General features: G+C 39.3%; 1 protein-coding gene across 2 annotated transcripts; it reads right to left on the reverse strand.

Annotated features, from left to right (window-relative positions):
• Nucleotides 1-2728: 2728 nt before the first annotated feature.
• Nucleotides 2729-54121, reverse strand: TRMT61A (tRNA methyltransferase 61A). Of its 2 annotated transcripts, none has more exons than XM_031953189.1 (4): nucleotides 53643-54121; nucleotides 47810-48165; nucleotides 23512-23778; nucleotides 2729-8731 (listed from the first exon to the last, which is right to left on the reverse strand). In XM_031953189.1, the coding sequence occupies exons 1-4, from the start codon at nucleotides 54047-54049 to the stop codon at nucleotides 8460-8462; spliced, it is 1302 nt and encodes a 433-aa protein (XP_031809049.1). In that variant the 5' UTR covers nucleotides 54050-54121; the 3' UTR covers nucleotides 2729-8459. The 2 variants fall into 2 exon arrangements, with proteins under 2 accessions (XP_031809049.1, XP_031809050.1); XM_031953190.1 differs by having other exon boundaries at nucleotides 47810-48170; nucleotides 53643-53699.
• Nucleotides 54122-63539: the final 9418 nt, after the last annotated feature.

Genomic DNA, 63539 nt, shown 5'->3' on the forward strand with positions numbered 1-63539 from the left:
TCAAATTCAGATAGAAAAGGGGACTGTTAATCTATACCTAAGGATCTATGCAGGCTGTATAATGACTTGGTTTTGAAATGTAATGTTACCCATGTTTTATTATATTTTTATTTATTTTTAAAAAGATTTCCCAATTACATTTTTATCTACTTTGAGCTGTACTCCCAGTGTTGCAAACCACAAGAAGACAGCTAGCTCCATGTTGAACACCTCTAAAATCCCTCTCATCTTGAAATCTATAATCCTATGACTTGGGGTTAAAAAATTCTGTTTCAGCTATTTATTATTTGGGTAACTTCGGAGAAGGTATTTTCCTTCCTTGGACCTCAGGTGGTTCATCTGTAAAATGCAAGGATTGGGCTAAAATGAATTCATGGTTTCCCTTCCAGTCCTTGATTGATGAACCTGGGAGAGAAGCTGACTTGTGATATCTTTTCTCATCCTGCTTCCCATCATCTTCCCCCACTCCCCACCCCCAAACCAGGGTGTTTGTTGAGCTAAGATGGTGCTATCCTTCTTGAAAGCAGTCATTGGAATAATAGGAAAAGGAAAAAGGGGGAGTCGGTGTATAGGACATCATTTCACAGTCTTCTGGATTCACCTTGTCTTACAAATCAACTTTATGAACTAAAAATGAGATAAGTACAGCATATGGCCCAATCACAGAACTATTCAACAATAATTAGGAGCCCACCCTGTGCTAGACATCATGGCAGGCATCAGGGATACAAATTGTATTACAAAGAATAAAACAATCGTTTTATTGGAAAGGAGTCCAAAGGATGATCCTGCTGTCTTCTGCCTTGATCAGATTACTTTCCCAAGACCATTTACAATTCTGGGCATCAGATAGGATTAAAATTTTACAATCCAGCTTTTGGTTCTATTTAGGAAGGATACTGGTGAATTGGACAGACCAGAGGAGGTAACTAGGACAGTGGAGCTGGAGACTGTGCCATATGAAGGACAACTGGTTTTTAAAAACCAGAGTAGGTGGTGGTTCATGATATCTTTCTTCAACAATGTCTTAAAGTAGGGGCTGCTAGTTGGTGTAATGGAAAGAACACCAATGCTAAAATCAGGAGGACCCGAGTTCAAATCTGATCTTAGACACTTAATACTTCCTAGATGTGTGACCCTGGGCAAGTCATTTTGCCCCAATTGCCTGGAAAAAAAAAAGTCTTAAAGTACTTAAAATGCAATCATGTTGGGGGAAGGACTAGATTTGTTCAACTTGGAACCAGAGCGCAGAACCAAAAGGTATATTGTAAAATTTTAAACATTATCAATGTAAGAATTGGTTTTATTTGATTATGTTTATGTTACAAAGATTTTCTTTTCTTTTTTTCCAACAGGAAGATGGGATGAGAAGGAAAATGCTTATTATTTTAAAATTAAATCAAAATGAAAATAGGCTATTGAAAGACATTAAAATGCTAATAAAAACACAAATTATTTGTATATGCATGTATTTTCCTCATTATAATCTATAAACTTCTTGAAGACAAGCCTGGCATATAAACATTTAATCAATGTGTGTTGATTGACCTATTGTATCTTAAGAGAACTATAGATGTAGAACGAATCAGACTTTCCTCCCTCCTTTTTTTCCTTCCTTCCATCCTTCCTCTTTTTCTCCTTCCCTCCCTTCTTTCTTTCCTTCTTGCGTTTTTGTTAACTGTACTTCTTTGTTTTAAGGAAGAGTCTTTTGGGAGGCGGGGGTAGAGTTCATTGGAAGTGAGATCAATGTGGAAAGAGAGCATCAACAGAACATTTATTTAAAACAAAACAAAAACAAGCCAGAGCTGTGGTGCCTTAGGAGGTAGCAGATTTCATATTACTGGAGGATTTCAAGGCTTGATGAGCAGCCATCAGGGGTATGGCTGAGAGGATTCCTGTCCACAGACAAGGTGATCTTTGAGGCTCTTTCTGACTCACAGATCCTGTGGGACTTTGCCCCTTCCTGGCTGCAAACATTCACATAGACTATAAAACTAAAGTAGAACAAACTAATCTCTTCTCCAGTTGACCTTTTTATTCTCCCCAGTCTATATATGCCATTTAATAAATGGAAAAACTGAATCCCAGAGGAAGCACTTTGCCCAAAGTCACTCAAAGAGGGGGACAGGTAGGATTTAATCCAGGTCTCCTGACTTCCAGTCTTAGATTCAGCAAAGACTGATAGAAAAGAACACTGAATTTAAAGAAATTTGGCTTAAATTCTGCTTCTGCTGTTTATAACTGTGAGGAACACTTTCTCTATAGGCCTCATTTTCTCATTTTAAGACAGGCATGAAACAACTGCCCGAACTTTCCTCTCAGACTCATTAAGCATTCAAAGCCACATGTACCTTGGATAATGTCGTTGTCCATATGACAGGGGGAGCTAATTTGTGACTGTTCCCACAGACTCAGGGCTCAGGAAGCTGTCCCTCGGGAAACAAAGGTAACAAAAAAAATTTTTTTAAAATACAAATTTATTATTTTTTTTGCATTTATATCAGTCTTTTATAGAAGGGAGTTTCCCCTTCTCTCCAGGTCAAACTCTCTCTTTTGACAAAGAAAAACAATATGCAATTAATTCCATCAAACCACATATATATACACCATTCTGCCCTGGTCATCCCTTACCTCTTTAACATGGAAGCATATTTCATTTCCTTTTCCTGGAAACTAGATTGGCTTTTTTCAATTATTCAATAATTATCTTTTCATTTATCTTGTAGCCATGATATATAACTTTCTTTAGGTTCTATTTTTTTTTTCACTCATCCCTTCTTGCAAATTTTCCCATGTGGTTTTTCTTAACCCTGATCACTGAAAAAGCTGGACAAAGATTCCTTGATTCTTGAGTGTTTGGAAAGAAACATAACACTGCTGAGGGGGCTTGTTGTGTTTGGCATTTCATAGAGTGTGTTCGTGTGCCCAGTGTGGCTTTCTTTGTCCTTCTTTACTAGCTTGCTGTTGCCAAAGTTACTAGCAGTGTCTCTGGGGCAGAGAGAAAGGGTAGTTGGGGACTAAAAGGTGCTAGTTAAATATGAAAGACCTGGGAAAAATACAAGTGCAGGGAAAGAGCCCAGGCTGATTATTAAATCAGAAAATCTGGATAGAAAGGCACCCACCCCACAGGAGAAGAGACCAGATGGCCCTAAAGGGGAAAGTGAAGTGGGTGACCTCATACATCCCTCCCTCACCTAAATCCAATTCACTTGCATGTCACATCATCACCTCCCTGATGTCATGGTCCTCCATGTTCTGACATGTCATTGCTCATGAAAGACAATCTTTTCTTTAGAGTTTATGTGACATCACTCTCTCCTGGTTGTCCTTCCTACTTACCTGACTGCTCCTTCCCAATCTCTTTTACTGGGTCTCTATTGGGGTCCCAACCTGGATGTACGTGTCCCCTAAGATTCTGTCTTGGGAGATTAAATTGATTCTCTATCATTTCTTATTGAACCTATTTATGGCTAGTTGATTTTGTTCTATAACTGCCAGTCATGGTTTTGTCTCTGAACTTAGTTTAGAAATTTAGTTGGCTGGTAACGAGTTAAGTTTAGAAATCTAGTTCTCTGGCTAATCACTGTTCTATTCTTGCCTCAAGAAAATCTGTTGTCTTTGAGGGATGCGGTAGACACCAGGGGGTCTAGTCTAGTATTTTTACATCAAGTCATGCTTCAAGCATGTCTGGTTTACTATCTAAAGAAATGTGGTCCACCATCTCTGACCTTGCAGGTGGACTCAAAGAACATTTCTCAGTTACAAGAGGGGATTATTGCTTAGCTCCTCATTCCCAATAAATCATTATGTCCCCCACACCTCATCTCTTTCACCAATTATGTTGTTCCCCACCCCCATCTTGTAATCTATTATAACTTGTTCATCTCCAAGATCCTGTTTCTTCTCCCCCAAATTGGAATTCTATTTATTGATAAATGTCTTTTACTAATAAATTAATCATGCTTGGAACTTTGTGCCTCAGTTTACCTTATTTTAACTGTTAACATTGGGCCCACTTTCCTCCTTTTTATATTACTTCATCATCTCTAGACTGATGATTCTCAAACCCAATAATTAAGATCCGGCCTCTCCTAACCTCCAATCTCACATTGCCTACTGAACATCTCAAACTGGATGTGCCATGGGCATCTTAAACTCAACATGTCCAGAATAGAACTCATATTTTCACCCAAATCCTCACCTTTATGTCTCTGTCACTGTAGAGGACACTCCTGTGCTCCCAGTCCTCCAATGTCACAACTTAGCAGTTATCCTTGGCTCCTTATTATCTCACCTGTTCACCTAGCCAATCTGTTTCCAGTCTATTGATTTCATCTTTGCAAACATCTCTTGTATACACCCCCTTCTCTCCTCTGAACTTTTGATACAATGGGGCCTTGGAGCTAAGAATAACAGTCTATTGTGTTAGTCCTTGATCCCAGGACTGAGAACAGACCTCACAAATCGAGAATTAACTTGAACTACTTCAGAGAACATCAGGGTTGAGCGGGACTTAGTCCAACACCCCCATTTTACAGAGGGGGCCCATGAAGCACAGTGCTTGCTTGTGATATCACAATGGCAGAGCTGGGATTGGAAATGAGCCAAACCAAAAAGTCCAAGGAAGAAAGCTTGAATAAAAATCTAGTTCATAAGCAAAAAACAAACAAAAACAAGCCGTGAACTTCCTAACCCACACTAGTCTGAAACACACCTGAGCCTGTAGTCAGTCAGTAAGCATTTATTAACTGGTTACTCTGAGCTAAGCACAACAGTGATAGGGTTAAGACCTCAAGGCCTCTTTTTGGACAAGCGAGCTTCCTAAAAAGATGTCCTTGGGTGGCTGGTATAGTCACTATTTCTCCCATTTTAGGTGGCTAGTCATTTGGAAACCAATGACCCCGTCTATGGCCATAGCCAATGCTAGCTGTCTACCTTGGGGACTTCCCCAGGAGACCTCAGTTATGGTACCTGGATCATTGAAAATGAACAGAAAGTGCAATCTCCATTCCCCAAGCCCTCTAGGATGGACCTGGAACCAGGAAGCCCTAGACACTAGGGTGAGTTACTTAAGCCTGTCTCATTCTCCTCATCTGTAAAATGTGGCTGTCACCTACTTGCTATGGGATAGTGTGAGGATCAAATGAGAAAACAACCATAAAACACTTAGTGGTTGGCATATAGTGAGCACCGCGTCAATGTTCCCTATTTATGAGTGTGGTAAGACAAATCTGACTTGGTCCTGGTTTGGAATTCTTGTGTGAATTTGGATCACAGTGATTTCTCTTTACCTTGAAAGCCTCAATTTCTCCACCTATAAAACAAGAGGACCGGACTAGAAGATCTCTAAATTACCTTACAACTTGGGTGTTTTGATTCCAAATATCCAATAGAGGCAAAAGCAACCAGAGGGAAGGTTAGATCAATGTGGGTAAAGTGTGTGTGTGTGAGCATGCAGGAGGGGACATTTGGCTCCTTAGGACCTTCCTTGGGGAATTCTGTGGACCCGGGAGTCCAGGGACCAACACTTAGCTGTGTGATCTCAGGCAAATCCTTAAGCTTTGATTTCCTCCTTTAGCACAATAAATTCTCACTATTAATAACAATGGTTCTACCTGGGAATGTGGAGATGAACTACATGGCTTTTCCAGACCCTGTGACTTTAAGTCACTTTAAGCTTCCACAATAGGGTGTGGAAGGGGAGGGCACTTCTCCAAGGCTGGGCCTGCCCTTCCCATAGCCAGAACCGCCTCAGCCCTAGCCTTGACCACATGGGATATTCCCTTGTCTCCCTCAGGACCATTCCACAACCCCAGCTGGCTCCAGGTCCTGCCCTCACTCTGGGTACTCAGAGCAGCTGAGGCCCCTGGCCTTCAGCAACAGGATGTGGTCTGGCAACCCACAGAGAGCACACCCCGCCCCCTTGACCCCAAAGCAGCCCAGCTGCTCCCAGTCACCCCCTCTCCCCCAAGGAAATGGCCAGAGCTCTGTGCAAACACACCCAGAGAGGCACAAACACATATGCACTGCAGGGAAGGCTCGTGTTGACAAGGTTTACCAAACAAATTCATACCCCACTCTGTGAGGGAGGGTTGTTATTATTAGTCCCTTTTAGCAGAAGAATTGTCGCAGGTTGCGCAGTCACTCAAGTGTCCGAGTCAATAATCGAGTCCAATTTGACTCCAAAGTCATTGTGTTTAGGACACAGCTGCCAATTATGCACCCAGATACGTACGTATGCGCTGACGGGTACCCACCTCTGCACACAAGTACCTGCATGTGGCCGATACCCCCAAGTCTGACAGACAGGCAGGGGAATCAGAGAACCCATTTCCAATATCTTTTCTCTCCTTCCAAAAGGCTAACACTGGAGCCAAGGCTCTTGTATCTCCCATAATGGACACCCATAAGTGTTTTCTGCCTTTCTTTTGCTGGTAGGAACAGATGGAATTTCCTTTTAAACTAAGACAAATTTGGAGTATCTACGTGTTCATTTCCCCAGAATAGCCACAAACCGGGACCCATTGAGGTCCTTTGGCCGGTATTGGAGTAAGGAGTCTCAGCTCTTAGAACTACAAACCATTTCTGCACTCCCACACCTTCAGGTATCACGGACATGAGTCCCATGAGGACTTGCTGGAGACCTTGAAGGTGCTTATCCCAGAGAAGAAAAGCCTCAGGTGGGAATCCAGGGAATCGTTGCCTTCAACTATTGGAAGGGGCTACGGCAGGGGAGTGGATTAAAACATGTTCGCTTTGGTCTCATAATGCAGATTTCATCTTAAGAAAAAAATTTCTTATTCACTTGAAGGGTCAAGTTTCCATTTTTAAAATGGAGATATTTCACAGGATCGTATTAAGTAAAGTGCCACATCAATTCCAAAGCATTAAATTAGTGACAGAAATCAGAGCTACCCCAAAATTGACTGGGCTGCCTCAGGTGGCCTGTCAATGGAGTTTTTCAAAACAGAGACTAGATATAATACAAGACATACTGTTCAGGTACTGGATAGCTGCTTGAGATCCAGGATCCCATGAATCTCTAAGGGCGAAATAGGTCTGTTTTAAATATCAGAGAATCTCAGAGGTAGGGGATACTCAGAGGACAAGTAGTCCAACCCTTGCTTGAGTAGGATTCCCATCTGCAACATCCCCAAATATTCCAAAGGTGACAGACAGCTCGTTACCTCCAGAAACATTCTTTGGGTCCTGATTATTAGAATTTTTCCCCCTAATATCAGGTTTGAGCACTGCTTCCAAGCAAAATTCTGACAAATGATGCTAGAGAGGTGGCCTCCTTCTTTGCTCCTCTAGGAGATGTGGGAGACCCATTTCAGAAGATGGAAATGTGATCCAGCACTCCAAGGGCAACCCAGGAAAAAAAGACAGCTGATGTGCACACCAGGCCAAAGACTATCTGGGTAAAGAAACATGGGAAGGGTGAGCCTTTAAAAGAATGTACTAAGTTCTCTATTATTACAAAGGGGTTATCCACAGGCTTAGGATGGTATATCTTCCATCTTACAGCTGTTAACATTCCAGGGCAAGGGTAAGAGAGGCCCTTCCATCTCTAGGGACTTAGAAAAATAGCAGAAGAGGAGAGCATTTGCTCCTGAGAACAGCTGGAATCCAGTCCCCAAAGCCAAGCTTGGGGTATGGATGGGGGTGGGGAAGAGGTATTGTACTCCTCCTCTTACCCCCACAAATGGCATTAGCTTAGTAGGAGCTGCCCCTAACCTTACCAGTCATTCAGGAGCTTTTAGGATAACAGAATTTAAGGTTAGAAGTGGTCTTAGAGTTCCAGTTCTATCACTTCCTTTTATAGATAAAGGAACTGAGGTCTAGAGAGAGGAAGTCACTTGACAAGGCTGTATAGGTGATGGAATAATGGAATAAGAACTGAACTTAGTTCCTGGCTTTAAATTTTGTTCTTTTCTGGCTAAAGCTCAAAGCTTGCTTGTTCCCTGCTGGACAAAGCACCCACAGAGGGATGTGGAAGACAGGCTGGTGGCAGGGACAATTTTTTATCTTTTAGAAGAAAAAATAAAAACGCAAGGAAATAAGCCTGGAGTGGGATGAGGGGGATGGTGGTGGAAAACATCTCCTAAATCTAAATAAATTCAATCCAGGCCACAGAGTTGTGGAGGGGAAGTGGGGGCGGAGGGGGGAAGGGTGAGGGGGAATGTTGGAGGAGTTCAAGAAAGAGGGTGGGGGTGGGTGAAAAGATGCAAAGTAAACACCCTAGATAGGACTTGGCCAGATTCCTTGCTCCATTTCCAAAACCCGGGGTGCAGACTGCTGAGTGCCTGCCTGAGTGGTGTTTCCACAAAAGCCCAGGCCTGAGAGGCCTGACTATATAAGGCATTCTCTGACCAAGCGAAGAAAACTGGGAGACTTCACATATCATAGCCTCCTTTCATTCCACCTCCCAGCCTCCTCCCCTCTCCGGAACAGCAGCATCAAAACAAACTCTTGCTGGCAAAGGTCAGGTAGCCAGTGTGACCCACAGTCTCCTTCAAGGGCACCCCAATCTTAAACTGAGCCTCGCCTAGGACAGGCAAGGGGTCCAGTGCCCCACCCAGATCTGGCAAAGGCAAGTTAGCTGTCCGAACGTTGTACTCTCGCAGCAGGATTTCTAGGGTGGTGACTTCGATGAACCCATGCTCAGCCAGGGCTTGGCAGGTCCGCTGGACTTGTTCGATGCAAGGTGAGAAAGAGCAGAGGCGACCACCTGAGGGAAAGTGGGTGGGAAGGAGGAGGAAGATAGAAGGAGAGCAGGATTGGGGGTGTGAGGGGAGGGAACAAAAAGGGAAGGAAGGAATGGGAGGGAAAACACATAAAATAGCAATGTTATTATCTTCCCATGACTAAATTCAGTCCAATCTTAGAACCATAGGATTTAAGAACTGTGTTCTTAAAACAAAGGATGGTAGACTTGGAGAGAGACCTTGGGGTCATCTAATCCACTTCCCGATGAACTAGAGGGTTCGCTTATAGATTAAATGAGTTGGCTAAGGTCTTAGTTAGTAAGGGAAATTAGGATTCAAAGCCATTTGTTCTATTCTTGGTCTCTTTCTATACATGTGGAATGTACTTCCTTACTAGGTAATATTTATACTCTACCTCAGTTCTGAAAAAATCTACTTCCAATCCTCTTCCTAGGAAGAGAAGTAAGAAACTATAAGCTACCATGAGTCAGATATCTATTCTTATTTATTCAATTTGTGTCCCTCTTGCCCCTAATTAAAGCTTACAGTTGAATAAATGAAGACAAAACTTTAAACTGCTCAATGATCAAACTAAGAGTTCTGACTCTAGTCAGGAGACCCGAGTTCAAATGTCACTTCTGATGATTGTTACCTGTGTGACCTTGAAAAAGAAGCTATGTTTCTAGGCCTCAGCTTCCCTGGCTGTAAAATGAAGAGGTTGCACTAGACGACTTCTCAGATTCCTCCTACTACCAGATCTATAGTTCTGTAATCTGCTTGCCTAAGAGGTAAGATAATAGCCGGAGTTTAGAGTTCTGCCCTTAAATTTCTGTGTGGCCTGAGGCAAGACCCCATCTTCTTCTCAGAAACAGTTTCTTCCTATGTCAACTAGGAATAATGCTTTGCTGAAGGAGTGGATGAGATGGTCTTGAATTCTGTTTCAATTCTAAAATTCAAGAAGTTACCTTTTTTGAAATCATCTAATTAAACATGGCTTTGGGCACCAGGTCAGCTGGATCATAAGGACCTATAGTTTGGAAAGGATGAGTTGGGACTACCATTAGAGATGCAATTCTTCCTCAAGTTCTTTTCCAGCTATATTATTGTCTTTACCCACCTTCCCTGGGCATTCCAAGTCCCAGTGGATGCAAACAGAACCTTCAACTATAGGGCTGTGTTTGATTTATGAGAAACTTAAGAGGACCATGGGATCATAGGATTTAAAGTTAAAAAGAAAATCAACTCCTTGGTCCAAGTCTCTCATAGGTGAGAACACTGACTTTAAGGGAGGTTAAGAGATTTGCCAAAGATCAAAAGCGTATTTAAGTGATAAAGGCAGGATTCAAACCCAGGTGTTTTAATAGTAAATCCAATGCTTTTTCTGTTTCACCACACAATCCCTTGCATGTAACACCAAGGTAGGCCAAATCAGGAGTAAGAACATTCTAACAAAATGATCAAGGCCATCAAAGATTCTGGTCCTATTCTGGGATAGTGAATTCCCCAGTCAGAGTGGAAATATTCCAGCAAAGACTGAATGGCCACTTATCAGGGAGATAGCAGATCAGATTTAGGTGCAAAGAAAGAGGCTGAAGAGATGCCTTTTGAAGTTCTCAGAGTCTGTACTAAGTTTGGACCCAGCAAAAAAACTCTTTGTATATGGAGGCACAAGAATTGCCTCCCCAAACCCTGCCCCCATCTCTGCTTTCTCACACCATTCTCAAGGCATGCCTTCTTGTACATACACAACCACATAGGTACACAAAAAAACTTGACCTTACTCCAGGAAATTACCATACCATTTCTCTACTTCACCTCATAGTAGGTAGGCAACAGAGGCCACAAAGCAAATCTTTTCTCACTTAGCAAAATAGTATAACAAAAAGCATGGCCATAGAGATGTTCAGAGAGCCAAGAAGTCTCATCTTCTCTTTGAGAATGAAAGGCTGATCCATTCCCACCATCACCTCAAATCTAGTTTGCCTACACTTCCACATATTCTGGGAAGCCCTACCCCATAGCTTTTTGAGCTTCCCCAGCACTTAGTGGTTGTCAATCATTTGTACATGGTAAATGTTGTTGCTTTTTTTTTTTAATTAATTAATTTATTTTTATTAAAGCTTTTCATTTTTCAAAACACATGCATGGGGACCACTAGGTGGTACACTGGATAGAGCACCAGCCCTGAAGTCAAGAGAACTTGAGTTCAAATCTGGCCTCAGACATTTAATACTTCCTAGCTATGTGACCTTGGGCAAGTTATTTAACCCCAATTGCTTCAGCAAAAAAAAACCCCCAAAAACATATGAATGGATAATTTTTCAACATTAAACCTTGCAAAACCTTGCATTCCAATTTTTCTTCCCCTTGCCCCACACCCTTCCTTAGATGGCAAGTAGTTCAACATATGTTAAACATGGTAGAAATAGGTTAAATCCAATATATGAATACATATTTATACAATTATCTTGCTGCACAAGAAAAATCAAATCCACCAGAAAAAAAAAGTGAGAAAGAAAATAAAATGAAATCAAACAACAACAAAAAGAGTGAAAATACTATGTTGTGAACTACACTCAGTTCCTACATTCTTCTCTCTGGGTGCAGATAGCTCTCTTCATCACAAGATCATTGGAATTAGTCTGAATCATCTCATTGAAGAGAGCCACTTCCATCAGAATTGATCATCTTATAATCTTGTGGTTGACAGTACACAATAAATGTTGAAAAAGTCTATTGAATGAATCACATATGGAGATATTTCTTCTAGTTAATTGTTCATATGTATAGACCTACCTTTGCAGACTAACTCATTAAGGATTTTTTATTCCTCAAATTAGAAGCTTCCTGAAGCCAGAGCTCAGATCACACAATCAATGTTAGAAGATCCCTTACCACAGAAAAGTAATTTGAGCAAGATTAAGGAGAGGGAATGGGAAACATTTCCCCCAATCTCAGAACTCAAATCCCAGGAGAGGAACTTTGTGAATGCAGTAAGATAGCTGAGCTAATTTGCTTTTATATCTTCTCCATGAACACCTCTCTTCATTTTGTCATTCACTGCAATGTCAGGTTTGCTAATAGCCCATCCTTCCTTCCCATGGATCAGGCTACAAAAAAAAAGGGCAAAAATGTTTGATTTTCACTAAGACAGGCTCTGGGCTGGGGGAAGGAAGAGAAAATCATGTTTGGCTCCTTCCCCTGTTACCCTGGTGATCACCTCTGTCCCTGTCCCTGCACAGAGGAGGAGGATGGGAAAGAGAAAAATGGAGATTCCTGAGATAAGGGGAAGGAAGAAAAGGTAGGAAGAGGAGGGAAAGAGAAGGAAGTGGGGAGAAGGCAAAGTAGAAAAGGAAGAAAGAAGGTAAGATAGAAAGAAGAGATGGATCTCTTCTCGTCAGTCTTGTATATAGTGCCTAGAGAAGGGCATGTCCCCCCAGGAATGGCCACATATGAGCAGTGAGAGAGTGGAGAGAGTCAAAGATAACCCCAAAGTTGTGATTATGTGAAAGAGAAGGGGAAAGCTGGTAATACAGTGAAGGAAGGGGAAAGCTGGTAATACAGTGAAGGCAGGGTAAAGAGCAGGTTTTAAGGGAAAAGATAGCCTCTCCCCCAGGAGAAAAGTGCAAAATGCAGACACAAGCCCATGGGAGGAAACAAGCCAGACAAACTGAATCCATGATCCTCCAGGGATGTCAAGGGATCAAGAAACTGAAATCCAGGACATCCCAGTTGTTGCTCTTGAGGCTCAAATTTGTCAGGAGTATAGCTGAGACAGGGGAAGTGGGTAATATACAAGGCAGCATGTTCCACCCCACACCCCCACACCCCCAGCCCTTAACAGCACTTGCTTTTCTATAGCCCTTGGCCCCACAGGATGCATGTCTAGGTCCTATAATCTCTTCTGGAAGCAGCCTTGTTGTCTCTCACTACACTTCCCCCAATTCTCCCAGCTCAGCTACCAGATGCTGCAGCATTTTAGGGAATGAATTCCTTTGATGAGGTAAAGAACTCCCTAACAAGAAAAGAGAAAGATGGGGGCGAGGGGGTGGAGACTTTCACAGCCTTCAGTTGCTGTCCAAGGAGACAGGAGAGGAAAGGACTCAGAGGCTTTTTCTATAATTCTTTCCATGGCAAGGGGATTCAGAAAAGGGCATTTTAATAAAGTAATGGGAAAGCATCACCCCTGGACGTAAAGGGATTGGACCAGACCCTAACTCTGGGGCCTGGAAGTCAAAAGTCCTATGGATATGATTTAGGGGTCTATGCTGTACAACTTAAACTGCAACAGAAATAGGAATTGCTATTTTGACAGAATGGATGCAAGAAATGGAGAAATTCAGAGTTAGGAAGGAGAGTTTGGTGGTTCAGTTAACTATTTTACCACAGAGGAAACTGAGCCCTAAAAGAGGCAAAAGGCATGGCTTTTGATACACAAGGAATAAGTAGTAAAAATGACAAAATCCAGAGCTAAGAAGGACCCCAAAGGCCATTGAGTTTAACCGGTAACTGAGCAAAAATTCTTTCTATAATCACCATGAACTTCCTTTTCAAAGCCTTCATAGACTGGGAACTCACAAGCCTTAAACCTTATATATTAGATTTAAGAACTCCTGGTCTTCCACAATACATTTTCTTCTATAAAAATATTTTAAGGTTTTCTTCCTTTAAGAAACACCTGAAGTTCCCATATCCGGCTTTAAAAGTTCAGATCTGCTAGGTCTGATACTGCAATTACTGGTGACTAAGCAACCTCACGTTGAAGAGTGTGTGAGCATGAAGGGGATGTTTTTGAGAGCTCATGTATCTCAGTACTAAAGTAGTGGGAGGCCTTGGAGCAGAGAGAAAGAAAGAGAAAGATTAAGACACAAAAGCCAGTGTCTCCTCATTTAATCTCAGGAGGAAAGGGGAGGGGGCAAGAAACACACCTTCCCTCAGCTTTGAGGCCAATGAGCAAAGCTGGAAAAAACTCACATTGCTTGGGTTCTGAGCTCTCAAGGCTCTTTCCAGGATCCAGACACTGAGTGAAGTGATATACCTGAACTGTCAGTCAGCAGGGAATTGAACTCATTAGACAAAAATCTCAATGTGGAGGTTTCTTGACCCTTTAAGAGAATTTAAGAGAATTCCCCTTTGAATAGGGGAAAAAATACATCTTTATTTTTAACATAATTGGTTTGTTTTGTAATCCTGTGTACTTTATATAGTTATGAATTTAGAAACATTACTTTGGGAAGAAATTCAGACTGTTTCACTTAGACTGTCAAAGACACAAAAACTTAAGAATCCCGGTTTTAGACTAAATCCCAATCCTGACTGGCTATTTTAGTCAAGTGACCCCCTCCATGGGCCAGTCAACAATGTATAGGTGGAGAACATTTCCATACAGAGAATTTCCTATAAAAGTTAAATCACAGGTGGAAACCCCTCTCCCAGGTAAATGTGCAGACCATTGTGTTAACTTCTAGGGAGACATAATTCAAAATGAAGTGATTGAACTAGTACTGATAGGCCAAAAGAAAATAGTTTCTCTCCTCAAGGAAGAAACAAGAAATATACACATAAATCCATGTAAAACATAAAAAATAAAAAGTAAGTTCAGAACCAGATGACTGGCCATGGGGCAGAGAAGGTACTCAAAATGAAAAAGACCTCATGAAAGAAATGGCCCTTAAGTTAGGCTTCCAAGAAAGGGAGGGAATTCTAAAGGGCAGGAGTGAGGAAAGAGTAGATTCCAGGCACAAGGGACCTACACAAAAACATGGAGGTCTAGGGAAGAGAATACCATATGTAAGGAACAGCAAGTGTAACAATTTGGCTGGTTTGTAGAGTGTGTGAAGGGGAATAAATGTTTAACGAGTCTAGAAATGGTCTGGAGTCATGTTGCCAAGGGCTTCAAATGAGAACTTAAAACTGGTTGTTTGGTATTCTTCATTCATGTCTGACTCTTCATGAGTTTTTTTGGGGGGGTTTCTTGGCAAAGACACTAAAGTGTTTGCCATTCCCTTCTTCAACTCATTTTACAGATAAAAAAACTGAGAGAAATGGACTTAGGTGACTCGCCCAGGGTCACATAGCTAGAAAGCAGAACTCAAGTCTTCCTGACTCCAGGCTCAATATTCTATCTACTAAGCCACCTGCCTGCCCTTTCTTTAAACTTAAATTCATCCAAAAGAGAGCATTAGATCTTAGAGATAATAGGAAGCCAAACAGAACTTCTTGAGCAAGAAAATAATAGGGTCAGGTGCTTTAGGTATATCATGTTGGCAGCTCTGTGGCGTATGATTATGAAAAGTAAAGTGACTAGAAAAGCTAAGAGTGAAGGGACTATTACAAATTCAAGTGAGGGGATGAGGGCCTGAATTAGGGATGTGTCATAACAGCTGAGATGGATCCCAAAAGTGGGATAGATATTGAAGATTTTAAGATTAAATACATAATCTGGCAATAATAATAATAGCTAACATTTATATAGTTTTCACTGTAACGACTGCGCTAGCACCCAGGACATCCCAGAATCAGTCAGAGTCAGGGTAAGCAAAAATCCTCAGTCTTTATTCTTGGTCTTAGAGCAGGATTGAACAGGACTGAAGCAGATTCTCTGCAACCACTTTCTCCCTCATATACCACAGAGAGTGACTCTGGCTAGTTTTACTCCACTCCCTAGTCGCTCCTACAATCCTCTGTATACACCAATCATTGAGCCAGTACAGATAGTGGAAAGGACCATATTCCAAGCATATGCCCATAGAGTATTGTCCAATCAGTAGTTAGCCTCAAGCGCTCAGCAGTCTCGACCTCAGTGCATCAACTCAATCAGTCCTCTACATTTCTCTATGTGTCTGGCACCAGGCTTAGTGCTTTTTAATTATCTCATTTGATCTTCCTCACAACTTTAGGAGGTAGGTATTTTCCCCATTTCACAGTTGTAGAAACAGAGGCAGAAGTAATTTACCTAAAGTTATTAAGTGTTTGAAAGCAGGATTGAATTTATGTTTTACTAATTCCAGGCCTGGCATTCTATCCACTGTGCCGGCTAGTTGTCCTGCAAATGATTTTGAGTGGAGTGAGGGAGAGTGAAGGACCAAGGATGACTTTGAAATAAAGGGTAAAGATATTAAAAGAATGTGAATGACCAATGTACTCCATTTTTGCTGGGTGTGTGAATGAAAAAAATGAAATGAGTTAAGAGTCCTAGTATCTAAACCAGGAACGATAGTCCAATATCACTAATTAATAGGTACACAAAAATTTTTAGTAAAATCCTAGCAGAAAAAAGATATTAAGACAAAAGAACTTATCAGGTCTTGTTAACAGAATAGTGGGTTTGGAGCTAGGAAGAGCTGAATTCAAATACTGCCTCAGACATTCTCTGTATGACCCTGAGCAAGTGATTTAATATATGTTTGCCTTGGATTATTCACCTATAAAATGGAGATGAAATTAGCACCCACCTCCTAGAGTTATTGTGAGGATCAAATGAGATCATAATTGTAAAGTACTTAACATAATGCCTGACATGTAGTAAATGTTATATTGTTAGCTATTATTTTATTATCATTCTACTACATCTCTCCAGAATTTGTCCCCTTTCTCAACACCTACAAAGCTACCACTCATCACCTCATACCTGGAGAACTGTAAAATCCTTCTAATTGGTCTCCTGGTCTCCAGTCTTTCCCCTCTCCCATCAGTTTTTTTTTTTTTTTTTTTTTTTTTTTTGCGGAGGTGATTGAGGTTAAGTAACTTGCCCAGAGTCACACAGCTAGGAAATGTTAAGTAGCCACATTCGAACTCAGGTCCTCCTGATTTCAGGGCTAGTGCTCTATCCACTGTACCACCTAGCTGCCCCTCCCATGAGTTATTAACACAGGTCAATCCCCTGTTCAAGAAGCTTTACTAACCTTATTGTTACTAGAATAAAATACTAATTCCCCCTGACATTTAAATCTTTCCACAATCTGACTACAGCCTATCTTTCCAGACTGATTATATATTACTCCTCCTTTATGAACTCTATGTTCCAGCCAAACCAGCCTACTTACTATTCCCATATTTGATATTCTATGTCCTAGCTTCACGTCTTTGTGCAAGTTGCTCCTCATATTCTCCTTTCTCATCTTCTCCTGCTGGAAACCATGGCTCTCTTCAAGACAGTTCAAATGCCCTCTCCTGAAAGAGGCCTTTCTCGATTTCTAGTTCTCCCCATCTTTTGTTTTTATTTTATTTTGTATTTTCTTATCTTTATACATGCAGTTTTCTCCTCAGGTTTTCCCCCAGTAGAATGTAAGTTCCTTGAGGGCAAAGAATATTTTGTTTATATCCTTGTATCCTCAGATGCTTAACAAATGCTTCCTGAACTAAACTAAAATACAATTCCTTGCCAGATACAGGATCATGAAAGACAAAAATCTCAATTATATAAAATTTTTCAGTACAAATAAAATCAGTGCAGCAAAAAACCAAAAGAAGGTATGCAGACTAAGGAAGAACATTTGTATTAAATTACTCCTCTGATAAAAGTCTGACATTTAAATTATCTAGGAAATTAATACAAACACATAAAATTAATCACTCCTTCTCAACAGATAAGCAATCCAGACACCAGGACAATTTTCAAAAAAAGAAATACTATCAATAACAACCTAAAAATGCTCAAAATCACTAATAAGCAGACAAATTCAAATTAAAAACAGCCCTGAAGTTAATGTGTCACTTTCATCAAGTATGAAAAGATGCTAAAAGAACACCATTACCATATTGTCCACCTCCAGACACGAGAAGGGATAGAATTTGAGAATTGTTTTCCTTGTTATACATATTTGTAACAAGGGTTTTCTTTTTCTTTTTTTCAATGGAGAAAAAGTAGAAGAGAGAAAAAATACATTTTGGTTCAGTGAAAAAAAATTTTTTTTTAAAGATCAGCTCAAGAACCTCTTTCTTTAAAATAAAGGTCTTTCCTAGTCTCCCCAAACTTCTTCCCAGCCAACAATGCCTTACAGGTTGTCTCACTTTAGAATATAAGCTTCTTGAAGGCAGGGACTGTCTTGCATTTGTCTTTGTATCTCCTACACTTAGCATAATACCTATAACCTGTAACATAATACCTATAAGTATGTATTAGATAAATTCTTGTTGATTAATTCCTATGACCCTGAGGCTTGTTATTCATTTCTATGGTATCACTATGCCCTATTGTCTTTCAATAATAATATATAATAATCTAGGTTTTATATGTAATTTAAACTTCTTTATTAATAAAAATAATTATTACTATTGTAGAGAAAGGACATAAAGGGAAATAAGAAGGAAGAAAAGAAGGAAGGAAGGAAGGAAGGAAGGAAGGAAGGAAGGAAGGAAGGAAGGAAGGAGGAAAACTCTTATCAGAAGAGCTGTGGGAAAAAAGTCACATTAATTCTATTGGTAGTACTGTGAATTGGTTCAGTAGTACTAAGAAACAATTTGGAATTATGCAAGAAAAGTTACTAAATTGTCCATACCCTTTGACCCAGAGCATCTACTACTGGGATTATACATCCCAAGGAGATTACCAACAACATGAAAAGACTCATGCACAAAAAATGTTCATTGCAGCTTTATCTGTAATAACAAAAACTAGAAACAAAAATATGTGCCCAACAATTGAGGAAGAGTTAAACAAATGATGGGATATGAATGCCATGGAATATTACCAAGCTAAGAAACAAATGAATATGAAAGATTCAGAGAAATGTGGGAAGACTGTTATATAATGAAAAGGAACAATATATGCTATATCTAAAGCAACATAAATAAAATCTGTGTGAAGAAATGATAAAATTCTGGGAAGAGATATGGGACAATGGAAAGAACACTGACTCTAGGGTCAGAGACTTTAAGTCCAACACTTCTCTGAAGCTTACCAAGGGGGTGGACCCAATGGCCTTAAATGAAAACAAAATAGATTTAGAGCTGGAAGGACCTGAGAGACCACCAAGTCTAATCTTTTCATTTTAAAAATGAGGAAACTGAGGCACCATTGATTTGTTTAGCTTCACATAGCTATTTATTCAAATTATTTATTTATTATTAGGGTTATTTGAACCCAAGTCTTCCTAATTCTAAGTTTAACGATCTATTCCACTATACCACCCAGTCTCAGAGAAATTACAATGATCAATGTTGATAGCATGTTGTCAAAATTACAGAAGATATCCCTCCTGTGAGCAATCAATAAACTAACCATTTTGCTAGGAATGTTTTTTGCAAAGGATTTTTTGGTGGATGTTTGTTGAGAAGTGTTTGCTACATCAAAAATATAATTTATGAATATGATACAAAGAGATTTTTAAATTAATTTCCACATTTGTCAAGCCAAACTGTAAATAGTAAAAGTTTGCCAATTCTGGTGCTTGTTTATGTGTTTGTTGATGTTAACTTTATAATAAATAAGAAAGGAGGGTAAATAGGTTCTAAGATCCCTGATTTCCCAGCGCTAAAATACTCTCTTGCCCTTCCCCCTCCCACCTCATTAGTTTAGATGGGCATCTGTAATATCATCTTGAGGTTTCCCTCAATGAGATAATCATTAATGTCTTTTTTTAGGGGTTAAGCAATAGGGGTTAAGTAACTTGTCCAGGATCACACAGCCAATCTGATTGACTCCAGGGCCAGTGATCCACTACCCCACCTAGATGCCCCATAGCCATAATGTCTTACACCTACCATTTTATCTGAGTTTCAAAATGCCCTCATAAGGGAGGCAAGGTAGGAAGAAATATGTCATACTTTGTTTTCACTTCAAAAATAGAGAAAACATTTCAACTACTCCCTAACAGGGCTATTGCGAAGGTCCAATGAGATAACATAAGTAAAGCTCTTTAGAAACTAAAAACTTACATCAAAATTTGAATTGTCGATGTCATTACCTCTGTTTGAAAAGGAGATAACTGAAGTCCAGGGGAGAGTGATTTAACTGAGGCACAACATACAGAAGGAGGAAGATAATAGTGTCCCTTTCCTCTGGCCTAATTAGACACCACCTGGAATACTGTAGTTGAGGCTGCTAAATGCAGTGCACTGGCCCTAGAGTTCAAATCTGGCCTCAGACACATACTAGCTGTGTGACCCTAGACAAGTCACTTGCCTCATTAAAAAAAGAAAAAGAATACTGTGGTTGTCTCCAGGTACTACATTTAGGAATGAATGACATTAGCAAACTGCCTCCAAAAGAGAAGACTGGAGGCTATGTCATGCAAAGATCAGACAAAGGCTCTAGGGATGTTTAGCCTAGAGAAGACAGAAGACATAGGGGAGATCAAATAGCTGTCTTCCAGTATTAGGAGGGCTGTCACAAATAAAGAAGATTAGACTTTCATGCTTTGTTCCTAAAGGAAGAATAAAATGGGTAGAAATTGCTGGGGGTCGAGGAGGGAGGGGAGAGAGGGAGCGAATAAAATTGGGTTTCTCATGAGGACAATTTTTTTTTCTTTTTTTTATTAAAGCTTTTTATTTTCAAAACATGTGCATAGATCATTTTCAACATTCACCCTTGTAAAAACTTGTGTTCCAATTTTTTTCCCTCCCTTTCCCAGATGGCAAGTAATCCAATATGTTAAACACATGTACTTCTTCTCTACATATTCCCACAATTATGCTACACAAGAAAAATCAGATCAAAAAGGGGGGGAAAAAAAAAAAGAGAAAGAAAACAAAATGCAAGCAAACAAGAACAAAAATACTATGTTGTGATCTACACTCAGTTCCCAGTCTTCTCTCTGGGTGCAGATGGTTCCCTCTATTATAAGACTATTGGAATTCCTCTTATTGGAGGACAAATTTTTTAATTGTTATAGCTATCCAAAAGTAGAAGAGACTGCTTGGTTATGTAATGAGCTGCCCATCACTGGAAGTCTTTAGGCACAGGCCAGAAGCCCACTTGAGGAATCAAAGGATTTAAAACTGGAAAAGACCTCAGAGGTCACCTAGTCTAATCTTCCCCGACTCTCAAGAAGAAACAGACTAAGTGAAGACACAGCAAGAAGTAGAGCTGGATGCAAATCCAGACCGTCTGAGCCCTTCCTACTGCAGAGAAGCTTCTAGTTCAGATAGTTGTCTGAAAGTCCTTGAAGTTGAAGGTCCATCCCTTCGTCTTTGCCAAGATCACAACTCAGCAGGGTTGAGGGAGCAACTCAGAGGGAGAGCCAGGACTAAGTCCCAAGTCTCCCACCCTTTAGTCTGGTGCTGTCTCCACTTCACGGTTTTATCCTCTGTTGAGTTTGCTCTGTTGGGGACAAAGCAGCCACAGAAGGGACTTCCAGGGATGGGAGATGAGGTAAACAAAATTGCCTTCGTGATTAGAAACAGCTTCTCTTAAAGCCTTCTGGGGAGAAGATTTTGTCTAGACAGCAGCAACCTTATAATTGCAGTCAATCCTCCTAAAGGAGGAAGGGAAATTAGCTCCAGGACCATGGCCAAGCATCCATACTCAGTCTACTTCCCATTCCTTCTGCAGGGTTCTATTATCTTGTATCTGAAAGCCAAGGGGGACTCAGGGGCTGGGCTGTGCTTGAAGGTCATTAGTAAATGCTGCAAAGGGCAGTGATAGTCATATGAGTAAGTGGCTCTCCCCAGGAAGGGAAGGAACAGAGGAAAAGAAGGCATCCACAGATAATTAATTCTCTAATGCCCATTCCGAGTCCAGTGTTCTATACTCTAGGAGAGACAGAAGAATGAGAATGGCCCCAGATCTCTGGGAGTTCACAGTCTATTAAGGAAGATAAGTCCACACATAGATACAAAAGACAAGCTCTGAAGTCCTTGAGAGCAGGCTCTATGTGCTATCACTTCTGACTATCTCCTCACTATACGACTGCTCCTCTGGTCATCCTCTTCAACCTCAACTTCCTCTCAATAGAAATTCTTCCCAGGGGTCCCCTAGTTTTGATAAGTGAGTTTTTGTCCTACCCTGCTGGAATCCAGACCTCTAACCCACTTTGCATTAGCAAATGAGTCTGTTTTGGTTCTCTATCTCAAAATTCCAGGATGCAAGCTTCTTGAGGGCAGAAATTATCTTGCCTCTTTGTATTTGCATCTTGTGCTTGGTAAAATGCCTGTTACAGTAAACAATTATGTTCTATCTACCTGTCTATCTATCTGTTGAAAGAAGATTTGTTTAGAATGAAAAGTAATCTATTAAGAACTATATCTATTTTGTTCTGTATTTGCCTCTAACCCACTTTCCAACAGCATTAATGGGTCTATTTTAGTCCCCTATTTCAAAATTCCACAATGTGTGGTCTTCCTCCATTAGAATACAAGCTTACTGAGGGCAGGAATTATCTTGCCTCTTTGTATTTACATCTTGTACTTGGTACAATGCCTGTTACATAGTAAGCAATTAATAAATGCTCTATCTATGTGTTGAAAAAGGATTTGTCAAGAGTGAAAAATAATCTATTAAGAACTGTATTTATTTTGTTCTGTATTTACCGGGTTTTGTTTTGTTTTGCCAAGTAACATCTCAGCAAGCTATTTTTCAATATCTTCCTTCCCCCATAATCTCTTTGAGGCTACAAAAGACAAAAGAATCTAAATATCCCAAGAAGTTATCTCCTTCTGATAAAAAACTGTAGCAGGAGGTTCTCAAATGCTAAAATGATTTAAAAAAAAAAAAAGTACAAGTTTTCTTAGCTCTGTGTAAATGGCTATTCTAACAAGGACATATTCTTTCCTTTGTAACAATTTAAGTATCTTTTTGTTTTAATAAGTACTTTTCCTGCATTCTGGGCCATACCTACTCTTACCAAAATCACTGTGTATTGTACCAAATATGTCTCCCTTTGTTCCTCTGTTATACAGCTTAGGAGGAGAGATTGCACAAGCGCACACACACACACACATCATTTGCAGAATTGTGACATACATGGTCTATTACATGGTATATATATATATATATACACCATGGTACACGTATAGTATAAGATGGTGGTATATGACATAGACAGATAAACATACAGAGATAAATGAGCTACAGCAGTTAGTTTACCTATCTGTCTATAACCTGTACTGGGCTCATTTGGATGCTAGTGAGTAAGGAGCCCGAAAATTCTCATAACAATTTGTCTATCTATCTTTCTACCTACTTGTCCAGCCATGGATCTTAGCATAAAGTTGTTGATGGTCTAATAGGAAGGATAAGATGTATACACAATATGATAGATAAAGTACCCAAGAAAAATTTGAGGAGGGAAAGATCATTTTCAGTGGGGGAGAAAATCCAGGAAGACTTCATGGTATTGAAGCAAATAGGTAACACTCCAAGAGTCTAGTATTCCAGTTTTACAGATGGAGGAACTGAAGCCCAAAGAGAGGAAGTTTTCCAAAGCCTCCTGCCTCCTCTTTCTATGTTGCACACCTATGTGCTGCTTTGTCATTTCCTAATATGTTCTCTCTTCCTCTTCCAAAGAAACGGCCTCTGCTGGGCTCATCAGCACCAATATACTTCAGAGTAGTTATGACCCTACTTTAAGTGAGAAACAGAGATACAAAGGGGACACACTCGCGTACTTACTGCCCTGTAAGTCACACATAATAACAGATACAAACTAACCCGCATACACACAGCTTTTTGCTTATTTTACTTTTTTGTTTTTGATGGTGAGGAGCTCAATTGAGTTTAAATGAATTTTCCAGAGTCACTCGGCTATTAAGAGACTGGATTTGAACTCAGGTCCTTCTGACTTTAAGACCAGTGCTCTACCTACTTCACCAGCTGGCTGCCCCCTATATTCTCGTATCATGAAGCCAACAGTCTATAACTCACCTTCAACCTTCAGGGCGTCTTTGGCATGGCCAATGGCTTCCCAGGGTGAGGGGATGTCAAGGAAGACGGCATCGGCCACATGGGACACACCGAAGCCATTCTTACACACATCCTGGTTCCTCACGGTCACCCAGCGGTCTACTCGGTGCTCCCGGAATTCCTCCTCTGCCTTTTGAGCTCGCTGCTGGTGAAACTCCACTGTGTGCAGATGCCCAGTAGGAGCCACTGTCCGGATAATGGCATGGGATAGGGAGCCACTCCCTGTACCTGGGACACAGAGCAGGAAGCCAATTCATTCATTTGGTTGTTACTGTGATATGCCATGGGGCCACCCATGTATTCCTTTCAAAAAATTATTTTTAAAAACAAAGACTTTTTTTTTCTTTTCTATGGAAGGAAGGAAGGAGAGGAAAGAGGGAGGGAGGGAAAGAGGGAAGCAGGGAGGAAAGGAAGGAAAAGAGGGAAGGAAGAAGAAAAAATTCTAGAATAAACCTGAACAATCAAGCTAAACAAATTGCTGCACTGGCTATGTCAAAAAAAAAAAAAAAGTCTCAATCTGTACTCAGAATTCATCAGCTCTTTATCAGGAGGTAGGAACATGGCTCATCGTGAGTCTTCTGGAATTATAGTTGGTCATGGGATGACCAGCATCATCATTTAAGCAGTTGTTTTTAAATTATGTTTGCTCTGAAAAAGGCACACTGAATTATTTAAAATTGGAAGCATAACTGGGAAAAATCAAAAATGCATATATTAAAATTCCCAATAATTTCCAAGTCAATTCTACACGTGCAAAGCTGATAATCTTTACAATGTTGCTGTTATGTATAAATTGTTCTCCTAGCTTTCTCACTTCAGTCTACATCAGTTCATAGAAGTTTCCCCAGGTTTTCCTAAACCATCTCCTTCATCATTTCTCACAGCACACATTACTGTATGAATGTACTAGTTATTACATTCATACACATAACTTGTTCAGCTACTCCACTTGGTTTTGGACTTTTTTTCCATGCAAACAAAGCTGCTATAAATAACTTTGTACAAATGGGTCCTTTGCCTCTTTCTTTGATCCCTTTGGGATGTAGACCTAGTAGTGGTATTGCTGGGTCAAAGGGTATGGTTAGCTTTTTGGGAATAGTTCCAAATGGCCTTCCAGAATTGCTGGCTCTGTTCACACCAGGAACAAATTCTTATTAGGAGTCTTGGGGAGAGAATAAGTAATCTTTCCTTTTGCTCTCTCTCAAATTCTGAAGGACAGACTAAGCACAGAGCCTTAAAATACAGTAAAGGCCTGGCAATCTGGGCTCTAGATTGGCATAAGACCAATCATTGATTCTCAAACTATGTTTGCTATTAGGAAGGCACACTGAATTATTGAAGTTTGAAAGCGTAATTGGGAAACTTGCACAAGAATTCATGTAAAAAATTCCCAATAATCCCCAGGCCAATTTCTTTGCACTTAGCTAAGTCACTTATATGAGTCAATTTTCTCATCTATATAATGGAGACATAACCACTGGATCAGCTCCTTCTCTAGGTTGTATTAAGAAAGGGAATAGGAAAAATTTTGTGAACATTAAGATATTTCATAAATTTTAAAGCATTATCTATGTGAGAACACTTAATTGAGATTGAAGGTTTTCTATTTAATTGGCAGTTCTCTTTCTATAAAGCTTCAGAGGCTTAGAAAGCTTTGTCCCCACAATAGGCTATGGAGATAGGATCCTTACGCCATTTAATATAGTACTTTGTCTACACTACATATACTTTCTTGATATGATCATTTGTTATTATATATTTTGAATCGTCCCTAATGTTCTGCCGAGTACAAAACAATCTTCTTTTATTTTGTTTTGAATTCCTTTTGTTGTTTTTTTCAAATAAAATACATTTTAAAAAATAGATATGCTTCAACAAAAAATATTATTCTGTTTTTAATTTATGGAATAAAACAGATATTCCTATAACATAATTTTTAAAAAGCTGACTATACAGAAAATTGCAATTATGACTTCATTTCACAAAATCTCAGAGAGATTGAATGACTGAAGCAGTCACATAGCTATTAAATGCAAAGCCAATCCTCAGTCCTAGGTCTTCTGATTTCTCTGTGGCTTTTTCCATCACATTACATTGTTTCTTATAAATCCAATTAAGCAAATATCTACATAGCATCTTTTATGACGATAACTACAGTGGAAATTTCAGGCTGGGTAATAAAAAGCAATAATTAACAGTTCAAATCTATTAGCACTTAAAGGTTTACAAGTTGGTTTCCTCACAACTCTTCTGTTGAGCAAGTTATTCTTAATTTATAGGAGACAGAGTAAATATCAGAATAAATACAGGTCTCATACCTAGTTAACTGTCAGTTCTGAAAGTCAAACTTAGAGTTCAAGCAGGAGGTAAAATCACAACTGTTACCCTGGAGATCCTACTAAATCCTGCCTTATCCTCCATTCCATAGAAAAAGTTTTGGGCAGAGGGTTTTCTTTTTTCCTCCTCTAAAACAAAATTCAATTAAGAGATATCATTTATTAAAGAAAAAGGTCCATGGGACAGCTAGGTAGCACAGTAGATAGAGCACCAGCCCTGAAGTGAGGAGGACCTGAGTTCAAATCGGACCTCAGACACATAACTCTTCCTAGCTGTGTGACCCTAGGCAAGTCACTTAAATCCAGTTGCCTTAAAAAGTGAAAAAAAGAAAAAGAAAAAAGAAAAAGGCCCCACAGAATGGTGGGATAGTGTTAAGTGATATATGATACAAAGAAAGGAAAAAACCATTAAACCTATCCTGTAGTATCATCCAGGACATGGAAGCTTAATGGAAAGACAACAACCAAGGGATTCTTATGATTGAATCATACATAAAACTGGAGATGATCAATAAATGGAAGGCACTAGATTTAAGAGGGTCAGGAAGTCTTCTTCTTCTTCTTCTTCTTTTTTTATTTAATAGCCTTTTATTTACAGGATATATACATGGGTAACTTTACAGCATTAACAATTGCCAAACCTCTTGTTCCAATTTTTCACCTCTTACCCCCCCCACCCCCGCCCCTAAATGTCAGGATGACCAGTAGATGTTAAATATATTAAAATATAACTTAGATACACAATAAGTATACATGACCAAAACATTATTTTGCTGTACAAAAAGAATCAGACTCTGAATTATTGTACAATTAGCTTGTGAAGGAAATCAAAAATGCAGGTGTGCATAAATATAGGGATTGGGAATTCAATGTAATGGTTTTTAGTCATCTCCCAGAGTTCTTTTTCTGGGCATAGCTGGTTCAGTTCATTACTGCTCCATTAGAAATGATTTGGTTGATCTCGTTGCTGAGGATGGCCTGATCCATCAGAACTGGTCATCATATAGTATTGTTGTTGAAGTATATAATGATCTCCTGGTCCTGCTCATTTCACTCAGCATCAGTTCGTGTAAGTCTCTCCAGGCCTTTCTGAAATTATCCTGTTGGTCATTTCTTACAGAACAGTAATATTCCATAATATTCATATACCACAATTTATTCAGCCATTCTCCAACTGATGGACATCCATTCAGTAGGAAGTCTTCTTATAGAAACTGAGATTTGAAAGAAGCCAGGAGGCAGAGATGAGGAAGAATTTCTAAGCATTGAGAAGTTAGAAAAATGCTCAGAATCAGAAAAAAGAATATCTCTTGTGAGAAACAGCAACAGGCCTGTGTCCTTGGGAGGAAGTATGATGTAAGAAAACTGGAAAGTAGGGAGGGACCAGATTAGGAAGGACTCTGAAGTCAAACAGAAAATTTGATTTGATACTGAAGCTGGAATTTCTGAACAAAGGTGTTTTGTGGTCAGATTGATTTGATGACAGCTCAGTGCTTGGATAGATCACAGTGGAGAGAGACTCGTGGCTAGCAGACAGACTAGAAAACAATGGATTTGGAACTGGAGTCCCTCACTTCCCTGGGCCTCAGTTTCCCCATCTTCCAAATGAAGGGGATAGACTCCATCTTTCTCCAAGGTTTCTTCCCATGCTAAATCCTATGAGGTATAACATAAAGGAAGGCTTTATATGAAGGTATCTTAAGTATGTCTAAGATCTCTTGTAGTTCAAAAACCTAAAAAATTAGAAACTGACTTCAACTGCTTGGGGGCAGATGTGGGAACACTGGAGCCCCATCTAGGAGTCTAGCAGAGATAGAATGGGGAGATAGGATGAGAGAGCAATGGCAAAGGGGCATGTATGTGGATAATTGTGGGATGGGGAGAAGCCCCCCCGCACCGATCTCTGCCAGCCATAGTCTGCCTCCTGGCCTCCAGTCCCAGCAGGCCCTCCCTGCCAACAGAAGGAGAGACAGATGGAACGCTACAGAAGACACCAGGAGTTGGGGGGAGGGGCAGCACTGTCGGCATGTGCTAGGGGAATGGGAGGGGGGAATCAAGGGCAGAATTTCCCCACTCTGCACAATGGGGGCTGGGACTGAAATTCCAGCCCTGGCTCCAGGCTTTGTATTAGGGCCACTCAAGGAACAAAAGAGCCAGTCTAGAATTTCATCTCATTTTACTCCTAGACCAAGGCCAAAAGGATTGATCTCTGGAAGGGGTCAACAACTGGAATATCCAGAGAGCAAGTGGAAAATGCCAACAGAATGGCATCTCTGATGTCCAATGCCAAGAGAGAAACATTTTTAAAGGACTTAATAAGAGCACACAATCTCTGAATTGGAAGGGACCTCGGAAGTCATCCCCTCCAAAATGAATAGGATTCCTCTCTAAAAATAATAATAATAAAAAAAATCCAAGAAAAGTAGTTTTTACTTACATCCCTCTACAACATGCAAGCTGTTTACCTCCTCCCAAATCAGCCTCTTCCACTCCTGGATTGTGCTAAATTGGTCCTGACAGCTTCCTCTCTACATCTTCTACCCAGGGCTCCTTCTCTAATCCCCAGGACTACACAGAGGAGGGGTTAATCCCTTTTTCACAAGGCAGCCCTTAGGGAGATCCTTTCATTGTTTCTTCAAGGGCTTTCCCCAGGGCTTTGTAGTTTACAAAAAAAGTCCATTTGGCACAGCTCACTAAAAGCCAGAAATCACTATTCTTCCATACTCCCAAATACATATTATATATAAACAGGCATAGTACCCACAAATACATTATATGTGTATACATACATGTACTAGATGTATAAGATATATGAACATACTGTATAGGTATGTATTCATGCATATGTATTATGTCTGGGAGCACAGATGTGATATGGATATACATTTATATTACATATAGTCATACATGCATTATATATGTATGTATGAATTGTGTATGGTCATTTTATAAAATTCTCAGAGATGGCTAATAAGTAAAGAAGTAAAAGCCAAGATTAGTTCTAACCTTTTGAAATCTTTTTGGATCCTGACTCAAGTCATCAACACGTTAGCTATTCCTTCAGCTCTGGGCATCTGTAAATCTGATACTTTTGACACTGATATTGTTACCTAAGACAAGACCAAGGGCATACTGGACTAAAGACCTCCTTCCTAGCAGAATCAATTAATCAACATTAAGGATCATTTGGGTCAGCCCTTTCAACCCATTCCATTCTCCCTGAATGTGCCATCACTTAAGCTGCATCTTCAGGTCTAGAAAGATAGCAAGCCAGGCTTTTGAAATCCAGCCTAACTATACCTTGGTTCAGCATCCCCAAGCCTAATCTAATAACCTGATTTTTGAAAAAAGCAAATGGGTTTAGTTTGATTTGATCTGGTCTTGATGAAACTACTCTTGCAATCCCCAATTTTGCATTCCTATGGTGTCAGTTTGAAGCAGAAGTCTAAAACAGCTGATAGGCAGGAGACCTCAAAGTTAAGAAGACCTGAGTTCAAATCTCACCTCTGACCTTTTGAGCAAGTAGCTGAAGTTTCTAAGGCAAGAGAAATTGGGGGGGGGGGAGGTAAAAGGGGGAGAAAGGGCCTAATGTGTGCTAGCTACTGTACTGAGCTTATAAATATTATCTCATTTGAATGTGGATTTTCACCTTTTGTTGTTATTTGTTGGCTTGTTTTTTTTTCTTTCTTGTGACTTTTTCCTTTTTGATCTGATTTTTCTTGCATAGCATAACAAATAGGAAACATGTTTAGAAAAACTGTACATGCTTAACCTGTATCAGATTGCATGTTATCTTGGGAAAGGAGAAATTTGGAACACAAAGTTTTACAAAGATAGTTTTCTTTTGTGAAAACTATATTTGCATGTTATTTGGAAAAATTTAAAGCTATGAATTTTATTTTCTTTTATTTTTTTCCCTTTTTGATCTGATTTTTCTTGTGTAGCAAGATAATTGTATAAATATGTATGCCTATATTCAATTTACATATATATTTTTACCATGTTTAATATATAGTGGATTAATTTCCATCTAGGATGGAGAGAGGGAGAAATTTGGAACACAAGGTTTTGCAAAGGTCAATGGCAAAAAATTATCCTTGTATATATTTTGAAAATAACAAGCTTCAATTAAAAAAAAGAAAAAGAAACTGAGGCTCATACAGAAACAATCTACTCAAGGTCACAGGAAATGATAGAGCTAGGATTCAAAGCCAGGTCTGTTAAGTACTCACTGCACAGGGTGGCTAGATGGCACCATAATGCACAGAGTTCTAGGCCTGGAGTCCAGAAGACCTGAGCTCAAATTTGACTTCAGACACTATCTGTGTTTCCCTGGGTAAGCCACTTAAATCAGTTTACCTCAGCTTCCTCATCTGTAAAATGAGCTGGAGAAGGCAATGACAAATCACTCCAGGATCTCTGCCAAAACCCCAAATGGAGTCATGGACAGAGTGATTTGACTAAACAGCAACAAATTCTTCTATTTTCTGAGACCTCCACTGTGGGGAGCTCTATGCCAGATGGCTTGGGTGAGACCAAGGAGAACAATACTCTTGATACTTCTTAGAATGCAAAGTCTCATAGGGAGATTCCCATCGGGCCAATGAAAGGTCACTAATTCAGTTCCAAATCAATAATAGCCAGAGAAATGCAAACTAACTCTTGAGAGACCATCTCATACTTATTGTTATCATATTGCCTACATGACAGAAAAGGAAAATGACATATGCTGGAGGAGATGTGGAAAAATAGGGACACTGATGGACTGTTGGTGGAATTGTGAACTGATCCAGCCATTGTGGGGAACAATTTAGAACTATGTCCAAAGCCTTATAAAACTATGTATAACCTTTGATCTAAGAATACCACTACTAGTTCTGAATTCCAAAGAGATCAGAAAACAAGGAAAATGACTTCTTTGTACAAAAAATATTTATAGCAACTCTTTTTGTGGTAACAAAAAAGTTGTTATTTGTCCTTCATTCTTGAAAAGGACTGTGACATCAGGAAGGTGATACCATGACATGCAAGTGAATTAGATTACAGTGAGGGAGGGCTGGGCAAGGTCACTTGCTTCACTTTCCCCTCCTGAGCCATCTGGGTTCAAAGGCCCATTAGAGGTCAGGATCACTGGAGATGGCCCAGAATGAAATGGGAAACCAGAATGAATTGGGAAATTTTAAGTTAAGGTCTTCAACAGATCTCAGTTTGAGAGATACCCATTCAGGGATTAAGGCTAGATAGCAAATGAGGCAAAGAATCTATTTATTTGGTTTAGTTTTTTTTTTTTTTTTTTAAAGTGGCAAAGAAGTAGAAACTGAGGAAATATCCATCAGTGGAGAAATGGCTGAACAAGTTGTGGTATATGATTGAGATGGAATACTACTGTGCTATAGGAAATGAGAAGGGATGGTTTCAGAAAAACATGGGAAGATTTATGTGAACTGATACAAAGTGAAGTGAGCAGAACTGGGAGAACAATCTACATAGTAACAGCAATACTATAAAGATAATCAGTGTGAATCAATTGTGAAAGACTTAGTTACTCTGATTAATACAATGATTCATTATAATTCCAGAGAACCCATCATAAAAATGCTATCTACCTCCAAAGTGAGAAATGATGAACAATGAACACAAACAAAACCATATTTTTTCTTCACTTTTCAATTTTTTTTTCTCTTTTTTATTTCACAACATGGTTACTAAGGAAAGATATTTTGCATGACTTTACATGTATAATGATATTTTATTGCTTGCCTTCTTAATGAGTGAAGAAAGAATGGGAGGGTGGGAGAGAATTTGGAATATAAAATTTAAAAACAATGTTTAAAATGTAAAAATAAAGTAAAAAAAACCAGCCCACAATTTCTAAAGAAAATAAAAACACATTTTCAAATGCTCTTTAACAACTCTGACAGTCTGAGTCTTTCTAGCTACTTCTATTTATGCAATATGAACTAAGTAGGAAAGTACATAGAAAGTATTACAGGTTGGATACATTAAAGAGTACATCAAATCAATCCATTTAACTCAATGAACTATGCATTTATTAAACTCCTACTATATTCCAGACACTGCCAAGCCCTATTGTAAGCACTTTACAAATTTTATCTCATTTGATTTTTACAACCCTGTGAGGTAGGTGCTATTTAATAATTCCCATTCTGGAGGTGAGGAAACTGAGGCAGATGTTGGCTAAGTGAATTGCCCAGAATCACACAACTAACAAGTGATTTACCTAGTTGCTTCATGGATAGTGGATATGTGAAAACAGACTGGTTGGTGTGAAACTTGTGGAGGGAGAAGCAGAGAGAAGTTGGCATTAAGTTTGGGGTGAAATCCTCCATGAAGCCCTTCCTGCTCCAGCCTCCTATAGCCCACTTCTCTGAAATTTTGCAGCACCTTCTGCCTGGACAATGCAATCTAGGACCTGCTACTAGTCTATTCCCTATCTTGTTTTTCCACTCTCTATCAGCTCTCTGATAACAATAAAAGCTCCATGGAGTTTATAAGGGCATTCTCTTCCAACAACCTTGTGAGGAAAACAGTGAAAGTTATTATTATCCCCATTTTATAGATAAGAAAATTGAGGCTTAGAGAATTGAAGTAATTTCCCCAAAGTCACAGAGTCAGTCAATATTATAACCCAGTGTCAAATGATAAAAAGAACCCTACTTTGGGATTAACATGACTTGGGTGCAAATTTGTTTTCTGTCACTTAATCTCTCTGTGTTTCAGGTTTCTCATCCGTAAAATGAAGGGCTTGGACTGGCTGGTCTTTAAGGTTCCTCTACCACTTTTGTTTCTTCCATGTCACCTTGGAAACTCTGAGGACAAGAAGGCTTCAACACTTCCTGGTGATTGAGCACTGGTAAACAAAAAATGATAAATGTCTACAGACACAGTAATAGTGCCACTGGGCAATCGGAAAAGGGCTTTTTGCAATAATAATAATAATAAAAATAAAATTATTCTATATATTCTATAATCAAATCACTATGACTGCCTCTGGACAAAGAATGTCAATCAACTGTTTCATTTACCATCTCTATGACTTCAACTAAAATTCCCTTTCATAGATTCTCTCTCTTCTCTTTACATCTCCTTCCTCCTTTCCTTTCCCCCTTTCATTCCTCCATTTCTTTCCACTCTCCTCTTCTCTCCTTTCTCTCTCTCTCTCTCTTTCTCACTCTCATCATCTCTCTACCCCTCCCCAACTCTCTCCATCAGCCAGGCAAATAGACAAAACAGGTCACTATACTTAATTTACAGAGAAGGAATCAAACTCCTTATTTGAGTAGGGTCACAGCTGGAGCAACAGGGCTGGGATGATGAGAACATGCATCTCCTTGACTACTAGGCCAGAGCTCTCTGCACTGCTATGGCTGTCCCTGTAAAAGAAGAGATGGCCCAGGAGTTCTACTATATACATCACTTGGATTATTGGTCTGAATTATGCCTCATGGTTACCCTGGCAGGTTCTGGAGACCAGACTGATGCTCCTTATCCCAGGTTACAGACTGTATCAATGGAACAGACCAGATAAAAAAAGAACCAGAAGCAATTAAACTTAATAATCCATTGTTCAATAAACCTCCAATATGGAAACAAAAGGACCTAGGTTCAAATCTTCCTTTTACCCTAATACTTGTGTGACATTGGGTGAACTTCCCCCTTACAGATATATTTTCTGTAAAATTAGGGGACTGGACTAGATAATCTCTAAAAGGGGGCAGGCCACCTTTTCTCCCTAGGGAACTGTGACCCACTCCCTGGACCTCAGCCTCAGCAGGTAATCGATTTCTCCATCACTGAAACAAATGTGATGTTTTAATCCTGTAATGCCAGAGAAACTGAGGCAAGGTAGAGACTAAAGAATATTTAATAATTTATTTAAAAGGGAGAGATTTACTGGGACCAAACGGATCCACGATTTGGTCCCAGGGATTCGTTTCCAAGAATCCAGCAAACAATGTGAGTTCTCAATGACATATATACATGTGGCTCAGACAAGAGGGTAGAAAGAGGCAGGGGTGGAGTCAGGGTGCAGAGAGCAGGAATGGGACTCAGACAGGGTGGGAGATAGGATGACATAATGGGGGGACTTAGAGGGGAGGACATGGGGAGAGGCATCTTGATAAGATGGTATCTGATATTCTGATAGCTTGGGATGGGGAGAGGCATTCTGATATTCTAAAACATAAGATCTTTTATATCCTTATCAAGTATTCTGATAAAGAGAGAGGGGAGGTTTTTGCAGGACTGAGTTTTGAGCTGAATTATAAATTGAAGCAGAGAAACTGAGTCAGAACTGAGTCAGGATAATTAGGGAAACTGAGTCAGGACAATAAAAGAGCACTGTGGCATAACAATCCCACAGATGATTCTGATGGTATTCATCCCTCCCACCCTTGGAAGTCCAAGAAATAACTGAAGAAGAGGAGAGCTAAGTTCTTATGCTGGCTTAGTTCTAATTCACTGTCAACCTGGGTCCTTCTCCAAGCCTCAGTTTTCTCCTCTGATAAACAAGGATTTGAATGGGAATGATAAGGTAAGACTCCAGCAAATGGCCACACCCTAGGCTAGCAACCCAGTGTCTACAAGGGTCATGGTGGGGGGAGGGGAGAAGGAGGCATTCACAGAATTATCTTGCTCCTAAAAAGGTCTTTCCTGTATTTACTATATACAAACAGGAGATTGAGCTACAAATAGCAACCTCAGAGGTTATTCTTCTCAATTTGCCCTTGTTAATCACTAATTCATTAAGAATTTATCCCACCTTGTGTCATCTTCCCACTTGTTAATCTCAAAGTCTGCTAGGAAATTTTGCCTTCTCTCTTGTTAATTGTGGGTTCATTAGAAACTTTCTAAGTGTCACAATAATGTTTTTTTGCTCCTGAATGGAAGACAGATTTGAGCCCAAGAACTCTTTACAGATGATTCCGTACATTCCAGTTTCTTAACCCTCAGCAAGAAGACCATGTACAATAATAGAAAAAATACCAGATTTGAAGTCTAGAGACCCTGAAATGAGAGGACCTGGAGAAAAGAGATGTGGGTTCTAGTATGTCTCCTCATTTGAGTTATTTCTTTCTCTAGGCCTTAAGTTTCCTGATATGTAAAATAAAGGCTTTAGATTTTGACCTAAACGATGATCTCTAAGGACCCTTTCAGACCTGATGATCTATAATTAAGGGGTCTAAAACTCCTTTTTAGATCAGATAATCACTGATTCTGAAAATTCAGGCTCTGCTCCTCACTAGCTATCTGACCTTGAACAAGTCAACTATCCTATTCTAAATTTCCTGTACTTTATCACACAGAGTTATTATTGGAAGGATTAAATGTATGTAAAACATTTTAAAAACCAAAAACATTATGCAAATATGGGGGATTATCATTGTTAGTTCCTCAAAGAAACATTAAAAGCTTTCTAGATAAATGCAGAGGCAAGACAAAGATCCCACGTTCTTAATTGACCTGGTTCTAGAAATGTTAGCAATCAATAAATCAAGAAAGAGATCAAAGGCATAAACCCAGAAAAAAAAAAAAAAAAAAAGGACACAAAACTATCCTTATCAGCTAAAGAATGATAGTTAAGTACTTAGAATATACTGGAGAATTGGCCAAGAGTGAACAAGAAGTGAACAGCCAAATTTTGTCTATACAGAATAAAGTGAAGTTTAGTTGATTGTTAATTCCTCCATCCGGTCTCCAATCTAGTTAGCATCTTTAAAGACAGACTCAACAACCTTTGAGATAATCTCAATGGGAATTTAGCCTCCCCAGACTGTCTTATTAACATAAGTTAAGAAATTAAACTTTTCCAGACTATCTTGATTGGCATATCCTTAGGCAGGTCTGGTATCTAGTCAGCCACCAGGCTCCCCAATCCAGTTTACACTTTCACAATCCCTAAGGCTACATTTCTCCCCCAAAAGATCTGCTTATGATGAAAGGTTAAATTTTCCCTGTAAAATCTACTTCTGGTCATCCCATAGCTGCTTTTACTCTTCCCCTTCTTCCAAGCCATGGGATATCTCCCCCAACTCCACTAGGCTTCCCAATCCCACTTCTCCTTACAGCTAATTAACTCTTTTAAGGTACTCCCTCCCTTTCTGGATTTAGCCTGCCTGCTAAGGGCATGCCCCAACCTCATGGGAGCTCCTTTTTTACTAGGTAATTGTGAGTTCCACTGAGGAACTTGTCTTTCATATGCTCTCCCACTCTATTTCATATTTACCATTCCTGGTTTATATTGTATCCCTTCAATAAATCTAAATTAATCTACCTTTTGTCAAAGAGAATGGCCATTGTGAATTCTTCACATGACTTAATCCCAACTTTTGGTGCCTGACATCATTTGATGTCACCCACATCATTTTGATCCTTGAACCACATTAATGATATTTATGGAAGTGCTTAGAATAGTGCCTAGCACATGGTAGGAGCTTCGTAAACGGTAGTTATTGTTAAGTAGGTTTAAATCTATTCATACTGCTTTGCAGTTTCCCCAGAAATTATTGTTGAATAATGTATGTTCTTAGGTTTAATGAACACTGGATTATTAAGTTTAATTGCTTCTGGTTCTTTTTTTTATCTAGTCTGTTCCATTGATACTTTTCTATTTTTTAACTAGTTCAAAATACTTTTTATGATGAGTGGTGTAGTCACCATTTATTAAGCCTCAGTTATTTAATATTACATGTTGTGCTATTTGCTAGAGATACAAAAAGAGACCAGAAACACAAGGTTTTGCTAGGGTGAATGTTGAAAACTGTCTTTGCATGTATTTGGAAAAATAAAATACTATTAAAAATATATATAAAGACCAAAGGAAACAATTTTTTTTTTTTTTTAAAGAGATCAGAGGTGGAACTTACATGCAAACAAAGCTGAATTAGTTTCTACTAAGTGACTGAATTTATTCTGGGGAAAATTTGTATTTTGATGCTGACTGTTTCTTACAGAACAATAATATTCTATGGAAATACTATTGATTTTCTAGGTTCTATTTATGCCCTGCTCTTTTACCGAAGTTATTGTCTCAGGTGATATGGGTGATGGAGACACCAGATGATAGAGCCCCAAAAGTTGGGGCTTGGCCATGTGAAGAATTCACAATGGCCATTGTCTCTGGCAAAAGGTAGATTTATTTAGGGGAATAGGTTACAGACAAAATGAAGGTATATAATAGACACCAGAATGGTAAATATGAAATAGAGTTGGGAGACTATATAGTTAAAAAAAGAAAAGAGAAGTTTCCCTAAGAGGTGGGAGAGAGCCATTGTTTAGCAGATTGACCAGAGTTAGCTAGAGGGAAGGAAGGCACAGTTAGGGGGAGAGAGTATCTTATTGTGGGTTTGTCCTGAAGAGAATTTAGCAAAAATTCCTCAGGGACATGACTGGGATTTTGACTGGGATTTGACAGGGCATGGCAAGGTGAGTCCCAGGGGTTTCACATGACTTGGATTTCAGACTGGAACACTTCCCCAGAGGGTGGGTTCCAGGGAGCTAAACTGAAGGCTATCAGTGCCTTTTCCCTGTCTGCCTCAGGGATTAATTTTTATCAGTTCCTCTGCTAACCACACCTAACACTTGAAGACATCATTATTTCATTTGAACCTCACAATTATTATGCTATTCTTACTCCCTTTTTATAACTGAGGAAACCAAGGTCACAGACCTGATAAGGATCTGAGGCTGCATTTGAATTCAGGTCTCCTTGTTACCAGGCCTAGGGCGCTATCCACTTATCTGCCACCTAACTAGATCACAATAAACTCAAAATGAATAAATAGCCAGAATAGTAAATATTACATACTATTGAAACAAATAAAAAGAGAAACCAATCAGGGACTTTTCTTAGCTATGGCTAATAGGAGAATTCTTAATTAAAGAAAGGAGAGAAGAAAGCCAAAATAGATAATTTTGACTTCATGAATTTGTAACAAATCCTTGTTTTTTAAGGAACAAAATCAGTGCAATGAGAATAAGAACATTTGAGATCAAATGGAAAATAATCTTTACATCAAATATCAGATGTTTCTTATCCAAGACACATACACACTATATATATACACATATACATACATATATATATATATATTTATAACAACAAATGCCGTTTCCCAATGGATGTGGTCAAAGAATATGAACAAAAAATTTTCAAAATGGTTCTCCTCCCCACCCACCCCCAGATCACATTCATTAAGCACTTATCTTGTGCCAAGCATTAGCTAAGTAAAGGCTGGGAGATAAAAACAAAAGTAGACAGCCCTTGATCTCAAGAAGCTTAAATGCTAATAGAGGGAGAAAACATGGAACTGAGTGATGGTCAGGGAGGAGGAGGATTTTGTCTTGCAAAGTTGGGAAGTGAAGTCTTAAATAAGTAGACTGACACATCCTTTTCACTTGAAATAATAGATCCTAAAAGTTACTTACCTGTCTAACCATCAGGGTTGTGGGATAGGAGTCCTAGAAATGAAAGGGTTAAGAAAAAACAACTCTAAGTCAAAACAACTTGGAGATTTTATCTCACACCTGTAAACTGATAAAGAAGACAAAAGATAGCAATAGCCAATGTTGGAGGGGATGTGGAAAAATAAGGCCTAGAATAATATAATAATAGGGGCTTAATAATAAATGTTTGACTATATAAGATCAAATTACTTAAGATGTTTTGATGATTAGTTTTGCTAATTTTTTCTTTTTTGTTATAATGAATGTCTCTATCAGAGGGGGAATGTGGAAGGATATACTGAAAAATTAAGTTGATGGAAAAAGAAACCAAAAAATATTTTTAAAAAAGTTGTTGCTGTTTTTCAGGCAGATTTGGAATATTTTTTCCTCATCAAAGGAAAGACACTGAGTAGTCTTTCTAACTTAGGGAGTCCTAGGTAAAAATGGGGGCTTTATATAATTCTTGTCTTCCAAAAGCTCATAATGACCCTTGGAAGAGAAGCAGGATTATAATCCTCATTCTGTAAAAGAGAAAGAAAGAGACCTACCTCTCCAGACTATCAGCCAGAATTGATGTAGAAAAGGAAAATTTCCTCAGTTGTGAAAAATGATTCTGGGATTCATAATTGCAACATCAAAAGCTCCTAACATCAGTTTAAAAAAAAAAAAATACAAGACAGAGCTTCCCACAAGTGCTGGGTGACCTAGGGGCTGGGGCCCATATCTGAACAACCATTGTTCTAAGTCCTCATCATTATTCCAATCCCTCCCACTATTCTGGAAGAAGTTGGCTGGAAAGAAAGGGAAAAACTCTGCTCTCCTTCCTTGAGTGACTAATTCCAAGACAGCCTCTATTGAAACTTAGGTCCCAATCTAACTTAGAGTCAGACAAGGCCAGTTTGGACTGGCTGCCCAAGGAAGGCCTGTATCTTTATCATGCTATAATTGAAAATGCCCTAAAACATGGCAATCTGAAAATCTAGCATAAAATATACCCATGTTACTGTCCCTCTATGGACCTGTTTCTCTAGCCGGAAAATGAAAAGGCTTAGATTAGAAGGTCTCTATGATCTTTTTATCAGTAATGAAGATGTGACTGGAGAGCAAGATTCTCTGTTCATTATCTAGAAACAGAGCAGACCAAAATGTAAGCCCTATGCTACATGCTTACTGCCTGGGGGAATCACAGAATTGGAGCTGGGAGGCCCCTTTAAATTCTGACATTTTGGGATTCTAAGGCACTTCCAGTGACAGCACCACAAACTTGGTCTCAGATCATTTTTTTAAAAACTGAGGTTATTTGATGTCAAATTTCTGCTTTCACTTTTGTAAGATTCCAAATTTTTCTCCTTTCTTCCCTTTCCTGCCTTTTCTCCAAAATAGCAAGGAATCTGACATAGATTATACTATACAATTACTTTAAACATATTTCCATATTAGTCATGTTGTGAGAGAAGAAAATAAAAACTAAAGGGAAAAATCTGAGGAAAAAAAAAAACAAAAAAGAGTGAAAATTATATGTTGTGATCTACATTTAGTTTCCATAGTTCTCTCTCTGGCATTTTCTATCACAAGTTTACTGGAATTTTCTTGGATAACTGTACTACTTAGAAGAGCTAGGTCTATTATAGTTAATCACCACATAGTCTTAATGTTACTGTTTATAATGTGGTTCTGTTTACTTCACTCAGCACTGGTTCATGTTATTTCCATATACCAAAACTTATTCCACCATTCCCCAAATGATGGGCATCCACTTGATTTCTAATTCCTTGACATCTCAAAAAGGGCTGCTACAAACACTTTTGCACATGTGGGTCCTTTCCATTTTTTATGATCTTTGGGATACGGCCCCAGGAGAGACACTGCTGGACCAAAGGGTGTATGTACAGTTTGATAGTTCTTTGGTCAGCCTCAGGTGAATGAATGACATTATAGGTCTGACCCCTCTCTCCAAAAGTCAATTTGGGGGTTCAAGTCCTGATTTTGTCCCTTACCTGCTGTGTGACCCTGGGTAAATCATGTTCCCTCTCTGAGCCTCAGTTTCCCCTTCTTAAAAATAAGATGGTTGGATTAGATTAACTTTAAGGTCCCTTCCAGATATGGGGACAACCTACACTCTAGAGCTCCCAACAGCCCTCACATTATATTATGCAAAGTACCTCCAAGACTGACATTCTGTTCGCTTTGATGAGGGAAAGACAGCCCATCAAAAGGCTTTTCTACTCTAAATTCCCTCTCCCCAACACACTCCCCATTACAATCCTCAACAGGAAAAGCAGGATGACAACAGACCTCAAACAAAGGATTCATTCAATCCTCAAGTCACAAGCAAAACCCAATCATCTTTTAAAGGGACCACACCAGCTTAGAATTAGTCCCTCAGAGCAGAAAGGGATCAGCTTTAGCTAAAGGACCATAGCAAGAAGCCCCCACAGCTTAAATCTCCTCACTAATGTTTGCCTTCCAGATAGCAGGGCCTGCTCACTGAGTATGACTAGGAAGCTGGGCTCAGTTCATTATCTGCAGAAAAATCGGACCATGCAATAGGCCATTTTGCCATATGCTCGCTACCCACGAAAATCATAAAAGTGTAGCTGGAGTGCCCTCAGAACATGAAATATTCAGAATGTCAGAGCTAGAGAGGGCTTTAGAAATTATATAGGCCACCCCCTGTATTTTACTTTGGGAGAAGATGGGAAGAGGCTCACTCACATAGTTAATTAACTCAGGTCTCCTGACTAAATACAAGGGGATTCTTCTTTTCTCCTCTTCTCTCTTTCCATCTCCTTTTCCTTCCCCCTGTCTACCCTCACTCCATGTATAACCAAGGTTAGACTATGTCATGGTACACTTAGAACAAGGGCCCTTGCCCTATCCCAGACTCTCACAGTTGTAGGAGGCCCCTAAGAGGTCATATTTCAACCTACACCTAAGAAGTAATCCCCCACTCTGAGAAGCCCAACAAGTGGTTACCCAGATTCTGCTAGAGATACTCTGGTAATCGGGAGCTCACTATCCAGCATGGATTTATGATATAGTAGTGATGGGAGACTTCAACTATGCAGACATGCTGAGGCTCTCTCTCTGCCAAAGGCTGAGGAGATGAAACATTCTTGGCTTGACTTTGGAATTTCATTCTTCAAAAGATGCAGGAAACAATAAACGAAGCTGCTATTCTGGATCTGGTGCTAATGAATGATGAGAATTCTAGCTGATTACTGAAGTAGAAATAGTTAAAATTTTAGGGATACATAACCATTGTGTCCTAGAATTTTTAAAAGCGAAGGCCTAGACTGAGAGGCGCATTAAATTTGGGGAAACCAAGTATCAAAAGGTTTATAGGCAGGATCTCATGACCTAAAATTTTCAGTGAGATACAAAGAATCACAGATTTATAGCTGGAAAGGTCCTTAGAGATCATGAAGGGGACTCTTTTTTTAAAAATAGTATTTTATTTTTCCAAATACATGCAAAGATATTTTTCAACATCCACCTTTGCAAAACCTTGTGTGCCAAATTTTTCTCTTTCACTCCCTCTTATCCCTTCCCATAAACAGCAAGTAATCCTGCAATTCTTCTAAACATATTTCCATATTTGTCATGCTGCATAAGAAAAATCAGATTAAAAAGGTAAAAGAAAAAAAAATGAGGAAAAAACCAACCAAACAAACAATCCACAAAAAGTGAAAATATTATGCTTTGATCTGCATTCGGTCTCCATTATTCTTTCTCTGGATGTGGACGGCTCTTTCCATCACAAGTCTATTGGAATTGCCTTGAATCACCTCATTGTTGAAAAGAGCCAAGTCCATCACAGTTGATTATCGTGTAATCTTGTTCTCTTGCTTCTGCTCACTTCATTTAGCATCAGTTCATGTAAAGTTTTTCTAGGCTTTTCTGAAATCAGCCTGCTCATTATTTCTTGAACAAAAATATTCCATTATATTCATATACTATAACTTATTCAGCCATTCCCAACTGAAAAGCTCAATTTCCAGTTCCTTGCCACTACAAAAATGGCTGCTACAAACATTTTTTGCATATATCGGTGCTTTTCTCATTTTTATAGTAATCATAATAAATGTTTTCAGAAAAAACCAAACCACTTATACCCTTTGATTGTACATGATCGTGATGTGGAATACTGCTGGCCTATAAGAAATGATGAACTCATTGAATTTAGAAAAACATGGAAAGATCAGCATGAAATTATAATTAGCAGAACGAAGAAAAGACTGTATACAGTAATAAGAATATTGTTTTAAGATCAACTTTAAGCAACTAAGTTATTCTAAGTATTAAAAAATGCCCAAACTACAAAGGACTTATGAAGAAAAATGCTGACTCCAGAGAAAGAGCAGATAAATAGAAGGATATATACTATAGTTTTATATATATGTATACATTATTTGTGTTGAATGATAATTATCTCTAAAGTGAGGAGGGAGAGGAAGGAGGGGAAAATATATAAAAGGCACAAAACAGAGATTGAAAGAATGTAAAAGGAAGCATATAAAGCAGAATAGCTTCAAAAATGGTGAGAAGTCCTTATTACATAATTTTTCTAAAAAACAATCTAAAATGTAAATTCATGTTTTATAGATAATCCTCCTTTTAGGCTGTGCTGTGTGTAAATGGAAATGTTATTTTTTTATGTCTTTACAAATTTAAGTTCAACTATACTCAAAGAATTATCAAACTATGATACCCTTTGACCCAGCAGTGTTTCTACTGGGCTTATATCCCAAAGAGATCTTAAAGGAGGGAAAGGGACCTACATGTGCAAAAATGTTTGTGGCAGCCCTCTTTGTAGTGGCCAGAAACTGGAAACTGAGGGGATGCTCATCAATTGGAGAATGGCTGAATAAATTACTGTGGTATATGAATGTTGTGGAATATTATTGTTTTGTAAGAAATGCAGGAGAATTTCAGAAAGGCCTGAAGAGATTTACATGAACTGATGCTAAGTGAAATGAGCAGAACCAAGAGATTATTCATTATACATGGCAATAACAAGACTATACAACGATCAATTCTGATGGATATGCCTCTCTTCAACAATGTGATGATTCAAACCAGTTCCAATTCTTCAGTGATGAAGAGAGCCATCTACACCCAGAGAGAGGACTGTGGGAACGGAGTATGGACCACAACATAGCATTTCCACTTTCTGTTGTTTACTTGTATTTTGTTTTCTTTCTCAAGGTTTTTTTTTTCCTTCTTGGTACAATTTTTCTTGTGCAGCAAGATAACTGTATAAATATGTATGCGCATTGTTAATGCTGTAAAGTTACCCATGTATATATCCTGTAAATAAAAGGCTATTAAATTAAAAAAAATAAAAAATAAAAAAAAGGTTAAAAAAAAAATAAATATGTATGCATATGTTGGATCTAACATATATTTAACATATGTGTTAACATTTAACAAGAATTGGACTACCTGCCATCTAGGGGTAGAGGTGGGGGGAAGGAGGGAAAAATTTGGAACAGAAAATTTTACAAGAGTCAATATTGAAAAATTACCCATGCATATGTTTTGTAAATAAAAAGCTTTAATTTTTTTAAAAATTAAGTTCAAAATGAATAAAAAAAATTAAAAATAAAAAGAATGGAGGTGATTCCTGAGCCATTGTCAGTGATCTCTGAAAGGTCATAAACAACAGGAATAGTAAAGGAATAGTAGAATAAAAACAAAATCTGCACCTTAACAGGCCAGAGACCTTGATCTCAATTCCTGGCAAAATCTAGAATATATCAATAAAGGGATGTTTGCTGCCGTCTAGAAGAAAGAAAAGTAAATAGTTCATGGTGGACTAACTTTGCTCCGATCCCTGCCACAGGAAATATTGGGAGAGTATTGTTGATATGGATGATCTAGATCAAGGCTTCTTAAACTTTTTCCACCAAGAAATTTGTACATGACCTCAAATATACAGGTATATAAAATAGGTACACAAATCAAATATTTACTGATAAGAAATCATAATTTCACGACTCAGTTACATTCAGTTACAAGATCCCATATGGGATTGTGAACCTCAGTTTAAGATGCTGGACTCTAGATTTTGGTCAAGCATTTGACAACTTCTGAAGACATTTTTGTGACAAGATGAGAGACATGGGCTAATGAATAAGATTTGGTGAATTCATGACTCCTTAATTAGGAGAAATTATTAATAGTTTGGAGATGTATACATCTGAGAGTCCTTATAAAGGCATTCTTAGTTCTGTGTTGTTTAATATTTTATTAAGGATTTGGATGAAGGCAAAGAAGACATATTTTTATCAAATCTGGAGATGACAAAGCCAGGAGGGACAATTAATAGCCTATCTGATAGAGTTGCATACAAAAACATTCTGATAAATTAAAATAAAGTGATAATGAAATGAAATTTCACATAGATACATATCAAAGCCAGTTTTTCAGTGGATGGCAGAGCCATACACTCTTCTCCCCTACCGCAGCAACTTCAATGCTTTCTGTAGTAATAAAATGGAAATCCATACTATTCTCACTTTTTGCCAATTTTGCATTTCTCAATCAATATTTCTAATCAAATTAATACTACCTTTACTTTTGGAAAAGGCCAATAATCAACTGCCCACATTCCAAGACTTAGGATGGAAAATGCCACCTGCATCCAGAGAGAGAATTATGGAGATTGAATGCGGATTTAAACATAGTATTTTCACTTTGTTTGTTTGTTTGCTTGCTTTTTTCCCCCCTTTCTTATGTTTTTTTCCCCTTTTGATCTAATTTTTCTTATATAACATGACAAATATAGAAATATATTTAAAAGAACTGCACAGAATGAACCCATATCAGATTGCTTGCTGTCTTAGGGAATGGAGAAAAATTTGAAACATAAAGACTTAAAAATGAATGTTGGAAATTTTATCTGTATTTGGAAAAATAAAATACTATTGAAAATTAAAAAAAAAAAATCCATCTGCCGCCTATGGCTTAAATTAACAGCCTTCTCTCTCATTGCTTCCCTATCTCCTCTCTTCCTTTCATCATTCTTTTTGTTTCCTCTCTATCTCTCTCATTCCTACTGGGTTTTTTCCCTCCATTTCTTTCTAATTCTCTTTGTCTTCTCTCTCTCTCTCTGTCTGTCTAATTCATACCTTTCTGTCCTTTCCCCATCTTTTTTTCTTTTCATAATTTCCTTTCTCTTAGCTGAAGATAGGAGTATGGCCTGGATTCAACTAAACAAGCATTTATTAAATATGACCAGCAGGGGAGAATCACAAAAGCATAAATGAAACAGTTCCTGCCTTCAAGAAACTTCCATTCTAATTTTAATAAAAATAAATGCCCTGAGACAACACCTCTACTCAGGTGATTTGCTCAATTAAGCCTATCAGAACAGGGAGGATTTCAATATACAGCATCTTAAAAACATTAACATCCCCCAAATAGGATTATTATAAGAATTCAAACGAGATGGCAGATGGAAATAGACTTTACAAATGATTAAATGTTATGTTCAACACAAGAATACTGAAAAAAATATCATTATTATCAGGTCCATGAAGCTCATACCACTCAGAAACTAGGGAAAGGGACAGATGGAAGCTCCAATAGGGGTCTGGCAGGCAGCCAAGCCTGGACTGATGCATGGGAAAATGAGAGAAGAACATATTCAATTTAATTAATACATTCTCCCACCCACCTCCCAGGACTGGGACTGGAGTCTTAGACCTTTTCAGGAAAAATAATTCCTTCCAGAGTCCCAAAAAACCCTAGGAGAATGACAGGGTGGGGATAATAGTTTCCTGATAGTTTATTGTGCCATGTCCAAGGTCACAGAATATAAGTCAATCACCTGATTTCCAGACTATAGAACCTTTTGTTAATTCATCTGCCTTTCTCTTGTTTAGTGAATTGACCTGTAAAAAATACTCACTCACTCACTCACTTACTTACTCACTGGGCAAAAATAGGGGGAACAGTGAAGAAAATAACAGGAGATGACTAGTTCTAATCAGCCTCCCTGGGGACAGAGAAATAGGCTGAGACTTCTGGAATGTCTCCAGAAATTAAAGAAAGTGCTGAGCAGCCCACCCTCTTGCCAAGCAGGATTTGGCACTTTTATACTCCTTCGTTCATTCATTGGACTGCTGGAATCTCAGAGTTGGAAGGATCACAGATTAAGAGCTGGAAGGGATATTATGAGATCATGTAGTTCTATCCTTTCAATTTAAATATATAAGGGAATGGGATTCCCCAGAAGGGTCACCCATGCCCTACCCCATTGGCTAAGGAAAGGATCCTGGGATAGTGACAAAAGCCCATATTCAGAATCTGAGAGCCTGATTTTGCTATTTACCAGCAGTATAATAACCTTAGATCTCTCCTGGAAGAGGCCTGTTGCTAGTAAGTTGCTAAATGGTGCAATAGACGGAGTGCTAGACGTGGAGTCAAATATGAGTTTAAAGATGGCCTCAGATGTTTCCTGTGTGAGTGCACTGGGCAAATCAGTTAATTTATGCCTGCCTCAGTTTCCCTGGTTGTAGAATGGGAATAGTAATTGCACTGACTTCACAGGATTGTTACAAAGATCAAATGAGTTCATTTTCATTTAGGTTTTTTAAAAATTAAATTATAAACTCCTTGAGGGTAGAGATTATCTTTCTTTTAAATCCTCAGCATTTAGAACAGTGTTTGGTACATAGCAGGTGCTTAATAAATGCTTATTGACTATCAGATTCTTTTATGCCCAGAAGGGCCTTCCTTCTCTTCTTTTGTCGGTTAAATTCTAAATTCTTGCAAAGGCCTGAGAATCAGGAGAACCAGATTTCTAATCCAGCCTCAGATTCTTTTTTTTTTTGCTGAGGCCATTGGGGTTAAGTGACTTGCCCAGGGTCACAACAGCTAGGAAATATTAAGTGTCTGAGGCTGGATTTGAACTCAGGTCTTCCTGACTTCAGGGCCAGTAGCCTCAGATTCTTAACAGCTGTGTGATCCTAGGCAAATCACTTACATCAAATAAAACTACGTCAAATAAAACAAAATTAAGAATAAATAAATTCTATTGAAATGCCAGAGAAACAAATCTTCCCTGACCCTCCCTGGTCTGTAATGAGATTCCTCTTTGGATCTCATCATACTTTTTTTGTTTCTTGTAAAGGACTTAATATGTAATATGTGTCTCTCCCCTTTAATAGACTGCAAACCCCATGAAGACAGGTATTCCACTTTAAATAAACTCTGATCTCTTTCATATAGGTTTCTTTTGAACTGTAATGAAGGTCTTTTTTAGCTGTAAATCTATGATGTTTTAAAGGTCTAAGAATGGAGGATAGGGAAATATTTCTTTGACAAAAGACTTCTATGTAAGGTAAGCCTTCCTTCAAATAGCATTCAACTTACAAAATTTCCATTTACAGTCAGCCTTACTGACATATTCCAGTATAAACTGACCTTACTCTTACCAGTGTTAAGCTCACCTGATTCACAAACAATAGAGCCAGGCTTCAGTTCCAGCATCATTGTGATGATGGAGATGTCTGTGGAGTAGAGAATCTGGGTCCGGTGTGGCAGGTTCAGGGTCCAGAGTTCAGGGGTGGGATGGAGCACATAAACCCAGCCCCCCTTGCTGCAGGTAACCCGGGATCCATAGGGTTGGCCAATGAGATGGGCTGAGTGACGGATCACACCATACTTGGTCTGGGTCTGAGCCCCATGCTGGACTTGCACTGGGAACATGGAGCCATGGCCCAAGAAAATGATGGCAGTATCCCCTTCTTTAATGAGCTCTTCATACTTGACAAAACTCATGATGAAGATCTCTACTGAGGCTGCCCTACCCTTTTGGAAAGAAAGAACAAAGTCACATAAAGGGGTTTATATTCAGCTAGATCAGAAAGGACACAGTTCCTACCATAAAGCCCAAAACCTCTATTTTTTTAGCACAACTTTCACCTCATTCAACAATAATAATAAATCTTCCATTAATAGAACCCTTAAGCTTTTAAAAAAATGTCTTCTTGAATTGAACATGTTTAACTTATGTTGCTTGCTGTCTTAGATAAAAAGAGAGAGAAAAATATGGAAGACAAGGTTTTGCAAAAGTGTATCTTTGTATGTATTTGTAAAAATAAAAACACTATTATAAAAATTTTTTTAATAGAAAGGCTTGGTAAGATTTACATGAAATGATGCTGAGCAAAACAAGCAGAACCAGGAATACATTGTATACAATAACAGCAAGAATGTGCTATGATCAACTATGAAAGGTGTGGTTCTTCTCAGTGGTTCAGTGGTCCAAAGCAATTCCAATAGACTTTGGACAGAAAATGCCATCTGCATCCAGAAAAGGAACTAAGGAGACTGAATGTAAATCAACACATGCTATGTTCACTTCTTTTTTATTTCTTTTTTAAAAAATCTGTCCCATGCCTTTTCTCTTTGCTCTGACTATTCTCTCTTAACATGATTCATAAAGCAATGTGTATTTAAAATATACTACGATAAAAAAATATAAACAAAAAAAAAATAAAATATTAAAAATGTCTTCTTCCCAACAACCCTGAGAGGCAGGTCATACATAAAAGTATTATCATTCCCATTTTGCAGATATGGAGACTGAGAGGTAAAGAAACTTTCACAGCTTCTACACTCCCCAGATTCAGCTGCCTCTTTCAGATCCCAAAGAACACCAACATGTATTATTCTGTATTATAATATTCTAGATTGATGTTTCACTAGACTGAACTGCAAAAAGACAGAGCCTGGTCTTATTCCTCTGTCCCCCCCTTCTCCCCATACCCTGTGATTCCAAATGCAAGGTCAAAGAAACAATGTAGAAGAAGCTGGGTAACTGAGATGGGATTTGAGATATGGTGAACTAGAGTAGTTGGGGCAGACTTAATAATGAAAGACACTACAACTGGCCATGAAGGATAGTATAGGTTTAAAGAGGTGGAAGGGGAGCAAAGGATCCGGTTGGTAATTATGGATTGAAGCACAGGAGAGAGGTAACGTTTGGCTCTGTAGAGTTAAGAGTCATGTTCATAGAGATAATGCCTCCAGATCCCCTTTAATTCTAGGGCCCTTCCTCTGTTGATTATCTCTTTATTTATTCTGTATATGGCTTATTTATATATACTTATTGGTGAGTCATCTCCTTCTATTAGACTGAACTCCTCTGCTTTTGTTGTATTCTCAGTCCTTAGCACAGTATCTAGAGCTTACTATCAACTGGACCAGAACTGGGCGGTCACCTTTGGGTAGTCTGGGCCGAGACAGAGCAGGTCAGAGACAGGAGAGTCAGGGCACAAACAGAAATTTAATTAATTTCAGAATGAGGAAAACAATATTTGCAGATGGAAGCACCCCCTCCCAGCCCCAAGAAGGAGGGCTTAATGCTCCTGATGCTGGGGCTACTTATATATATGCGAAAGATTGGCCTAGAATACAATCATTTTTGATTGTCTAGAGACAGTTCTCATGGTTGGCATTTCTTGGGACAATATTCTTGGGTCATATGGGAACAGTCACTGTCTCAAGTCTTGGGGGTCATGATTACTCTGTGAGGTAAAGAACCCCACAGAGGTTCTGTGATAGGAACAGGAGCATAGTACAAGGAACAGGGATTGCAAATATGCGATGGATGGCCCTGGGAAATAGGGGGAAAGGGGAGAACTAAATCCCTAAGTGAACACCTGGAGCTGATCTAACATACTTTCTTAGAGGGTAATATCATACAGGATGCTAAGGATTATTGTTATAACAAACTCTGAGCACAGCCTGTTTGCCAATTCCTTAGTCTGTGAATAACTAATAGATAAACATGGTTGGAAATAATAGTTTGTGAAGGGGAATAAATCTGAAATAAATCTGGAAAGATAAAGTGGGGTCAAATGTGGAGGCTTTTAAGGCTTGTCAGGCTGAGATGTTTTTATTTTATTTTAGTGGTAATTCTATTCTAGCTACTACAATTTTTCTATTGTATAAGAGAAATGATTATTAAAATAACCTATTGGAGAAAAGCAGAATTATATCCTTTTTAAGAAAATCTCAGTCTTAGCACAAAAATTTACCCTTCCTAGATCATTTTATCTAGTGGGAGTTGTTGCCCCACCCCACTAAAAATTTTACAAAGAATTTAATCTAAAGTGAATTTTGGCCCATTGTATTTTACTTAGACTTATATCTTGGATGTAGATTATCCAAGAATAGTAAATAACATAATCAAAGTCACATTCTTCCAGTCTCATTAGAATAGCCCCCTCTCAAAATATTCACTTTCTCATTACTAGTTAACTTGTTGATTGCCACCTCAAGAACACCTACTCCAATAGAGTATTTTATCCTCCAAGAGGGGTATTTATTATTAGTTTTTGCTAACATAATAGAATTATTAGTTATCCAGAAACTATATCTCTTTAACTTTTTTTTAAAAAATATATCACAAATAATAGCGTCTGACATGTAGTGCTTTAAATTACTGGACATCATCTGAGCTGAAACAAATTGGGGGTTTATTGTTTGATGGCTATGGTAAAACATGTATTTGGAAAATTAATGTGTTAGTTGTGTGGAGGATAGATTAGAGGGGATAACCTGGAGGTAGAGAGACCAATTAAGGCCATCACAATAGTTCAGGGAAGAGGTGATGAGAGGTTAACCCAGAGTAGTGTCTATGTGAGAGGAAAAGGAACCAATGTAAGAGACATGAAAATAGAATTCATAAAACTTGATAAATGAATGGACACAGGGTGGGGAAGCAGGAAAGATTTAAGGATGACTCCAGGATTGTATATATAGGTGAATGGAAAAATGGGAGATTCCCTGAGCAGAAGTCATCAGTTTAAAAGTGGAATAAACTTGAGGGGAAATAGTAATCTTGTTTTGAACAAGCTGAGATGTAGAATTATTCAGCTGGCTTCTGGGGATTAAGGACTGAAGTTCAGAATAAAAAAGATGAATATAAAGATTTTAAGAGACAACTTCATTCTCAAGAGATAGGGAGAACGTTTTAAAAAATTTTTAAATGGGGATAGATAGATGGCATAACGGATAAAGCCCTGAAGTCAACAGGACCCAAGTTCAAGAGACTTAACATTTATTACTTGTGTAACCTTAGGCAAGTCACTTAACACCAATTGCCTCACACCCCCGCCAAAAAAAAAAAGAGAAAATGTTTTAAATTAATGTTAACGTGTCTTATGTGTAATTGGGAAATATTTAATAAAATAAAAAATTCAAATATATATATTTTAAAAGAAGTTTCGTAGAGATAGTAATTGAACTCATTAAATTTCATAAGAATCCCAAGAGAAAAAATAGAAGAAAAGAGGGCTCAGAACCAAAGCTTTGAGGTTTATCCATGTAATCGAAGCATGGAAAGAACAATGGACTGGGAGTCAGAAACACTTGAGTTGAAATCTAGCCTTAATCACTCACTGTAAGAACTTGAGCAAGTCACCTAAACTGTCTGCCTCAGTTTTCTCTACAGTAAAATAGGGAGAATAGTATCTGCTTCTCAGGGTTGTTGCAAGGATCAAATGGGATATTTGTATAGTTGGCATTATTACATACATTAAGCACACTTACTAAGCATATAGTAGGCACTTAATAAATGCCCGTTTGCTTTCTTCCTTCCTTAACAGATGGCAGAGGGATAATGGTCCTGAGAAGGAATGGGCTAGCAAGAAGATAACTAAAAGACAATACTGTCATGCCCCCTTAATGAGTGCTTAGAAAAAGAAGAGATTTGTTTATTGAGTTCAATTGTTCCTTTCCCTATGCAACTAAGTTTAGGTGGAGAGACAAAAACCCTTTTGGATCAAAGGGAAGAAGTTCACAAACTTATAAGCCAACTTTTCACTGGGTCTCTGGGCATGTACTTTTAAAAGAGGGCATGTAGAAATAAATGACAAGAATCAGGGGACAGATTCTGGTAAATATGGGTGGGGAAACGGAATGAAACTTGGGGACCATGAAAAAGAACAGGGCCTGGAGAGACTTACACGAACTGATGCTGAGTGAAATGAGCAGGACCAGGAGATCATTATATACTTCAACAACAATACTAGATGATGACTAGTCCTGATGGATCAGTCCATCCTCAGCAACGAGATCAACCAAATCATTTCTAATGGAGCAGTAATGAACTGAACTAGCTATGCCCAGAAAAAGAACTCTGGGAGATGACTAAAAACCATTACATTGAATTCCCAATCCCTATATTTATGCACACATGCATTTTTGATTTCCTTCACAAGCTAATTGTACAATAATTCAGAGTCTGATTCTTTTTGTACAGCAAAATAACGTTTTGGTCTTGTATACTTATTGTGTATCTAATTTATATTTTAATATATTTAACATCTACTGGTCATCCTGCCATCTAGGGGAGGGAGTGGGGGGTAAGAGGTGAAAAATTGGAACAAGAGGTTTGGCAATTGTTAATGCTGTAAAGTTTACCCATGTATATATCCTGTAAATAAAAGGCTATTAAATAAAATTAAAAAAAAAAATAAATAAATAGAACAGGGCCGGGTGAACCGGGAAGGGACCGAAAAGGTGGCGATGTCCCAGCGAATGAGGCACGTACAGGCAGGAGAGGCTGGGATCGCTCTACATCGGAGGGCATAGAAAAGGGGAATTATGGACACATAAGCTCGCGTATGTCATATTGTACGCACACGTATTTAGAGGCCCTTCATACATCTCATGGGCAGGGGTAACGTACACTGTTTTTCATTGTATTCCTACTGTGTGCTAAGCACTAGGAAGGCAGAAACGAAGCGGACGCGGGAGCTGGCAGCCCCAGGGAGGGAAATCAGAAAGGCTCACTCAGCTTGAAAGGAAATGAGGCTTTCGAAAGGGCAGGAGGAGGGGGTGAGGTGTGAGTGCACACTGATGTGTCGGTAATGTTTTGGGCAGCAGTCTGCACGTCCTACAAATGTGTACATGTGTGCGTGCTTATCGTCCCCTTTTATTCCACAAACCGCACACTTGTGGGGAAGCAGCCGCTGACCTTTGGGGAACGAGTTAACCAAGGGGGCACGTGAATTGTCCGACTTGGAACGTATGCTAGAACAGGAAGGGAAGGACGGGGCCCGCGAGCCCAGGGCAGGGAGGGGTTCTGTGACTTCCCGAGCCTCAGTGTCCCCCACTTTCGGGTGGAGGCCCCGGGGGTAGCGAGGAGAGTTCCCCGGCGCGCGCCGCCGGAGCCGGCCGCCCGCGCCGGGGGTGGGGGGGGGGGGGGGGCGGCTCGGGGTCCCCGGGATCCGCTTCTCCGGCGCAGCCCCGCCCGCCTCGGAGCCTCACCTGGGTCCCGCTGGGTTCGGCGCGGGCGGGCTCCGCACGTGGTTCCGGGCGGCGGCGGCGGCGGCGGCGACGGCTCCGAAAAGGCTCGGCTTCCTGGCCCGGCGCTCAGTGCTGACGCCGCAGAGCCCGCGGCTGGGGCTCCTCCCCCGGCCCCGCCTCCGGGCCGCCCGGCTCGGTCCCGGGCCGCGGCCAGAGCGCTCCCCCGCGGGGGCCCCGAACGCCGCCCGCGGGGGCCCCGAACGCCGCCCGCGGGGGCCCCGAACGCCGCCCGCGGGGGGCCCCGAACGCAACGTGGGACGCTGCCTGAGGCACCCAACGGTCACTGACCCGCCCCCCGCCCCAGGCCCGGAGCTCTCCCCGCTTGCCGCGCGGGGCCTTGCCTCGTAACCCATCCTCCCATTGTCCATGGGAACCGCGCCGAAACCTCCCCGGCCGCAGGCCGGCCTCTGCCCGCGGCTCCCGCGCTTAGTCCGCGCTCCCCCTCCCGTCAGCGCGTCCCCCCCGGCTGCCGGCGCGGCGAGCCGCCGCGTCCGGACCCGCGCGCCCCCTGTGGCCCGAGCGGCCACGCCCCTCCCCCACCCCGTTCCTCTTTCTGGCTTCCCGACGTCTGGCTTCCCTGCCGGAGCGCCCTCAAGCCTCCCTTCCACCTCTCTCCCCTCCTTTGCAGCTTGTTACTGTAGCAAGCCCTGTGTATTCTGTCTTCACAGTATCCTCCCGGTCTGTTCCAGGACCGCTCCAGTAATGACCTCCCACCTAGATCCTTCAAATGACTTCCTCAGAGAGGTCTTCCCGCCTCCGTTACTGAAATCATTTGAGGGGAAATGAGTGAGACTTTTATCTGCAAGAAGAGCAGTGTAGAGGATGTTGCGATCTCAAGAGAGGGGACGTTCATTTTTCTCTTTTTATCTTCAGCATTGCGCATGGTGCCTGAACTGGAAGATCTTAATATATGTCTCTTGATTGACTAAATAATGAGGAAGGGCAGGGAACAATTCTCCCAACTTTCACCTCTCCACTCGATTATCACCTTTCTTGAGTCAACTATAAGAAAGCCTTCTAAAAGATTCTTCCCCGACTTGTTTCTTCCCTCTCAAATCCATGTTCCCTGCAAGCTGCCAGAAACTAACCATATCAATTCTCAGCTCACACACCTTCGATAGCTACCTTCTGCTTCTAGAATAAAATATAGTCTCATCCACTGGGTCAAGACCTTCGTAGTCCAGATCCAAATTGCCTTTCCAATCTTATTTCACAATATTCTTCTGTGTAAGGCTATCCTGCAAAAAAAAAAAAAAAAAATACATATATATATATATCATCCCAATAAACTCCTTCCATCATCATCCCAGCCCTGAACTTCCATCTTAGCAGTGAACTTTTGGAGGAACAGGGAGCTTGGAATATAAAACTCATCTCCATGACTTTTCACTGGCCCTGTGCCTTCAATTACCTCCTTCCTCAATTTTGTCCCTTAGAATACTTCATTTCCTTTCAAGCTCAGCTAGATGAAGCCTTTCAGATCTCTCCTCCTTCCCCCTCCCCCCTCCCCCAGCTGCTGGAGCTGTAAGCTCCTTGAGGATGGATCCTGTGTCCCTTAATGTCTAGGATTTGGCACATTGTAGGAGTTCAATGTACATTAGTGCATTCATATAGGAAATTCAATATGTTGAAACTCTCTGGACCCAAGCAAAACTTCCTGGAGGCAGAAAGGTTAGGGATCTGGCCTTAGATCATAATAGTGGAGTCTCCCAGTAGACCTGGCCCTCCAACTTCTATGGCATGAAGGTTCTCATCCATTGAGTTGGGAAAGGGATAGAAGGATACCTACATAGTAGACATTGGGAGGAAAAATATGAAACATTAGGGAGGGGGGAGGATAAGGGTGATTAGAAAGGGAAGTAGAAAGACCAGCGCTGACTTACTAACCAGTTCTGCTTTTCTGGGGCTAAAGGAAGGTTTTTGTCAGCATGTGTGAGCCAAATTATCTGTGACTGGGATCCCCCATTATCTTGAGTTGTTCCAGAACTACCCCATGTGAATAAATCCTATCTTCTCATAAAAGTTGAGCTCTCTAATTCATGAAAAAAACCCAGAGGATCTCAGGGGAGAGATGACTTGGCCTTTGCCTTCCATTCCCTTTCCCCCAATCATTTCAAGGATTTAGAATCATTCAGTTAAATCTAGTAAACATTTACGAAATGTCTAGTATGTGTAGAGAAGATATTTGGAATTGGGGAGGGGGTATAAAGAGAAAAAAATAGTATAGTTTGTTATCCTTATCAAGCTTATTTACAAAGTAGAGATGGCATATACAAATAATTACATTTAGACAATAGTACAAGAACAAAGTAAGCTCAAGAGAGAGAAAAATTATCATTGTAAGGCCTGAGAGGTAGAGAAGAGTGTTAGAAAAGATTTCCTGGAGGAAAAAGCATTGTAGCTTCTTGTTCATCATTCCATCTTTGAACAGAAACAATGACATGATGTCTAGACTTGCTCCCGTGAATTAGATTTGAGTGAGACATAACTGTGCTGAATTATCTACCCAGCTCTCTCTCTCTCCTACAGAGTTTTTGGGAGTCCAGGGTTGAGAGAAGATGCAGCCAGTGACCTTGGAAAATTAGAAAGACCTTTCTAAATTAAAGTCTTTCCCAGTTCTCAGTTTCTCTGAGGCAACATCCATTAAAGACAAAAAGATCAACCAATTTACCATCACAAAGATGAGAAGACCTTCCTAGTTTATTGCCAGAGCAGAAAACAATTGCTTATTTTACATTCATTCTAAACGATCAAAACCTAAACAATGAGCCAATCAAAAATGGAAATTCCATGGAACAAACAGTCCAAAGAACAAAAGAAAACTTTAAAGAAGCACCGAAAAATAGGATAGCTTTGAAAAGATGAGTAGTATTTATTACATAGTTCAGGAAACCTAACTGTGTGAAATGGAAATTCATGGGTTTTTTTTTTTTACCGAATCTTCTTTTCATGTTGTGCTGTGTACATGGAAATGTTTTTTTTTGTATACCTAAATTCAAAAATGTAAATTTTGTTTTAATCCTAAAAAAGAGAGAAGCTTAGTTTCTTTTAAAAGCATGAAGCTATTTTTGAAGTACAATAAAACAGGTTCCCTTTCTCTTATTCAATTCTAGACAACTCACTATCAATCTTCAGTGTCTGTCCAAGATCAATATGTTGATGAATCAATCATCTGCCTGATGGATTTTTTTTTCCACTTATTTTTTTTTTCTGTTAAGTTATTAGATAGAATTCATTTGAATGAACCTGAAATGTGTATTGGGGGAGTTATCATAATCAGCACATTACTATCTAGAAAGAGGAGCATGGGGACAAGTCAATATTTACCATAAAGGCCTGGGTCATTATCAATATTTAATACTGTTGCAAGATCAAAGAATTAGAGCACTGTTCATCACATCTATCACCTTCATTTTAGCCTGAATGACTTGCCCAATATCACGGAGGTAACAATCTTTAGAGACAGAATTGAAAGCTATGGTCATTTTGAAGACTTGGGAAATAAATTCCAGTGAGATTTGTATCTTGGGAATACCAGCATTGATTGTTCCCTGACAAGAAGTCAAAATCGGGGGATTATTCCATTACCAAAATACAACAGTCTATCTCACAGTTCCCAATATTTTCTTTGGCTATCTCACATGGATGGAATGTTCTTGCTCCTCCACTCAGACTACTGACTATCTTGACTTTAAGTCTCACTTAAAAAAATAACTTCTACTTCTGTCCCCAACCTCTCTTAATTTCATGGCTGCCCTCTGCTAATTAAATACTCTATGCTGAATATAGCTTGTTTGGATGTATTTGTTTGCATGTTCTCTGCCCTATTATAAGCACTTTGAGAGCAGGGATTGACTTTTGCCTCTTTTTGCCTCACTACACTTAACAGACTATCTGGCACATAAGTAATAAATATTTTTATTTACTGATGGACATTTTCTTAAACACTGGAAGATCACTTAGGAAAACTGAGACTGAGAAAAGTAATCTATAAAATGAGATTAACAGAGACAACTTTCTTAAATGGTTATCTAGAAGAACAAATATGATGACATACTTAAAGCCATTTGCAAAATATAAAAACTGCATAGTTGTCATAATAACTATTAACAGTTTAGTTAACATCTATGGGGAACAAGATTCTAGTCAAGAAGAAAAGGTATAATGTGTGTTTGTTGTGGGGGTGAGAGTGAGGGTGTAATAGAATGCCAACAATCAGAAAAAGTAATAAGAGGCCCCAGAAAAAGTCTTTCCTACTTTGGTGAGAGCCAGGTTGGGGCTTCATAGTAATTTAAGAATGTTTAGCACTTCCAGAAGTCTTCTTCACTCCTCTGGCCAAGATGAATGTTGGCTTACGTGATTTAAGATCAAGTTGTCCTACCATGTCATTGTCTTATAATTTTTCCTCCTGATTACAATTAACCACACTCCAAACAATTACAGTATAACTTGTAATGACTCTGATGGGTGGCAATGAAAACTGTCACCTGAATATTGAAGGAAATGAAGGTTTGAGTAGTAGAATTCATTCTAAGGTATTAACAAAAGCAGAGATGGGAGAGGCAAGATGAAATCATGAAGGATGAGATTATAGATATAAACTGAATTTAATATTTAATATTGCAATACAATATCACTAATACAATCTAACCCAATCCCTCTTTTTGTGAAGGAGAAAACAAGTTGAGAAAGGATTAGTGATTAGCCCAGTGTCACACAAGTGATAAATTGCAGGGTTGGGCTAGGATTTGAGCTTGGTACACTACATGCTGGTAGGATTTGATGGGATCTTATGTAGTTCTTTTTACAGAGAGATCTCCTGAGGCCCTTGGTGGTAGACTGATTTGCCCAAATAAGTCAATAATAAATCAACATTTTTAGTGCATTTCTTTGGTTTATTCTCCCAGAAAAAGGCTCACTACATCTGCCCTTGGGGGTCTGGACTAAAGCGGAAGGTTTATAGAGAGTCTACTTTCTTTACAACCTTCTCAAATGATCTAGGACTAAAGCTCTCTGCCCCATTGTTAGAAACTGGTGATTAGCCAGTTCCGTTTAACCTAAAATCAATTAGCATTTACAAAGGATCGTTTATTTCAGAAGCTATGGCTAGAACAAATAGGTATTTTTCTGTTACATCCATCTTGGATTCTATAAGGAATAACAGTCTACTTAAATCGTGCCAGGCATGAATGGCATTGGGTCTTACTGAATTCAAGTGCAAATGAATTAAATGTTTCAGTTATCACTGTGACCAAATCCTGACTAAATACTGAAGGGCCTCCTGGCTTCTCCAAACATCTGTAATAAACTGGTTTTGAAACCCAGAATTTGAAATGCCAGGATGCCAAACATCTTCCTGGTCCTTCAAAACTCACAAGATCAGAGTTTCCAACCTTCTTCACTTACAACAGAAAACAAAGAAACTCGAAACAAAGAGTGAGGACAGATAACTTTTCACAAGGTCACAGAACCTCTAAAACTAATGTACTCATTTATGGGATGTTTGGTCAGATTCCCAAAGAACTTGAAAGGTTAAGGGAGTAGGACTATTCCAATCAGATGATATCCATAAGGTTAAATGAAAGACATTGCACTTTGATCCTCCCAAAATAAAAAAACAAAAAAGTTTACCAATGTAAGATAAGGGAGGTTTGATAGGATTGTCCTCTTTTTGTTGTTATTTGTTTGCTTGTGTTGTTTTTTTCTCCTTGTGTTTTTTTTTTTTCCCTTCTGATCTGATTTTTCTTGCACAGCATGATGAATATAGAAATCTGTTTAGAACTGCACATGTTTAACCTATATGGGATTGCTTGATAGCCAATATATCTAAGATACTCCCTCCCCCCCCCCCAAAAAAAAAAGAGAGGGAGGGGTAAGGAAGAAAGTCGAGGGAGAAAAATTTCAAACAGAAGGCTTGAAATATTTATCAATTTTATCAAAGATAATTATCTTTGCATGTATTTGGAAAAATAAAAAGCTATTATAAGATAAGGGAGGCTTGGTTGGAAGGAAATGAAAGGAATGGATAGAGAGATTTGACATTTATTAAGCATCTATAATGTGCTAAGCACCATGTTAAGCTATTTTTATAAATATTATGTCCTTTGTTTCTTACAACAATCCTGGGAGGTACTTGCTATTATTACCCCCATTTTATAGTTGAGGAAACTGTGGCAGAATCAAGTGATTTGCCCAAGGTCACACAGCTATTGGTGTCCGAGGAGTTTAGTGGAACAAAAGCTCCATGAGTCAGCAATTGTTGCTTTTTGGTAGACAAAATACCATCTTAGTGGTGTGATTGGGATTCAGGACCAAATGATGAGTTTGAAAACAATTGGCACCAAATAAGATAGATGTAAGCACATCAGATGTTGGGGTTCAGTCATGTAAAGATTCACAATGGCCATTCTTTTTGGCAAAACAAATTTATTTAGGAGAATAGATTATAGACAAAATTAAGAGATAAAACAGACACCGGCAATGGTAAATATGAAATAGAGTTGGGAGAGTATATGAAGGAGAGGTTTCTCTATGGAACTTATAATTATCCAGTACAAAAGAAACACCCCATGAGGTGGGGACACGTCCTTAGCTGGCAGGCTAAATCCTGAAAGGGACTTAGCACCCTAAAACAGTTAGTTAGCTATAACAAGGAAAAAGACTCCATGAGGTATGGTGAGGAGGATGAGAGGAAAATCACCATGAAGCATGGGAGAGGAGTGAGAAGGAAGACACCAGAAGGCAGAATGCCCTGGGGTTACCCCAAAGGGATTCAACAAATTTGGCACAGGCCAAGGACAGATTTATAGGGAAAATATAACCTGGGGGGGTTGACTTAATTTAGCCTTTCTCATTGTATACAGTAAAGTGGGGTTACATAAGACCTCCACTGTGATGGAATATAAAGCTGAACTGATTCCCATGGGGGGAAGCCTTTCAAAGCTTGCCTCAGGGAGCAATCTTATCAATACTTCAGGCTTTCTCTGCCAACCCCACTTAGGGGTCACCCTGACAAGGTTTTCAGAAATAGGGTGATGATGGTTCCTTAATCAGACCTGATTTGGACCATTGTATTCAATAATTCTGGGTGTTACAATTGATTGAAAGGTGGAGAATGTTCCAAGGAGGAAAAGTAGAAGAGGAATTTATGTCTGTAATATTGGAGTGATCAAAGGATTTTATGATAATTAGCGTAGGGAACAGAAGACTGGAGTGAGGGTAAACTGTGGTAATGAAGGAAGGTTTAGGCTTGTTCTTTGTCCCAGAGGGCAGAACGCTGAGCTCAGCATTAGGTAAAAAGTTACAAAGAAGCCAAATTAGTCTCCACCTTAGGAAAACTCTTAGAGCTGTCCAGTAGTGGAATAGTCTGCTAGTGGAGGTAGTGGATTCCCCTCCTGAAGATACCTGATGCCCACTTGTCAGATATGTTATAGTGGATGTGCCTTTTGTGTATGGATTGGACCGAATGATCACTGGAGATTCTAGTTCTCCAAGATGGCCATCCTGTAATGCAGGGCAGTGTCAATGTTTTACTGCTTGACTATGAGGAACTTTAAAGCCCTATAGCACTAGGGAGAATTATTATATTTGTCCTTTCACTGAAGCGGAATCAGGGGAGGAAAAAACAGGGAAAAGAAGGTAGGTTGATCATGTAAAATGATTAATAACGTGTGCAAGTGGAAAGAAGACAGAATTTGGAAGTCAGGGTTCCTGGTTCAAACACAAAGTCTTCATTTCTCTAAATTGCACAAGCCTCAGGTTCATCATCTTTTAAATGAGAGAGTTGAATTAAGAAATCCCTAAAAATCTCTTCCAATTTAGAGTCTATAATCCTGTTAATGATAGTCTTGCCTTAGCTGCTTTCTACCTCTACACTCTTTTCCCATAGTTAAATTCTTCCCAGAATCTCCATTTTGAGGAAGAGTCTGGACTAACCTTCCATTAGTCTAAAGATATGTTATCACCATCTTCCCCACCTCTTTCAGCCTCTTTTTATATCTTATTTTTCTCCATTAGAATATATGCTCCTTGAGGACAGGTACTATCTTTTTCTTTACATGTGATACACATGTGTGTATCTTCAGCACTTAGGGCAGTACCTTGACTCACAATAAGAGCTAAATAAGTATTTGTAGTGCTCCCCTGACAATGTCAAAGAGATTTGGAAGAAATTCCCCAGTATGTTGGACACTGCTCTGTGGAGGAATAATGGGAGAACATGGACCACAGTTATACAGAATGAAGGTCATCATCTGCACTATTGGAGATATATAGAGGAGATAGTAATAGATTTTGCCTAAGGAAGAGTAAAATCTGCTGAGGAATGTAAGTTTCTTGAGGTTAAAGACTATTTCATTTTTGCACCTTATGTAGAGGTGCATTTAACAAATACTTTTTGACAGATTGACATATCCCTCTTACAGAACATAGGCGTTCACAAAGAAGGCATCCTACTTGCCACTAGAGAAACTGGTTTGACTTTGCTACTGGTTTCTGATATGCAACAAAAAGGCTCTGACTCAGGGCCACTACCCATAACTTATAAAAGATATAGTCCTTTGAGGTTCTTGGACCAAAAGAGGAGGCTGCTGGGATGGGGTTCAATTCTAGTTCTCAGGCTCTGGCCCCACCTCACAGTTGATGTGTCATAGAATACATCTTCTGAAGATCCCCAAAAGCTATAAAACAATCCCTGCTTGCCTATATATGCCAGGTCTTAAAAACCAACTTTTATGGGGAATACAAGGGGGTCTGGAACCAAGAAATAATGGCGATCTGGTGGTCTCAGTATGTGCTTGCCTTTCTATGGCTCAATTGCCCTTCTCCATATGGGGTATTCTCTCTATGGTCATCTCTATATATGCCATTTTATAAAAGAAGTAGTATATAGGTAAGGACTGCAGTCCCAAAATGGGGCTACAAATCCTTCCTCAGACACTTATTAGCTATGTGATCATAGGCATTTGATTTACTCTCTTGAGGTCTTAGTTGCCTCAACTATAAAATGGGCACCTTAATCTCTATGGTCAGATAGAAAATGCTTTGCATATATTAAAAGTTTTGTTTAGATGAAAGAGGATATATGGCAGATTCCTATGTGACAGTTTGTATCAGCTGTGGGGAAACTTCTCTGCCAACAATTCTGCCAATCACATTATTGGAGGGCCATACAAAAACATCAGCTTCCAGAATTCATGCAGTAGAAAGTTGTACCTTCCTTTCACCTCATCTTTAATAAGGTTGCCTTGCAGGCCTTATACATCTGAGGACAGGACATTCCATAAACCAAGGATGGGTGGGGAATGTTCTGCCCTTGGGTGTATGAAGCCTACAAAGCAACTCCATCAATGATAAGATGAAAGGAAGATAACAACAACTTTCTAGTGCATGAGTTCTAGAAGTTGATAATATAACCGGTGATAGTTTCTAGAGGAAATCTCTATGGGGGAAGTCTATACAACTTGAATTGAGACTATGTATGGTCCATTCCACTAACTTTTTGGGTGACCTTTCTGGGACTTTTGTTATTATTTTCCACTCTTTATGACCCCATTTGAGATTTTCTTGGTAACTATACAGGAATGATTTGCCATTTCCTTCTCCAGCTTCTCTCACGGATAAGGAAACTGAGGTAAAAAGAATAAAGTGACTTATCCAGGGTCACACAGCTAGTAAGTGTCTAAAAGCTGAATCTGAATTCTAGGCCTGGCACAATAGCCACTGCATCACCTAAGTGTCCAGTAGTTTATTCCAAATGAAGAAAGGGGATGATAAACCTTGCCTTTCCCCAGCTGAAGCTGCCCCTTCCCACAAGGACTGACTATCTAGGGAATAACAATAAAGACTCCTTCATTTACT

The sequence above is a fragment of the Sarcophilus harrisii genome, chromosome 2, assembly GCF_902635505.1.
Source record: "Sarcophilus harrisii chromosome 2, mSarHar1.11, whole genome shotgun sequence".
NCBI classification, from domain to species: domain Eukaryota; kingdom Metazoa; phylum Chordata; class Mammalia; order Dasyuromorphia; family Dasyuridae; genus Sarcophilus; species Sarcophilus harrisii.

Bases quoted from the DNA above. Each gene is read 5' to 3' on its own strand.
- TRMT61A (XM_031953189.1), bottom strand. From the start codon at position 54,049: ATGGACAATGGGAGGATGGGTTACGAGGCAAGGCCCCGCGCGGCAAGC. The intron at 48,166-53,642 runs GTGAGGCTCCGA...CCAAAAGGGTAG, and splicing joins CCGAACCCAGCGGGACCCAG to GGCAGCCTCAGTAGAGATCT. The intron at 8,732-23,511 runs GTGAGTTATAGA...ACTTTCCCTCAG, and splicing joins AGACGCCCTGAAGGTTGAAG to GTGGTCGCCTCTGCTCTTTC.